At 46.3% G+C, this 63595-nt stretch overlaps 3 protein-coding genes across 3 annotated transcripts; 1 reads left to right on the forward strand and 2 right to left on the reverse strand.

The window, feature by feature from the left end:
• The first annotated feature begins 5054 nt into the window (after window positions 1-5054).
• On the forward strand, window positions 5055-14621 carry MRPS22 (mitochondrial ribosomal protein S22). The gene is made up of 8 exons (XM_075570159.1): window positions 5055-5160; window positions 8635-8801; window positions 9406-9570; window positions 9759-9902; window positions 10117-10200; window positions 11723-11868; window positions 12673-12775; window positions 14231-14621. Exons 1-8 carry the CDS (start codon window positions 5082-5084, stop codon window positions 14378-14380), a joined length of 1038 nt encoding a protein of 345 aa, XP_075426274.1. The 5' UTR covers window positions 5055-5081; the 3' UTR covers window positions 14381-14621.
• Window positions 14622-15668: 1047 nt separating this feature from the next.
• Window positions 15669-38379, reverse strand: COPB2 (coat protein complex I subunit beta 2). Its single transcript, XM_075570158.1, has 22 exons — window positions 38253-38379; window positions 36958-37095; window positions 36690-36776; window positions 35315-35441; window positions 34183-34331; window positions 33949-34095; window positions 33428-33527; window positions 32404-32546; window positions 31370-31569; window positions 30625-30735; window positions 30184-30272; window positions 29534-29640; window positions 29286-29429; window positions 27881-28011; window positions 26707-26914; window positions 25268-25378; window positions 24464-24678; window positions 22738-22830; window positions 21867-22047; window positions 17796-17864; window positions 16494-16622; window positions 15669-16045 (listed from the first exon to the last, which is right to left on the reverse strand). The coding sequence occupies exons 1-22, from the start codon at window positions 38253-38255 to the stop codon at window positions 15950-15952; spliced, it is 2778 nt and encodes a 925-aa protein (XP_075426273.1). The 5' UTR covers window positions 38256-38379; the 3' UTR covers window positions 15669-15949.
• An 11088-nt stretch (window positions 38380-49467) lies between these two features.
• Window positions 49468-53014, reverse strand: RBP2 (retinol binding protein 2). The gene is made up of 4 exons (XM_075570160.1): window positions 52859-53014; window positions 51873-52051; window positions 51111-51212; window positions 49468-49698 (listed from the first exon to the last, which is right to left on the reverse strand). Exons 1-4 carry the CDS (start codon window positions 52929-52931, stop codon window positions 49648-49650), a joined length of 405 nt encoding a protein of 134 aa, XP_075426275.1. The 5' UTR covers window positions 52932-53014; the 3' UTR covers window positions 49468-49647.
• Between the last annotated feature and the right edge of the window lie 10581 nt (window positions 53015-63595).

Here is a 63595-nt window from a genome sequence, read left to right on the forward strand (position 1 = left end):
TTGTTCAATGGGATTTGTAAGGTGGAAGCCTTGGGGTTTAACGTCAGCTGATTCAGATTCACTCAGTATTTTTCTTAGAGATCTTATCTAAAGGAGAAACACATGGCACAAATTGAGCATCGGCAGAAAAAGGCTCAGGTTGTTACTGTTACGGGAGAGGAGAGATAATGGCCTCATTAGGTCTAATCTTTATCAACAAGTCGAGGTTTTAAAGATTTCACTCAAAAAAAGAAACCGTGGATTCTGCACATGAGAGAGCTCTATAATGCGGAAATCATTCTGTCCTTTACTTTCTGCGGCAAATAGGAAAAATGTTCCAATACATTTAATAGTTAATTTAAATATTTTAGGCAGAGAGACGGCTAACACCCACAATTACTTCCTATAACACCCCTTACTGCTCCATATAGCTCCTCCTATTGCTCTATATAACCTCTCCCTATAACTCCTCCTATTACCCCATACAACCTCTCCCTATAACTCCTCCTATTGCTCCATTAAACCAGTCCCTATAATGCTTCCTATTGCTCCATATAACTCCTCTATTGCCCCTTCCTATAACAGAATTCCTTCCCATTGCTCCATATAACTGCTGTTCAGACAACTTTCCCCAAATCATATACACCCTGCAGGTTACCCTGAGCCCTGTGCCCCACTGAGCTGTGTGTGTTCTTGTGCCTCAGAGCGGGTACTGGACAGCTGGGAATGTGCCCCCCTGCTGCAGGGATGGGAATTAGACAGTCTCAGGGGACACTGGAGTTGACAGCAGATAAGCAGCAGTTTGCCCACCCACTGTGAACATTCCCCTGCCTGCTCCAAACTGGAGGGTGCCCTGGAGACCTATATGGGGATGGGGGTGGGGGTGGAAGGGGACAGTGACAGGAGGGACAGGGACATGCAGAGAGTGACATCTGAAGAGCAGAGCAAACAGTGACAAACAGAGTGACAGCTCAATAACCCTATTAATATGTAATCCGCTGTAGGGAATCCTTATTCTGGTACATGGGATTTTTCAGGGATCCAAACCCTGGTCCTTTTTCCTTCGTGCACCGAATAGAGACGATGGTCCCAAAGGCAAATGGGACATGGGACTCTGCTTTGATGGGTCAGTCCCTGTGCGGACCAAACGGAACTGAAGACAGCGAAATGTTTGATAGGTTTACTGGGGCGGACTGACAACTTTATAAAGAAAAACAAAAAAAGCAGACGTTATTACAAATATATATTTTTTTAACTTTTAATATTTCCACGGTAATCAATATCTTCGGAGGGTTTTTACAACTTTTATGTAATGTCACTTGGTGATAAGACTGTTTGTCAGTCCTCAAAGCCGCATGTAATTGTATTTCTTTTTTCCGATGTTCGTATGGTAATTCCGAATCCATCATTAGGCTGCGCTTATAGTGCAGGCGATGCGACGTCGCGTCAAAACAAATGTATTGACGCCGTTGCGTGCGCTTATAGTAGGCGCGATGCGACGGCACGGTCGCTATTGCTGGAAGTCACTTCAATTTGATTTTTCCAGCGATCGCAGCGTGACATCAGCGTCGCCGGCACTATAAGCGCAGCCTTAGTCAGACAGATAAGTAGCTTATATACTGGGATCACTGGGAGACAGGTAGGGTTGCCAGGTGTCCAGTATTGAACCGGACTGTCCTGTATTTGGACACTGTCCAGTAAAAAATGAGAGGTAATACTGGACATGTATGTGGCCGGTGTTACCTCACTGGACATAGTGACCAGACCAGCTTGGGGGATTCAGCATGGCTGTTGCTAGAGGGCTGGGCAGCTTCCAGGTGTCAGGAGCCAGGGGGTGGGGCCAAGGAGAGGAGGAAACAGCGCGTGTGTGTGTCTCTCGAGCGCATCGCACCTTTCACCATTGTGTCCAGTATTTTTGGAGAAGCCATATAGCAACCCTAGATCCAGTGTTTCTGGAGGAAAGGGAAACACGTTCGTTTTAACCAAAATACAAGTAAAGAAACCAAGCTTTTTTTTTTTTTTTAAAGGGGAATTAGCCCAATACTACTGTGAAGCGCCATGTACATTAATGGCGCTATATAAATAAAGACATATGCACACAATAAACTGTTTATCAAGATGCAGTCACATTACAGTAACAGTTCTGCTTGCTACTTGTGAGTCGATGTAATTGTAACCCTAGCTGGTCATTCTTGTAATTCCCCTATATCTGTTTGGTCCTTGGAGGGTCTGGCCCTTTAACCACTTCACTGCCAGAAGAACGACTGATGCAACAATGCATTAAAAAACATTTTTTAGATATATATATATATATATATATAAAATCAAAAATGAATAGACGATACCGTTCTGTGGCTAACAAAATGCTTTTATTTGTGCGAGCTTTCCAGATACACTTTCTTCGCCGGAAGAAGAGATCAGTGTATCTGGAAAGCTCGCACAAATAAAAGCATTTCGTTAGCCACAGAACAGTATCGTCTATTCGTTTTGATTATTAAAGCTCGGCTAACACGGTACAGATACCTCTACATCTATATATATTTTTGACTCCAAAAAAGTAACTATAAGAGAATAGGACAGGAGGGGGGAAAGAGGAAAAGCTTCCAGCCCCCCACCCCAGCAAGTAAGGGGTTGATCAGATTAAAATCAGCTGATTCGTATCAGGGACAGTTTGTGATAAGAATATAAGAGACCCTCAGACTGTGACATCCCCCCTGAGATCTGACAGTGAGACAGTGACACCTGCTGCTCTGTTACCATATCCCAGGCTCTGAAACATACAGGGTTATGTTCATTACAAAACATCAGGGGTGAAGTACTAAACGGCGCCCATAGCGGGCGACTATGTCATATGAAATTGCGCTTGCACCTCTGTACTCACCAGAAATGTCCCCTCACTTTTCCGGCACACAGAAACGATGTTATTGGGATATACAAAAAAAATGATCTTTCTGCGCCCAAGAAAAAGTCCAAACTTGGCATAAACCCTAAAAAGTCTGTTAAAAGTGTTAGCGCAGAATTAAGCTATGTATCACCCCGGGATGCTTCATTATATAGGATAATAAGATGTATTTTTTTCACAGTATGGCTATTTTAAATAATATTATACTAATAATTGATATTTACAAACACTAGTTATACATATTACAATAATTGCTATTTACTAACACTTTTTATAAATAATATCTCACTAATAATGGATATTTACTAACAATTGTTATAAATCATTTTACAGTAATAATTCATATTTACTAACACTTATAAACAATTTGACACGAATAAATTATATTTACTAACACTAGTAGTAAGTAATATTACACTAATAATTGCGATTTACTAACACTTTTTATAAATAATATTACACTAATAATTGATATTTACTAACATTTGTTTAAATAATATCACAGGTGTTACTTGATATTTACTAACACTTATAAATAATTGTACACTAAATGTATATTTACTAACACTATCAGTAAATAATATTACACTAATAATTGATCATTACCAACACTCTATTTATAATAAGTCTTACACTAATAATTGATATTTACTAACAGTAGTTACACATAATATTACAGTAATAAGTGATATTTACTAACAATTATTATAAATAATATTACACTAATAATTGATATTTACGAACACTGGTAATAAATTAAAAAAATACACAGAATTCTGTTTTCATTTAAATCGTATCAATCAGGTATTCGCCACAACACGATGCGTCAAACTTAATTTCAAACCAGGAACTATGCGTCATATGTATAAGTCATAACGATTTTCACACGTGCACATTTTATAAAGCTTTGTACTTTTTAGCGCTGAAATGTGGATGCACAAAAAAGAAAAGGAAACTCTGATCTTAGACCATATTGCGGCAGAACAGCGCGATGGGAAAAATGTTGGAAAGGCAAAGTTCTATTTCATTGCCACGTCACATCACAATACATATTAAATAGTTGTATATAAATCATCCAATATATGAAATTTGTAAACGTATACTTGTCATCCCAATTTTAAAAAAAATACTCCGGGTGGGGATTTTAATTAATAATATGTTTTCCCCCTGGTGCATATAATAATAATAATAATAATAATAATAATCATCATAATAATAATAATAATAATAATAGCATGTTCTTGTATAGTGCTGCCAGTCATATGCAGCACTTTAGAGACATTTTGCAGGCACATGCCCCTGCACCGTGGAGCTTACAATCTATGTTTTTGGTGCCTGAGGCACAGGGAGATGACTTGCCCAGGGTCACGACACTGGGAATTGAACAAGACTCCCCTGCTTCAAACTCTCAGTGCTGTGTGCAGCTGGTCTCAGTGCCAGTCAGTGTCTTTACACTGAGCCACTCCCTCTCTGAGGTCATGTTTTTAAGTACTGTATTCTAATAAGTACAGGAGGCACATGAATAACATATTGATTATAAGAAATGTAGTGACCATGATTTGAGCAGAGACCTGTTTAAGCGTTAGCAGTAGGAAAGCTTCATTTAAAAGACGGAAATAATTCCATTAAATGTCTATTAATTGTTTGTGTTTAAGACTTTCTAAAATACTAAAGTAACCAAGAGACATGAGCATATCCGAACGTAATTTTTCTTATTGATAGAACACTGACCGTGTTTAACGCTTTCATTATTTATAATAAAACGTATTAATTTATTTGCATTTAATTTCTATAATTTGTTATATTTTATCTATTGTGTTTGCTCCATTTTTTCAGTTTTAATTTGATTGATTTCATATCAAATGTATTTATTTTATTTGCATTAAATGTGTAGTTTTTTAACGTTATATTTATTTAATTTATATTTATTTGACATTTATCTACTACTTCATTAGTCTTTGTCTCAGATTGATTCACTTCATTTAAAAATGTATTAATTTACTCTGTATTTAATTCTGCTTGTTATTTTATGTCTAATCCTTTGACTTTGCATTATTATTATAAGAATGATATATTTTTACCTCACTTCTTTCCCCTCCCAGCGGGCTCTCCCCATTCCCGCACAGAGATCGGCTGCGGACTACATTTCCCACCGTGCTTTGCGGCACAGAACCGGAAGCGGAAGTTTACGGTTACAGACATGGCTTCGCGCACTGGATGGCTGTTGCGGCGGCTCCGACCGGGGACGGTGACTCGGAGGAGAGCGCTGTGTGCCGCGGGTGAGCTCATGCACCTACGTGGACGCGAGTTGGATCGCTGGGCCGGGAAGTCACGTGATGACCTTGTATCTCACAATAATATGAGAAAATATCTAATTAATAATCACGTGAGGCTGCTAATGAACGTCTCTAATTCATCAATCTTAATTATGATATACAATATTACGGGAGCAAGAATTATAACCCTATTACAGTACAGGGTGGGAACTTGGGATACAATCCAATATTAATTTATATAGCACTCATCCTGTTCCTGCCATGAAGGGCTGACAGTCTAATTGTCAGATGGACAGATGGGGAACGTGACCTTCGCAAGGTCACCGGGAGCTGACACGTCCTAGGTAGTGACTATATATATATATATAAACGAACAAGAGCAGAAGGCACAGTGGAAACAAAAAATAAACTGATGCTTGTCCAATATGCACATAGAAAGCATATATTACCAGATGGTGGATCCGGAAAGGAGAGACAGCACACAGCCAAGTAGTAGAAACAACTGTATTGATGTTGAATAAAACAGGCACAGCATCCAACGTTTCGGTCAGCTAAACGTGACCTTCCTCAGGGATCCCTGAGGAAGGTCACGTTTAGCTGACCGAAACGTTGGGTGCAGTGCCTGTGACAAAAACCCTCCATAGTAAAGCATATAGCAAATGGAAATATTACTGTATGCTCATTTGCATGTCATTTCCCAGAATCCCTTGCTGCAGTGGAAGCACTGGGTGATAATGGTGAAAGGCGGGGTTTCAGACCTGTCTAAGACATGCAAATGAGCTTACGGTAATATTTCCATTACATATATATATATATAGTGCAGAATAAATGAGTTCTTCAGTATTAGGTGATACCTTTTTTATTGGACTAACAATTTATGTCATAGGACTGTCCTATGACATAAATTGTTAGTCCAATAAAAAAGGTATCACCTAATAATGAAGAACTCATTTATTCTGCACTATTGCAACTGGACTAACACGGCTATTTTCTGCTATATATATATATATAACAAAAAAAAGCAGCAGCCAGCACTCCAAGCAACAAATGTAAAGTCAAGGTGCATGCTCCATAGAAATCAATATAGAAACCCTGTCTTCCCATAAGAAAAGGCACAAAAGCAGCAACACTCAGATAAAGCAAAAAGACATGTATTAGCAGTTACAAAACAGCACACTATAAACCCAACGTTTCGGTCCTAGGCAGGACCTTCCTCAGGGGTCCCCCCTGAGGAAGGTCCTGCCTAGGACCGAAACGTTGGGTTTATAGTGTGCTGTTTTGTAACTGCTAATACATGTCTTTTTGCTTTATCTGAGTGTTGCTGCTTTTGTGCCTTTTCTTATGGGAAGACAGGGTTTCTATATATATATATATATATATATATATATATATATATATATTCTCATTACACACTCTCTCTAGGTGACCTAATCACATCTTTTGGGTTTAAATATCACCTCTATGCTGACGACACACAAATTTACCTTTCAACCCCTTACCTTACACCTGCTATACAGACCAAAGTTTCTGAATGCCTCTCTGGAATATCATCCTGGATGGCCCTCCGCCGACTGAAACGTAACATGTCAAAAACAGAGCTCCTTATACTTCCTCCCAAACCTGGCCCTACTACCTCCTTCCACATTACTGTTGGAAATACGATCATTCACCCAGTAGCACAAGCACGCTGCCTAGGGGTCACACTCGACTCCTCTCTCACATTCTCCTCCCACATTCAAAACGTTTCTAAAACTTGTCGCTTTTTCCTCCGCAATATCACAAAGATACGCCCTTTCCTCTGTTACTCGACTGCTAAAACTCTGACTCAGGCCCTCATTCTCTCCCGTCTCGATTATTGCAACCTCCTGCTGTCCGGCCTTCCTGCCTCTCACCTGTCTCCCCTACAATCTATCCTAAACGCTGCTGCCAGAATCACTGTACTCTTTCCTAAATCTGTCTCCGCATCTCCCCTCCTGAAATCCCTCTCCTGGCTTCCGATCAAATCCCGCATCTCATACTCCATTCTTCTCACTTTTAAAGCTTTACACTCTTCTGCCCCTCCTTACATCTCAGCCCTTATTTTACGCTATGCACTATCCAGACTCTTGCGTTCTTTTCAAGGATGTCTTCTTTTTACCCCCTTTGTATCTAAAGCTGTCTCCCGCCTTAAACCTTTCTCACGTTCTGCCCCGCACCTCTAGAATGCCCTTCCCCTCAATACCTGACTAGCACCCTCTCTATCCACCTTTAAGACCCACCTTAAGACACATTTGCTTAAAGAAGCATATGCATAGCACTGGATTATCCTGGACACATGATACATAAAGCGTGGCCCCCTGCAGACGCACTTACCAGAACTCCCGCCTACTGTCTCTATATGTTCCCCTACCTACCAATTAGATTGTAAGCTCCTCGGAGCAGGGACTCCTCTTCCTTAATGTTACTTTTATGTCTGAAGCACTTATTCCCATGACCTGTTATATATATTTATATATATATATATATATATTATTTGTTATTTATATGATTACAACATGTATTACTACTGTGAAGCGCTATGTACATTTATGGCGCTATATAAATAAAGACATACAATATATATATATATATACATATATATATATATATATTCCATTATCTATGGAGACGCGAGATATGGTATATAGGATAAGTACCAAGTGGTGGAGCGGGGGGCTTCTGAAGCCCTCATAACCACTAGCCTGTAGATCGAGTCCGTTATTGTCCCTCTTCTGAAGAGCTGACAATCTTATGCGTGCTAATCATATGACACTGGATAGATTGTAAGCCCTGCAGGGGAGCTGCTCCCCTCCCCCTACTGCCCTGTATTAATCTTTACCAAATTCTGTGCATCATGTTATATATGCAACACCCTCTTACATTTCTACACCTACCCACACCATTGGTATACACTCCCACTCCATACACACCTTTTGTAAAGCGCTATATACACTGTGTAGCTTTATACATTTATATTTATACACATACACACACATACTCTTACATCACTAACATTCAGGGACCATCTAACACCTTAAGTCATAAATCGCATACTGCACAGGGGGTAGGGATAGGCTTCAGTCACAGATACATTCCAGGATGCACTGTGTTTAAGTATAAACCTTTCTTGCTTTATCCATTGTAAAACCTCCGGCAGAAGAGATCAGTGTATCTCGAAAGCGCGCGCAAATAAAAGCATTTCGTTAGCCACAGAATGGTATCGTCTATTCGTTTTTGGTTATTAAGCTCGGCTAACATGGTACGCACACACACGCACATATCCTGCACTGTTTATACAACGTATTAGTTACCCTCCCCATAGAACTTGCAATCTCATTTTAGGTGCACTTTAAAGGCAGTGACCTTGGCTCTGAACCTTTCCATAACCCTACTGAGTGCACGCAGCCCCTTCCCTGTGTGATTCTCTGTATTATGTGATGCCGGCTGTCCTCCCCCCAGCTCCCCATACCCCGGCGGCGCACAGGACTCCTGCATTCACCGACCCAGACGTGCAGAGTTTGCTGGTGAGGATTACCGGTCTGAATCTGGAGAAAATATTCCGTCCCGTGAAGCATGAGCTGCAGCCGCCCAAGTACAGACTGCTGACAGACAGGCAGTATGAGGAGGTACGAGGGACGTCTTACAACTGCTTATCCCTGCCCTAACCCCGGCACTACCGCGGGCACCAGAATGGAACTACAGATACACATTTCCCTGCACCCCACAGCTTCACCCAGCACACCGCTGCACCCCTGCCCTAACTCCGTCACTGCCACTGGCACCCCACAGCTTCACATGCTGCTCCCCTACCCTGACACTGCCACGGGCACCAGAATGGAACTACAGATACACATTTCCCTACACCCCACAGCTTCACCCAGCACCCCGCTGCACCCCTGCCCTAACTCCGTCACTGCCACTGGCACCCCACAGCTTCACATGCTGCTCCCCTACCCCGACACTGCCACGGGCACCAGAATGGAGCTACAGATACACATTGCTCTGCGCCCCGCTGCTCTGCTCCCCGTTAGATACGTTTCGCTTTGCTTATTGAGTTTCTGTTTACATAGCACCAGTTGCTCTGCATAGCACGTCGGGGATATAATATGCTGCACAGTGTCGTATAACACATGAAACATTGGGGGAAGGAGTTTCTGCCGCACAGAGGTTGCAGTGCCGCCGCGCAGGTCGTACATAATCCCCTAATCCTCTGGCGCTCTCCTTGTTCAGTCTGTGCAGATCGCAGCTGAGGCAGCTAAGAAGTACCTGCAGTTGCCACCAGTGCTGAGTGAGCGGGAGCCCATAGACGATGTTCTGGCCGTGGATGAGATCATCGGCGGCATCGAGACCGCGAAATACGTCTTCACTGACATAACCTACAGCACCCCGCACCGCGTGAGTGACCGGGAACAATCTCTCCCACCATGGCAATATATACCCCACTGCAAAATGATCCACATTGTACGAGTGACAGTGTGCTATCCCTCTAGCTGTAAAGGGTTAAGTCGCTCTGGCCGGTGGATCGGATTAACCCCGCCAGTACCGGATCTGGCTGTTCAGTTTGCTGTCTCCTCTTGGTCCAGGAACGGTTCATAGTTGTCAGAGAACCGAGCGGCACTCTGCGGAAAGCATCCTGGGAGGAGAGGGACCGGATGATCCAGGTGTACTTCCCCCGCGAAGGCCGCAAACTCGCCCCCCCGCTCGTCTTCAGAGAGGAGAACATGCAGGTAACTGGCTAATTCTATAGCAAGGAATCTCTGCGCACTGCAGCCTCTGTCACAAATTACCAACGCAGTGCTGAGGATTCCTGCAGAGGGGGAAGTTATATTCTTGGGCTGGTTTTGAGATCCGGTTTGCACAGCAACTCTGTTCAGTTGGTAACAAACGTTGTGCTCCGCCCTTGAGGATTTTACGGTGATACTCAGCACTTTCTCCCCGCAGATCATGTTTCAGCAGGATCGTCATGAGGAATTTCTGACCCGTTGCCTGACCCAGTTTGAACCGGACTCTGCCGAATACATCCGAGTAAGCGTTGTGTATCCCAGTTATCCCCTGCACATCTTTGTTTCCCCCCCCCAGTGTCCCGCTCACATCCGTCTCCCTTAACACCCCCAGCATACCGCTCACCTCCATCTCGTCCCGCTCACCTCCGTCTCCCTCCAGCGTCCCACTAACATCCGTCTACCTTAATCCCCCCCCACTCGGCGTCCTGCTAACCTCCGTCTACTCCCACCCAGCATGCTGCTAACTTCCGTCTCCCTCCACCACCCCCTAGTGTACCACTCACCTTCGTTTCCCTCCATTTCCCCCCCTGTGTCTCCCTCCATCCCCCCATCCACAGTGTCCTGTTAACCTGGCTCCTTCCATCCCCCCAGGATCTCGCTCACCTCCGTCTCGCTCCCCCTGCCCTCCCCCCCCCCCCAGTGTCCTGCTAACCTGTCTCCTCCCATCCCTACAGCATCTCGCTCACCTCCGTCTCCCTCCATCCTACCCCCAGCGTCCTGCTAACCACCTCCTCTCTCCATCCTTCCCCCAGAGTCCTGCTAACCACCTCCTCTCTCCATCCTTCCCCTAGAGTCCTGCTAACCACCTCCTCTCTCCATCTTTCCCCCAGCGTCCTGCTAACCTCCTCTTCTCTCCATCCTTCCCCCAGTGTCCCGCTAACCTCCGAATTTCTCCATCCTTCCCCCAGCGTCCCACTAACCTCTGTCTTTCTCCATCCACCCCAGCGTCCCGCTAACCTCTGTCTCTCTCCATCCACCCCAGCGTCCCGCTAACCTCTGTCTCTCTCCATCCACCCCAGCGTCCCGCTAATCTCTGTCCCCTCCATCCACCCCAGCGTCCCGCTAAACTCTGTCCCCTCCATCCACCACAGCGTCCCGCTAACTTCCGTCTCCTCTCTCCATCCACCCCAGCATCCCGCTAACTTCCGTCTCCATCCGTCTCCCCCCCTCCCCAGCATCACGCTCTCCTCCGCCTCCCTCCATTCTTCCTCCCCCCAGTGTTCCGCTAACCACCGTCTCCCTCAATCCCCCCCCCCAGCGTCCCTCTAACCTTCGTCTACTTCCACCCTCCCCAGCGTCCCACTAACTGGTCTCCCTCGCCCCCTTCCTCCCCCCCAACATGTCGCTAACCTCCCTGACCACAAAGGTTTTCTCGAGATGGGAAAATTCCCCCGAGCTCAATGTTTCTCTGCTTAATTTTAGGTATAAATCACGTCAAATAAACATTGAAACAAACGGTAAACCTCAGTCCCTTCCTTTCGCTCCAAATACAATCCAGATCACAAGCCTTTTAATCGCTCAAATAAAGTGCTATTTGCAACAACAAAAGAACAATATTTTGAAAATAGCATTGTCTTCTTTAACCCTTTTATTGCCATGAGCCCATTTAGAGGGTCATTATATACCGACCCGTAGACTTGAATTAAAATACACAAATGTCCGGCAGAGCTAGAATAAGTGCAGTGCGTTGTTGATGCCGTTACTGCTGCTTTCCCAGACTCCTTTGCACCTCCTGATTGTGCCTGGGGCCTCTGGTTTTGCAGGTGCACCACCAGACGTACGAGCACATCGAGCAGCACGGGAAGTACGACCTGCTGCGCTCCACGCGTCTCTTTGGGGGGATGGTGTGGCACCTGACCACGCGGCGCAAGATAGACGGACTTCTTATAGACATGATCCAGAGGGACCTGTGAGTGACCGGTTCTGACCCAGTCCCGTACAGGAATATAAATGCTCGGTGTGACAGTGATGTCTTGCAGAACAGATTTCATTTCCACGCACGTTTTAATGTGAAACACATTTTAGTCTGGTTTCTTTTTAATTAACAGCCCCTGAGTTTGAGAAGGTGGAGGTGTGCATATGTAATATGTGATAGGAGGGCGTCTCCCACACACCCTGGATGCAGTTTCACTTCACTTTCCGCGTGGGACGCACTAATATACCAGAGTGATCTTATTAATCTACACCAGTGGTTCTCAACCTTTTTTTTTTTACACTGTGCACCCCATGCTAGAAAATATTTGCTCCCCAAAACCCTAATTAATGTTCTTGCCGACTCCTCAGACTATTGCTAACAAAACTGTGTGGCCGATCCCAGGCAGTATCGTGACCTCCGCTCATGGGAAGGGGGGATCACCTGCTTAATAAAGCCCCAAACTGCACCTCATTGTGTGCACACAGCTTGGTGGTGTAGCTGTCACTCACTACAGGACTTCCAAAGTGTCACCCCACAATGCCTTGCTGTTGTGGATGCAGAGCAGTGTTGGCATCGACTTTGGAAGCTCCCACTGTAATTGACAGGTATACCACCCTGAGGTGCAGTTTGGGGCCTTACTAAGTGCGCAGTCCCCACACGGGCTCAGGAACCCACCATACGGCATGGGATCCGCCATTACAGATTGTTGGGGAACCCCTTAGAGACGCCTAATCTCAGATTTCTACCACAGACACGTTATTCTGTTTTTTGAAGCCATATCCATGTGTTGTGTCTCAGGCTGGACCATGCAGTGAGTTTAATCAGACTGTATCACATGCTGCACCCGGACACCGTGTCTGCGGGAGAGTCACAGGGAGTGGACGGGGTGGAGCTGGTAAAGGTGAGAAGGCGGGGATTCAAATATATGTTCATTCCCATTGTATGAGCTGTTTAACCCAAGTGACGCGTCCCCTTTCAGCAGTGAAGGTGTTAAAGATGCAATTTAACACCGGTGCAATAGTATTTTAAGTGAAAGTCCTTACCACAATACACCTTCTGGTTGAAATAATGCATGGATAGGCGCAAATGGAAAACTCACCCGCCGGTCCCAGCGAAGCGATTGCACAGCTGTTAAGTACTTGACAAAGCGGCCATTTTTAATTTATTTTTGTTAAGCCTCAAAATATGAATTTTACTTTAAAAGGAAGTTTTTTGTTTCCCGTTGCAACGCCTATGTTCCCGATTTACATTTCATATATTGTTTATTTTTCTTTAAATCTGCTCTGCATTCTCATGCGTACTGGCACAATGAACTCTGTGCCCAAGAGCTAGCGCTCACCTTCGTGTCTGCGACCCTGGACATGCTTATTTTCTGCTAACTCTGCACTTGTGACAAAAGACGGTTTGGTGCCCGCTCGGCCTTAATGATGAATAAGGCCCGGGCCATAGAGGGGTGGGGAGAGCGGAGGCGCGCTAACGCTGAGGCTCCCCTGCTTCAGTCAGCGCGATTGCACGCACTTGCAGGCGAGCCAGCGGGAGCCGGGGGGAGGTGGTTGGAGGCGGGGCAGTGACTTCGCTGGGCCAATCGCCCGCGACGCACTGACGTCAATGTCACGGCGCCGTGACGTTGACGCCGCTGTGCTGTGATTGGAGGTTTTCAACCGACAGCGCGCTGGAAAACAGCTTGGCGCTCGGCTGAAACCTCCAACTCCTCAGCACGCCTGCGGACGTTCGCGTGAGCCCCCTCTCAAGGCATCCTCATTGAGGATGCAGGAGCTCAGCGCGGAGCGTCCGCACGCCTCAGCGCGGCTGGTCCATCTATGGACGCAGCCTAAAGGAAGGTGCACTGGAGGAATAAAACACATATCAAGTAGCGTGCCACTGGGAAAGAGACTACGTGCGGCCCAATGCACATCCAATATGACAAATTATTTAGTACATTACTATTTTTTCTTCTAACTTTGGGTCAATTTTTTGGCTAAAACATTTCAAGCCTGCAACTACGTCAAAACAAAAGCAGCGCAGTAGTCGCCTGAGCTTGCTGTGCTAGTTGCATTGTGTGGCTTGTTTGGGTAGAAAAGATCATTCAGTTTAAGATTTTTTATTAAAAGAATTTGATTTTAAGTTTTGAACCACTTTGCATTACTTGTGGCGATCTCTTGCTGTTTATCACGGATTACCATAGCATTCACCCCAGCAATATTCTCCCCGTCTCCCATTTGTGAGAGGGTACTGTCCTGTATTACTGTTGAAGGTTTAAATGTGCATACAAGCGAGTCCTTTCAGATTATCATCCCCTTTATCTGTTTGGGGCTGTTGTCTTATCTTTCTATAACTCTGCACTTCTTCGTTGCAGATCTTTGTGCAAACGGAGGCCCAGAAGCCTGGGTATATAGAGCTAGCGCTGCAGGCGTATCAGGAATCTGTGATCGGAGCAGGTCTGTCTGCTGATGGAAACCCAGAGGCATCCGTTCAGTCCCATAGTGCTTCCTCTCTACCCCCATAAAAGGCCTGTGACACGCAGCTTCGTTACAGATCCTGTAGAGAAGGGTGGAGGTATATAGACATACTCGTCACTATTGTATACTGAAGTAGCCACGGGACACTTGCTACCTACATCTATCCGAACCCTACAACGCTCTAACGGATGTTAGAGGAAGGAGAGTTCTGTGCTGGAGAGGTCGGATTAATTTATCACTACCAGACTGACTGAAACATTTCTAAATAAAGCTATTCATTGAAAATCAGTGAGTCCTGTTAATTCTCAGGTGCACTGTGCAGGGAGGAGGTACCAGAGGTGTGAAAACTGATCCACAAGACGAGAAAAATTCAATGGACAGAACTATCAACCTGATAGTGGTGTATTTATCAGACAAAGGAAATATAAATATATATATATATATATATATATATATATACTGAAGCAAACTCCAGCCAATCAGGAGCCAGATCTCCGTGACTGCGGCAAAAACACACAAAACCCCACCGTCCTGTTATAATAATTTATTCACATTTCATGTACCAGCATTGGAGGCTCAGACCTGGGAATAAAGATCCTGTGTATGGCGACTGAACAAGCACATCCTGTATGCAGATATGTACATACACACCGTAGGATTCACTGCATGTTCTAAAGTTGTTGCAATGGCAGAGCTTGTAGGGAGATCATTGCCAGATGTCTCAGCAACACATTGCACAGTAATATACAGTATATGGGCATGCAGAGTATGGTGCCAGTATGTAGAGAAAAGCACTGAAAACAGCAGTTATTTAGAGCTGGATGTCCCAGAATCTGCAGGGCAAAGGACCTTAACAACCACCAGGTAACATGCTCGGCCAGAGCGTCACTGAGCAAGCACAGGTCTGTCTGGGTCGCACAAATTAACCCTGTGCATTCTGTAGCCTCTGAACTACATTCCCAATGATGCTTTGCTTCAAAAAGGGATATGGTCACTTAACCCACTCGTTGCCTGTGCTTAATTATTTTAGAAACTTTACACTGTGCTCCGAAAAGTCTTTGCTTGGGTAGTAACTTAAGCTTTTCCCTGCCACATGGACTTGCAAGTCATGAAATGGTTAATTCAAGGGCACATACCAGAAAGTCAGTTTTTCTTTAGACTGATCACTGCGGCACTTGAAAGGGGGGAGCGTAGAGTACTATATATAATATTTATTCAAATCTTATCGTTCAAAGAGTATGAAGAATTCGGATGTTGGCCCAATGAAAGGTATCACAACCTGCAGTGATCACAACACCTGGCGACAAGGTTTAATGGATAAACAAATGAGACCAGTTTGAGCAATAACCTTTATTTTTCAGTTAATGCAGAAAATCCAAAAAGATCTGAAAATGTATGATTGGGGAGGCGCCAACAGGTAAATGTACAAAAAGAGAGACTAACTCCAGTGCGCCCACCCTAAAGATGGCACCCAGGTCAGACCAGGAGTCCAAGATCTTATCGCTGTGGGGGAGGTTGGAAACTGCCCCCCGTTACTGAAGCTCTCAGACGCTGCCCAGGAGAGGATGGGAAGGGGGGCTGTTTTGGTCACTTAAATAAAACTCCAGATGTCGGGTTTAGTCGTCTGAAAACTCGTCGTCTAAGTTGATGTCCGTGGTGTCGATGTCGTCCAGCTCCATGTTATCCAAATCTTCCTCCAGGTCAAGGAAAGCCTGAGAACAGGGAGGTAAGAAGTGAGATGGGTACAGCGGGACCGGAGGGGGCAGGGGGGCACCCGCGGGACACACAGCAAGAGGGGGAAAGTGAGTTGGGATATGGGAAACAGACAAAAGTGACTGTTAGTATCACACTAAGACAAACATCACACAGCACAGGGAATATGTTTTCACGGTATGCCAAATAAGGAGCATTACCGTTATGAATAAAACTATATTTTTCTCTTAGAGATTACCAGTCGCCTTCTCCGGTGTCTGTTCCACAACCACCCAGTGGCTTGGAAATCTTATTTATACACAATATCCAAATTTCAAAATGGATAAGTTACTCTCGTGTGCTACATGGGCTGTATTTAAGGGGTTAAATTGTACACAAATAATGTTGGGAATGTTGCTGGTTCAGTGAATAAACAAAACTCTTGATCCTTGTAGCAGCTGCTCTCACCTTGTCCTCTTTGGTATCCAGAGGTGGCGCCTCTGCGACTGGAGAAGATAGGGTGGGCACTGCAGCGACTGTAGGGGTGAGTGTAGGTGTGAGCGCAGGGGCAGGCGATACCCTCTCCTCCTCTGCTTCCTACAGCCAATAAACAGGAGACAGTTTGATGTGTTGTCACCTTGGGGTTATAACTGCCTGTAGAAATAAATCTAAGTGCACATTCAAGAGCACCCACAGTGATCAAGGTGTAGCTCAGAGTTATTGTCATGACCTATGAAGTGGGTCATCCCGGTCCATATCCCAATGTGAGCTCCTGGTGACATTGGGCACGTCGCCATCTCCCTGAGCCTCCGGCACCAAAATGAGATTTGATGCCCTCTAGGAGTGGCTCATTGTTTCTGCTGTATTCTATGTGCAGCGTTGCATACAGGAGAGACTAAAGTGGGATTATCAGTAAAATGTCCATTTCCTCACCTGGGGAGGTACCAACGCAGCAACCAATCTTAGGGTGGGAGAAAAGACGGCCATGCACAATAATATTCCTCAGAGAACAGAAAAACGTGATAATGCATGGAAAATCTTAATCAGAGGCCGAATAACCAGGCCCTACGCCAAACGGGGGCCAAGCAGGAGGGCCCCACGCCAAACGGGGGCCAAGCAGGAGGGCCCCACACCAAACGGGGACCAAGCAGGAGGGCCCCACGCCAAAAGGGGGCCAAGCAGGAGGGCCCCACACCAAACGGGGACCAAGCAGGAGGGCCCCACGCCAAACGGGGGCCAAGCAGGAGGGCCCCACGCCAAACGGGGGCCAAGCAGGAGGGCCCCACGCCAAACGGGGGCCAAGCAGGAGGGCCCCACACCAAACAGGGGCCAAGCAGGAGGGCCCCATGCCAAACACTGCAGAACAAGCGGTGCAGAGACGGCTTTATAACTAAAATAGCAAACCCTGAGGAGAGAACCCACCCCCATGATCGGTAGGAAAAGAATAACAGAGCAGGGAGCCTTATTGGGGCTGATGGAGCCCAATTTGTTTTCTTTGCCCCAGCTACGGCTTAATTCCCTATTTGTTTGTACTGGCGTGGAGGGACGTAGAGAGAAAGAATATTAACAGGAGTTAAAGTATGAAACAAGCACTAAAATAAGAAACCTAAAAAAAAATTAAAAAAAAAAAAATGGATTGGTTAATCAACTTTTTCTCACTAATTAGTGCTTTCCACAGGGATTCCTGCTTCACCATACTGCAGTCCCCATTCCTGGTTTGAGTTGTACTTTCTACACCTCGGTAATAAGAGGCAGAGTTTCATTACTCACCCCGACGGCTCCCGCTTCGGACGGGTCGAAGCCTTTCGCTTCTGCCAAGATGTTCCTCTCCTCATTTGGCTGCAGGGTGGAAAACAGGAGGCTGTGTTACACTCCCCTGGAGCTGCACACCCCTCCCCCTCAGTACTCGAACAAGTGGAGACGCAAAAGGGTATCAGTGGGTCATCCTCACACGCTGCAGCCTCCCTGTGCTCTCACAGGTCAATCGCATGCACCTGCGTCCTCCCCCCTAAATAATGAGCTAATTTCTACTTACCGGTCAGCTCCCTGTGACTTTGGACAAGTTAATTCCCCTCCTTGTACCAAGGGCACACAATTAACCCCTTGAGTACTGCATAACAGTTACTGACCCGCTGTGGTGCTGCATAATGCATCTCCCAAATATTGAAAGGTTACAAGGAGGGAGGGCTCCTTTTCAAACTTAATGGGAGTACATCAGCTATTACATATAGGGCTATTAATTCCCTGGTGACATCCCAGAACGTCCTGGTGTCTGTCTGCTTCTCCAGCAGCTGTGGTGGGGGGCATCAACATTGGTCCAGTTTCTAGTCTTCTGGGTGTTTGGAGCGAGCCATCTTTACCTAGACTTTTTTTTTTATCCTGTTTGGGATGTAACCCCACAATTTGTTTGGAGTATAGCTTTGTCCTCCATAGACAAATGTCTATGGCTGCCGCTGGTCTTACCAAGTTTTATAACTTTGGGGATATGTGTAAACCACTGAAGTAAGAGCAAAGTTAGCACTAGTTTTTAAAAATATATGCATTAATAAAATATTTTATAAAGATTTTATGCCACGCTGAATTCATTTTTCTTTATGGTTACATTTGTCGCTGGCAGTGACTAGCACAGAGAGGAGGGGTACGGCTGTGTCGCTGGCAGTGACTAGCACAGAGAGGAGGGGTACGGCTGTGTCGCTGGCAGTGACTAGCACAGAGAGGAGGGGTACGGCTGTGTCGCTGGCAGTGACTAGCACAGAGAGGAGGGGTACGGCTGTGTCGCTGGCAGTGACTAGCACAGAGAGGAGGGGTACGGCTGTGTCGCTGGCAGTGACTAGCACAGAGAGGAGGGGTACGGCTGTGTCGCTGGCAGTGACTAGCACAGAGAGGAGGGGTACGGCTGTGTCGCTGGCAGTGACTAGCACAGAGAGGAGGGGTACGGCTGTGTCGCTGGCAGTGACTAGCACAGAGAGGAGGGGTACGGCTGTGTCGCTGGCAGTGACTAGCACAGAGAGGAGGGGTACGGCTGTGTCGCTGGCAGTGACTAGCACAGAGAGGAGGGGTACGGCTGTGTCGCTGGCAGTGACTAGCACAGAGAGGAGGGGTACGGCTGTGTCGCTGGCAGTGACTAGCACAGAGAGGAGGGGTACGGCTGTGTCGCTGGCAGTGACTAGCACAGAGAGGAGGGGTACGGCTGTGTCGCTGGCAGTGACTAGCACAGAGAGGAGGGGTACGGCTGTGTCGCTGGCAGTGACTAGCACAGAGAGGAGGGGTACGGCTGTGTCGCTGGCAGTGACTAGCACAGAGAGGAGGGGTACGGCTGTGTCGCTGGCAGTGACTAGCACAGAGAGGAGGGGTACGGCTGTGTCGCTGGCAGTGACTAGCACAGAGAGGAGGGGTACGGCTGTGTCGCTGGCAGTGACTAGCACAGAGAGGAGGGGTACGGCTGTGTCGCTGGCAGTGACTAGCACAGAGAGGAGGGGTACGGCTGTGTCGCTGGCAGTGACTAGCACAGAGAGGAGGGGTACGGCTGTGTCGCTGGCAGTGACTAGCACAGAGAGGAGGGGTACGGCTGTGTCGCTGGCAGTGACTAGCACAGAGAGGAGGGGTACGGCTGTGTCGCTGGCAGTGACTAGCACAGAGAGGAGGGGTACGGCTGTGTCGCTGGCAGTGACTAGCACAGAGAGGAGGGGTACGGCTGTGTCGCTGGCAGTGACTAGCACAGAGAGGAGGGGTACGGCTGTGTCGCTGGCAGTGACTAGCACAGGGAGGAGGGGTACGGCTGTGTCGCTGGCAGTGACTAGCACAGAGAGGAGGGGTACGGCTGTGTCGCTGGCAGTGACTAGCACAGAGAGGAGGGGTACGGCTGTGTCGCTGGCAGTGACTAGCAGAGAGAGGAGGGGTACGGCTGTGTCGCTGGCAGTGACTAGCACAGAGAGGAGGGGTACGGCTGTGTCGCTGGCAGTGACTAGCACAGAGAGGAGGGGTACGGCTGTGTCGCTGGCAGTGACTAGCACAGAGAGGAGGGGTACGGCTGTGTCGCTGGCAGTGACTAGCACAGAGAGGAGGGGTACGGCTGTGTCGCTGGCAGTGACTAGCACAGAGAGGAGGGGTACGGCTGTGTCGCTGGCAGTGACTAGCACAGAGAGGAGGGGTACGGCTGTGTCGCTGGCAGTGACTAGCACAGAGAGGAGGGGTACGGCTGTGTCGCTGGCAGTGACTAGCACAGAGAGGAGGGGTACGGCTGTGTCGCTGGCAGTGACTAGCACAGGGAGGAGGGGTACGGCTGTGTCGCTGGCAGTGACTAGCACAGAGAGGAGGGGTACGGCTGTGTCGCTGGCAGTGACTAGCACAGAGAGGAGGGGTACGGCTGTGTCGCTGGCAGTGACTAGCAGAGAGAGGAGGGGTACGGCTGTGTCGCTGGCAGTGACTAGCACAGAGAGGAGGGGTACGGCTGTGTCGCTGGCAGTGACTAGCACAGAGAGGAGGGGTACGGCTGTGTCGCTGGCAGTGACTAGCACAGAGAGGAGGGGTACGGCTGTGTCGCTGGCAGTGACTAGCACAGAGAGGAGGGGTACGGCTGTGTCGCTGGCAGTGACTAGCACAGAGAGGAGGGGTACGGCTGTGTCGCTGGCAGTGACTAGCACAGAGAGGAGGGGTACGGCTGTGTCGCTGGCAGTGACTAGCACAGAGAGGAGGGGTACGGCTGTGTCGCTGGCAGTGACTAGCACAGGGAGGAGGGGTACGGCTGTGTCGCTGGCAGTGACTAGCACAGAGAGGAGGGGTACGGCTGTGTCGCTGGCAGTGACTAGCACAGAGAGGAGGGGTACGGCTGTGTCGCTGGCAGTGACTAGCACAGAGAGGAGGGGTACGGCTGTGTCGCTGGCAGTGACTAGCACAGAGAGGAGGGGTATGGCTGTGTCGCTGGCAGTGACTAGCACAGAGAGGAGGGGTACGGCTGTGTCGCTGGCAGTGACTAGCACAGAGAGGAGGGGTACGGCTGTGTCGCTGGCAGTGACTAGCACAGAGAGGAGGGGTACGGCTGTGTCGCTGGCAGTGACTAGCACAGAGAGGAGGGGTACGGCTGTGTCGCTGGCAGTGACTAGCACAGAGAGGAGGGGTACGGCTGTGTCGCTGGCAGTGACTAGCACAGAGAGGAAGGGTACGGCTGTGTCGCTGGCAGTGACTAGCACAGGGAGGAGGGGTACGGCTGTGTCGCTGGCAGTGACTAGCACAGAGAGGAGGGGTACGGCTGTGTCGCTGGCAGTGACTAGCACAGAGAGGAGGGGTACGGCTGTGTCGCTGGCAGTGACTAGCACAGAGAGGAAGGGTACGGCTGTGTCGCTGGCAGTGACTAGCACAGAGAGGAGGGGTACGGCTGTGTCGCTGGCAGTGACTAGCACAGAGAGGAGGGGTACGGCTGTGTCGCTGGCAGTGACTAGCACAGAGAGGAGGGGTACGGCTGTGTCGCTGGCAGTGACTAGCAGAGAGAGGAGGGGTACGGCTGTGTCGCTGGCAGTGACTAGCACAGAGAGGAGGGGTACGGCTGTGTCGCTGGCAGTGACTAGCACAGAGAGGAGGGGTACGGCTGTGTCGCTGGCAGTGACTAGCACAGAGAGGAGGGGTACGGCTGTGTCGCTGGCAGTGACTAGCACAGAGAGGAGGGGTACGGCTGTGTCGCTGGCAGTGACTAGCACAGAGAGGAGGGGTACGGCTGTGTCGCTGGCAGTGACTAGCACAGAGAGGAGGGGTACGGCTGTGTCGCTGGCAGTGACTAGCACAGGGAGGAGGGGTACGGCTGTGTCGCTGGCAGTCAGCAGCTACATGACGGCCTACGCTACTCACTGTCACAGTGCAATATTCCCTCGCCGGGGCCAGAGCTTTGCTCTTCTGCTTCATAAACTGCTCAGCCAGGAAGGCTTCCTTAAGGCCGGGGAAGAGGTTCTCATATTCTGTGGGGTCGGCAAGAGAATCTGCCGCTTTCTGGTTGACTTTGGACAGGCTCTCTTTCCACATCTTCACCACCCTGCATAGAGGAGATAGTATCAGACCTCACATTCACCCCATGCCACCTCTTCATGCATCTGATCCTGCCGCTGGATAAGCCATTGTGTTATCACTCATCTGACTAATTCTTGGCGAGTTAGCCCGTTCATTGCCTGCAAGCACCTCTGGCAGGAAAATGGGTTAACAACAGTTATTTCCAGTGACCCCCCCTGTGCCACATAAATTAGACTGCAAGTGAGTGTGTGTGTGTGTATGTATGTGTGTGTGTATGTGTGCGTGTGTGTGTGTGTGTGCGTGCGTGTGTGCGTGTGTGTGTATGTATGTGTGTGTATGTGTGTGTATGATTTCTGAGATCTTAAACTCATGTACAATTACACTGTGGAAGATCTTATTTCCTACAAGGCTAAATTATTTTCTTACGATGTCGATCTGCAGTTAATAGTTTCTCCAGGGTACAGGTGCAGTTTTGTATTTTTTTTGAGCATCCTACGTTACTACTTGTAAACTCTTCAGGGTTGAGATAAGCTTCTCCCAAAATCTTTGTATTCTGCACTTGTATCTACATGTATTGGTCTTGTAGAATATATGTATTTGCACAGCACTGTGTACAAGGTTCCACAAAACACAGCAGATATTTTCATTTCTCCACCCCCTCCGTGCCTCCTGCTTTCCCATCCTTGTGTTTTGGGAATTAGGGTCACTGCGTTACCTGGACACCTGACTTGGTAGGTACGTCCGAGCCAGAAACGCAGCTTCAGGCAGACGGCCGGTTGAGATGAGGAGCTCCAGACAGCTTTCAATCCTGAAAATAAACATGTGCAGCGTTAGCAGGTGATAATTGCAACGGGACAGGATAGTAGCAGTGTCAGGCGTCTGTGAAAAGACAAAATTGGGAGTTCTGTATACATTTTAGGACCAGGAAAAATGCAGAGTTTAAGCTCTCATGAAGTGTGCGCTGTATGCACTACAAAGCCCACAAACGCATCGCTGGTTACTGTGCGAGTGAATGGGTTAAGGTGTACATGATACACACACATTATAAAAGTTATGCAGTGAACAGCAAATACAAATACTACTTGTGAGCACATTCACATGTCTCTCTCAGATCTGCAACCCTGCTTTTCACCATTATCATCTCTGAGCACAGGGGAGCGAAAAGTTTTCAGTCTGCGCCCTCCTCTCTCGGCTCCGGCGTCATGTGACGTCAAGTTGCTGTGGCAACACGACGGCATTTGACGCAGGATTGCCATGGCGACGTGTCGCCTGGATTAAGGTAAGGGAATATTACAGAGGCCTCGCGTGGTCCCCCCGGCATTTAATTTTAATTCCTTTGGGGAAGCGCGGGGCCTCTGTAACCACCACGCAACCCCCCCCCCCCCAGAAAACCACGCCCCCCCAGTCTTAGCATACAGTGCTTCCACTGCAGCCAGGGATTCTGGGCAACGCAACGAAGCACAGTGTCATTTTTTACATCATGTCCGTTTTAACATGGAACACTATAAGCATATGCCGCTGTATAACAGCTTTTCAGCACAGCATGGGTTAATGAAGTGCAAACACCATACACACGGGTTTGCTTATGACCCGATTACAACATCATTAATGAATAGGGTTCGAAAGCTGCCGTGGTATAGGTGAAACCTGAAAATACGGCTTAGCAAAGTCACATCGGCGGCCATTTTTTAATTTAATTTCATCACAATATCGTTTTTTTTTCGCAAGTCTTCTCACCCCCACCACCCCCAAAAGCAAATCCTTGACAGAGAAGTCTGATCGCCAGGAAGGGCGAAGGCCGAGGTGATACGATCGAGGGGGAATCATTCTCCCACTTGTAGAAAGGTCTCATGCGGTTCAGGGATCCATTTAGTCTTACTGAAATATGTACAAAATATGGGCAATTCCAATTGGGATTTCTGAGTGTGGCTGACATTGTATAGCAGAACTCATGAGTCTGCAATGTGAAAGGAATTAAGAAAGTTAAAATCACCATGACAGGAGCATCTTTAGAAAGTATGAATATTTGTAGGATAATAAAGATACGAGATACAAGGAACAGTTAACTCAGCCGGGAATAAGGGAGGTTGTTCAGAACAGAGTGAGGGTATGAGTAGACATCTCACAAGGATGTCTGAGAGATAATAACATAGAGAAACATTGTTCTACCATGAACGTTCGAAAGATAACAGCGCAAAATGAAAATATGCTTTCTTGCTGCCTATTAGTTGCCATGTATAACCTGGTTGATCGTGAGAAAGAGGAGTAACTGCCACGTATAGCCGGTTATAGGAAAAAACGGTATAAAGGTTTTGCTTAGACACAGAACTAGCAAATAAGATCAAGCCGAGCAGCTCTCCACCTGAACCTGTACTATGCTTTCTGTCTCTGCAGAACACAGCCTCAGTCTCGAAGGATCTAAAGGACTGTTTTCAACGTACTTCCCCAGTAAGAAGTAGCTCAGGAAGGCCACGTTGTTCTTGCCGTCTCTCTCCGCCCCCTCGGCCAGTTTGGTCACCATGGACGCGTTGCCCGAGGAAGTCGCCAGCAGTAAAAGACCCCCGTAGTCCTGGGCATTGTGCAGGCACTCCTGCGCCAGCCCAAACTGGCATTTGCTGATGGCCAACTCTGCCAGCTGCTTCCACTTCTGCTCAGCCTGCAGGGGAGAGAGGAGGGGAATTCTCCATCTTGTTACAGATACATTCGCATCATACAATCACTTGTAACCCCGGCCCTGCCAAAGGGACCCACAATGCACGGCTCTGGCAGTGAAGGGGTTACCAAACCTTGCCATGCGATTATTCCTCATTTTTATTCTAAAACTTCAGGGACGTTTAAATAAGCTCCGGTGCCCCCCATGTAATAACACCCATGCAATTAATTGTTCATTGAAATCAATATAATGCACATATTGTTAAAAAGTGCTTTCATTTCACCTATTTTGCCCCCCAAAAATGCTTTGCATATTGAACAATTTCCCAGTGCTGTGAGTTTCAGTGACCTTATAAGACTTGTAGGATATTGGAAGTGTGCAGAGAAACACGAGGCCGTTATACAATGCACCACGCTCGGCTTTATTTGAGGGTGGGGGGGTGTTTAAAGAGGGGGTAAGGTACGTGGCATCCCGTTTTTGTTTTCTTACCCAGAAATTTGGGATGCTGCTTTAATAAAAGAAAACTGAACTCCAGATAAATCTGTCCATCACCTCCCACCGTCCCCAACCAGACACGGAGCGGACATCTCACCTCTGCCTCCACGGCCAGCTGGTACGCAGTCTTCAGCTCCCCCAGCTGCAGCGCCAGCTCAAAACGATGTTCTGGATCCGTGGACACAGCGAGAGCTTGTTGTTTGAAACCCTGCACGGGAACCAGAGGGGAAAATTGGTGCGAGGAAGTCCCAGCAAGTAAAATACAGATCTACTTGTCACACTACTGTACCAGGTGCGAAACACACAGCGAATTGTCACACCACTGTACGGTACGAGGTCTGTTTTCACCTCCATTTTTTTACCTGTCTTATTGATTTTATAAAAAAATTTTTTTTTATCATGTTCTTGTATAGCGCTGCTAGTTTTACGCAGCGCTTTAGAGAGACATTTTGCAGGCACAGTCCCTGCCCCGTGGATCTTACAATCTATTTTTTGGTGCATGAGGCACAGGAAGATAAAGTGACGGGCCCAAGGTCACAAGGAGCCGACACCGGGAATTGAACCAGGCTCCCCTGCTTCAAACTCAGTGCCGGTCAGTGTCTTTACTCACTGAGCCGCTCCTTCTCAAATAGAAGCCAAAAACCAAAACGAAAGCAGCATGCTGCGCTGGTTGACTTTTTTTGCGTTTTCTTCAAGAGATCTCTTCTTGCCCTTTCCAACACTGCTTTTATCTTTACAATCGGAAACTCCATTAAGGAGATATATGCATTTGAAATATTAAGTACCAGTTAAAATGGATCTCTCTCCAGAGCCCAATGCCGTCTAAAGGTTACCATGGTATACTCAGAAGTTAGAGATTGGGAATAATAAAAAAAGAGCAGGACATGCTCAGAGGCATCCTACCAAAAGACAGACTTATGGGGGGCCGGGGTGGGGGGGGGGATTGCGTCTTTATTATGACTGCTAGGCCCCTCTCAGTGACATTAGTGGACCTCACAGAACCTCATCTGAGAATAAGAAAATATATTTATTTCTGATCAGAGCCTGTATATTTTGCATGGAAAAAAAACAGCTGCAGGCTGCCAAGTGGAGAAAGTGAGAATAAACACATGGAGATGCCCTGTCAACACTGCCCTGCAGGCTCAGGGCCTTTATAAATAAAATCCAAAACAGCTAGAAATTAAAAATAAAGCTGGTAAATCGGCTTTTAAGGGTCATAGGTCACAGTGGGGAGAATTGCTTCTTTAACCAGCTCATCAGACTACACGTTAAAACATTTCATATATGCCTAAAAATACGGATTTTGAATGCATGTCTGACAGTGAAGGGAAGCATTGGACTTTTGAGGTCATCTACTAACGTTTTCATCCCTACTACACAGAACCAGCACCAGATTTATCAAAGGAGCTGGAGGTTAGGCTCAAATGTTGTGCTCTGATTTTTCTGAAGTTTTGCAGCCGAGAAACGTTAGTCCAAAAATCCGTAAGTATATCCTGGTCAGGCCCGGCACGGATATGAGCACGTCACATGTCCCACCTGCTTCTCCAGGAAGTGAGCGACGCGGGTCCGCTGCTCCTTGGGGATGGTTGGAATGACCTTGTCGGCCATGCTGAAGTCCCTCCTCATCACGGCTGTCTGATACTCCAGGACGGACACAAGCAGCGAGTAACTGACGATGTTCAGCTCCTTGTCACCCAGGTACAGGCGGTTATCTTTAGGGATATAACCCAGCAAGTACATGGTTCTGTGGAGAGACCAGCGGAGAAAAGGCTTCACACACAGGAACCTAATGGAAACTAGGGCCTGGATAATGTGGTGTTATCCTAGGAATGTACCATATACAATTCAGGAAGACTACGTTGTGTTATCCTTGTGCAGTGCACCCAGCAAATGCACAGCTCCGCAGAGACCAATATCACCAGTTACACACAATCCTACACAAAACCAACTTGTATAGAATCATAATGCTTTTGCATTGTTTTAGTTCTTATGTAGCGCTGACATCTCGCGTGTCATTACCGTACAGCTCACATCTTCTAAAGAAACAGACGGACTTAACAGGTCTATGTTGTAAAACCTCAAACACTATTTGCGCTTTAGCTTTCTTTGATATTTAGGCTGTAGCCTTGTCTATTCCCAGCATGGTTGAATTCCCTTACTGTATCAGCCCCTACCACCTCTGCTGGGAGGCGATTCCATGAATCCACAACCCCTCCTGTGAAGTACTTCCTCACATTTCCCGTTAGCTGCCACCCTCCACCTTCAGAGAATGGCCCCTTGTTCTAGCACTCCTTTCTTTCTTTGGAATATGCTTCCCTCCTGTTCTTCGTTTCCATCACATCCACTTCTCTCTTCTTTCCTCTAAACTGTACATATTAAGGTCCTGTAGTCTTTTCTGATAAGTCTTATACTGTAGATCAGGGACGGCCAACTCCAGTCCTCAATGGCCACCAACAGGTCCGGTTTTAAGGATATCCCGGCTTCAGCACAGATTGAACCCCTTTAAACCTGACCTGTTGGTCCTTGAGGACTGGAGTTGGCTACCTCTGCTGAAGATCATGCACCATCTCAGTAGCCCTTTCTTTTTGCACAATATCCAATTTATTGATGTCCTTCCGGGGATCTGGTCTCCAGCACTGAACACAGAACTACATGTGACCCCGAAGAAGAGCACTACTGGAGGACACCTGTAACCGGCACCGTGACTCACCTATCTAAGTGCGCAATGGTGACAATCTCTCCCCCTACGTAATAATTCAGCCTGTTCACGGTGCTGGTGTAAATGAAGCAGTCCCCGACCCACAGGCCGGTTTTTACGATCTCCTGGATCTCACCAAGGACCTGGAAGAGAAGGGGAGGGGAGGCATATTTTAAGATCACGCCAGGTATCTTATTTCACCCGTCTACTGCTAGAGGGGCCTGCAATTGGAATCGGTCAACGATTTACCGCATGGTCCTTGCTATCACCCAGGAGTTAGGTTACCAGTGGAGGTGCTGTCTGTCCCAGTTGATCCCTGTAATGTTGCTGTGAGTTACTCTAGCTGCCCATCACCTCACTGCATAGAAGAGTTTAAATGCTCAGCGTGTGTGTGTGTGTGTGTGTGTGTGTGTGTGTGTGTGTGTGTGTGTGTGTGTGTGTGTGTGTGTGTGTGTGTGTGTGTGTGTGTGTGTGTTGGCTGCGTTATGGGTCCCTTCAGCAGCTAATGGGCTAAGGATTACAACAGGTGATATCAGACACCAATTCTACTTTCTATTGTTTTATCTTTTTTTAAATATATGCGCTATCTTTTTACTTTGTGTTATTTAAGACTTTTAGTGCAGATACAGTGTAGCGGTTGAAGAGCTACAAATATTTTGACTGTGGGAGTTGCAGGCGCCCGGTACAGCGGTCACAGGCCCCCCCGATGCCCGTTACAGAAGAAGTGTCATCTGACACGAAATGCGTAGGTGACGTCATATGCAGCGACGTTACGTCCGTGACGATGGACTTCCGCGCTGCTGCCCAGAGAAGAGACACCACGAGGAGGCTTTCTGAGTACCCAGGTCTGTTTAATACTATCTTGGCAGCCTTAGTACTCTTATTTCTTTTTACCAACTTGAAAGCATTCCCCGTGTGATTTTGGGTGTCTGTACCTGAACCTGTGTGTGTGTCACAGGCATTTTTTTGATCTATGTGGTCCAAATCTAAATGTAATATGGCCTTCATTTTGATACAATTTGTGGTATTTTATGTTTTACATTATAAAGATTTATGTACCAATTTCAGTTTTTCCAGGGTTTTTTCCATGCGCTCCTATTTTTGTGTTTTATGTGCTGCGTATGCCCCGCTGATCACGAGAGATTAGGAGCTGCAGGGGAGACTTGAAAGTCGAGGGAGAGCATTTGGAGAGACAGCGCGCTCAACACCTTTTTTCCACCGTTACAGAGATGGCATGAACCAGACGCCCGTTACAGCGATCGCATTTACCTGATGCCCGTTACAGCGATCGGATGGACCCAATGCCTTTAACGGAGGATGAAGTGACCAGGGCACCACATGGCACAACTGTGTATTTTTAGGTCTAGGGCAGCCCTACTGTCAGAAGGCAGATAAAAAGGATAAAAGCTCAGTTTACCTCAAAAGCTTCCTCTATCCCATCCTCGGACACTCCCTCGTGGTTCTCCTGAGCTGCGGCCACTTTCTCTGGCAGGTACTTGAGGATGAAAAATGATTCCTCGGTAGCGATGCACACGAGTTCTCCAGAGTCAGACCAGAAAATCTGCAATTACATTCCACCAAATACACTGCATTATAACTTCTAATCCAAGGGAGATATACAACGGGGGACATCACTGAGCGGATATCCCGCATGGCAGGACTCACGTGCTTGGGCTGGATTTCGATCCTGCGGACGAGCTCCGTGTTCTCCCAGTCATAGAAAGCCAGGCCGTTGACAGAGCGGACCCCCAGCAGGAAGCCCCCGTAGATACCTGCGAGGGGGAAGAGTGTGCAGCAGGGGGGTTAGAGTTGAGCTGCATCAGCACTAATCTGTTGGATCCGTGCAGATGCGTTTCTGGGAGACACTTAAGGCCGCGATTATAGTCAGCAAGATGGCACGCGTCACAAACAAAATACAGGACCGCTATGAGCCGTCCACAGCGCACGCCCGCGCGATTAAGAGCGACAAATAATTGAGCGGTTCAGCCAATGAGGGCGAACCAGCCTGGTAACGCCTCCATCACGCCTCCATCTACAGTTCACACATCGCTCAGCCGACAGGCGCACGCGACGCCATGCGCTCCGTTACGCCCGCCCAATATAAACAATGCCTAAGGCTCGGGATAAAAATAATGGATCTCCCCCATTCTTTCCCTCAATTTTTCTCCTCTTCTTCAATAAATCGGAGATATGGGTCCGGTGCGCGTTAACGGGCCAACAGTACACTCACATTACGGTATACAGGTCACAGCAGATGCAGGTGACATCCCGGGTGACCCCCACCCCGCTTGGTAATCCCCCGATTAGTGACCCACCTTCTGCTCCGAAGTCGGGTTTGAAACTCTTCTTCTCCTTGAAGTTTTTGAAGATCTTCACCACGCTGTTGCTCTCTCGGATGGCGTATCTGTGGGGAAAACGAGAACAGGACGCAGGGTTATTGCCGCGCTTCTCAGGGGCGGCAACGGCAACGCTGTTCTATAGACCAGTGGTGCTCAACTCTCAAACGAAGACTCAGCCACTTGATCTGAAGTATGGATATCCTTAAACCTGACTTGTTGGGGTCGAGCACCACCGCTATAGATGCTGCACCTCTTGTGCAGTCATGCAAAGGGGGTCACAGTTAAGGGATGCAGGAGCCGAGAGCCGTCTGTACAATCACCAAAACCTACCTCCATGAAATTGGAGTAACGGTTAATATAATGTCATGAATTCTGGTGTCTGTGCCGGCAGAAAGGCTGACTTTGCCCCAAACTTACTCGGAGGAGTCGTGGGCCCAGGCAAACTCCTGCGCTGACCCAAAGCTCTTGTTTCTCAGCGCCATCGCAGTGTAAATGATGTATTCCCCGTCCCCGCACACCACGACGAACCTGAAAGGAAGCGGGAAGAGGTTAACTACATCTCACACCGGCCCGATACAAAACAAAACCTTCCGGCTGAGAATTGGAAAGTACCCATCACAAACGCCTCTCTGAAAACCAACCATTGTTTTCGCTCACAAAAACACAATGAGAAAGGAATTTTCTTTGTGGGTCTGCAAACTCCTTAAAAGTCAGCTGTGACATTGCTACAGCATTTGCTCTCCGTGGATCCTCAGTGACCAACAAAAAACTGGATTGAGGACATATTCCCTACTCTTTGTTACTGCCATGAGAATCAAGGAAAAACCCCAATACTAGAACAATTTCCAGCAACGCACTGACCAAGTATCAATTTGTGACAATATGTGAACAGGAAGAAGTTATTTTTAATAACCTTTTCTACCTGGTTCTCCGTTAATATTTGAATTACTTTGCCGAGCGAAAGATTTAAACCCTTCGCTGCTATAAGAGCCACAACACATCGCAGACTCCTCTTGCAGCGAAGGGTTAAGAACATCCCTTGATAGCAAAAAAACAAAAACCTTGCGGAACAGAATCAGTTCTTTATAGGGTGTGACTGGTTGCGCCTGCACAGGCACCTGTGGCAGTCAAGAGGCTGTAACTCTGGATAGTCCGACCTTACCTCCCATTGGGGTTGTGCTGGATAGTCTGAGGGTAGATCTCACAGCTCCCCATGTCCTTCACGGCCAACGGGAGCCGCTCTCCGTCCTTGATTTCTGCGTCCCCCATGGCTTTCAGGTTGGCCTGTTGCACCTCAGAGTGCCTGGCCCAGATAATCTTGCCGTTGGCATCCATGGACATGGCAGGCTCTTCGCGGCCCAGCTGTGAACAAGAGGGCAGAGGTGTGAGGCGGACGTGTGACACAGTGATGTCAGCGGGGGCCAAAACTACCTACAGGTCATTAAACCTGCTGCTTTCCCCCACATTGTCACGTCATACAATGGTTACATTGCAGAGGAGGATTCTGGGTAGTGACATGCAAATGAGCAAACAGTGCAAGTGTCCCTTTTAGCTTCCTATCCAATGTATTACATGGATTGTCTACAGCTTTTCCCTGCTGTGCCGCACAACTTGTACATCTAAGCATGAGACAAGGAAGTGCAGTCACTGGACCCACTCAGACAGCTTTTTCATCATTATGGACTGATCAGCAGGAAGTTGGCTTTAGGAAGCTGGCAGTAGTTGCAAACCACAAACAATCAGGTTAATGTAGGATAAAGAAAAAAGTGATACATTTTATGAGTGTCACAACACACAGAGTTGCCCAAGGACACAAGAAGTTCGTACTGGGACTCAGACCCCGGTCGCTCACATTAACTCTTATCTTCCTATCACTCACCCCTCACCTAGTCTCTCCCAACAGGAAGGAGCGATGGAAGAAACAGAATACCCCATCGCAGACTCTGGCTGCCCCAATCAGCTCATGCTGGAGGTAAGAAAATCCTTCACTGTCCTTACAAAGCTCTCTCTGTATATAGTTTTATTTTTGGTGGCTTTAAACCAACTCTGAAGAGAAGATGCCTGGACACAGGAGGGGTCCCCTGCTACATTGTCCAGGTTGCAGTCGTGTTATTACACCTGTAAGTGGTAACCTAATAAGCAGTTGACGGTGTCCCCTCTCGGGAAAGCAGGTAAACCCGGGTGATAGGGACGTACCTTAATGATGATGCTGCCCTCGTCGTATCCCAAGGCCACGTTGTTGGAGCCCCTGAGGCCGGATACGCACCACACGCGCTCCATGCCGTAGTTGAGGGTACTCTCCAGACGGTAGGTGCTGGAGTGCCAAATTCTCACCGTGCCTGGAAGCACACAGGGTTAAAGGCGGGGGTCCAAGGAAGACCCCAAACCATCCCTAAAACCAGTGATTGCATGTCTTTTAACCCCTCCGCATCCCTCCCATCTCTATCATACCATGCAGATTCATCAAAAGACAGGCGTTTGTACAGCCAGAGTCTCCCCTCCCCACATATCTCATCTTTATTCCCTGATAAGGACAGGGGGGGGGACACTCTCCCAAAATTTACTTTTAATTACATTTATCTTCCCGCCACCCACCCAAAAAAGAAAGCAGCTAAATCTTAGCTAGTAGCACGGTCAGATTTGTTTAGGTAAAGCAATTAGATTTTTACATTATTTACAAAAGTTGTTTCCTGGCCGGCTATGTGGGGACTGCCCCCTTATAGAGGGGGGTGTTGTAAATATTTACACAACAGCTCTCCTACAGAAAATATGGCGTCTGAAATGACGATGTATATTGACCGCTGTAAACCCTTCAGCACTGGAGGCTTTTACTGTGTATTAATGGGGGGGGGGGGGGGGTTGTTAAACTGTCCTCCACCTATTCCTGGAAACCTCCCACGAAGGTGTAACGCACAGATGTTCACCCCCGCGTGCTGCTGCTGCTCTGGATCGTTTTAAAACTTCTCATTGCAGCGGGAAGGATTTCAGGACCTGGAAACAGCTGGGAGTTGTTTGGTTAACCCTTTCCCTGCCAGCGGGACCTGGAACGCATTGCTTGGCCGTGAATCGGGTACTGCGACTGGGGATACTTCTGTGTAATGCAGAGGACAGTGCCCTCCAGTGACACAATACAGAGATGGGAAGGAGGGGTGGCGCTGATTTTGGAACTTTGGACATTTCCAGCCTATACAGGGGAGCGATTCCTATGGAATCTACGTACCATCTTCTGAGCCGGTGATAATGATGGGCAGCTCGGGGTGGAAGCTGACGCAGGAAACGTTCTGAGCGTGGCCCTCCAGGGTCTGCACGCACGTCTTATTCTGCAAAAGGAGGCACACCCTAAATCAGATCTATTCATTAGAGGATCAATAACCCCCCCCCCCACCAATTTTTACAGGGTTGGAACCGGGGGGTTATCCAGAACTTAACCGCACTGTTTTTAGCTCCATGGACCCCTCGGTTCCCGAGACAATTACTAGTGACGTTACCAGTATTACTTCCTGATTTTTAAAGGACTACAACTGATGTTGCAGCGTCCTATTGGCTCAAGATTTAGCAGACATTTTATTTCCCCTGGGGGAGATTTAAACCCGGTAACCTCACTGGTAATTATCTCGGGAACCAGGGGGTCCACGGAGCCGATAACAGGGACGTTTGGCTCAAGGGGACCCGCCGGTTACAAACCCTGCAAAAAAATAAAATAATAAAATCGGGGTTTTTAATAAATAAATTAAAACTTACCTGGTAGTCCCAGATCTTCACCAGTCTGTCGTCGGCTCCAGAGATGAGGTAGGGCTTGTCGCCCCCACTATAATAATCGATGCAGTTGACGCCCTTCTCGTGCCCCTCCAGGGTGAAGTTGGGGGAGGAGGAGCCGAGCTGCCAGACCTGAGACAAGACAGATGTGTGGTCAGGGAAGTGACCCTGGGGGCCGGATCACTGCGGGCTCGTTCCCAGCGCACACGGTCTCGGTACCTTTATGGTGCGGTCCAGGGAGGCGCTGGCAAACTGGTTGTTATCCTTGGGGTTGATGACAATCTGCATGACGTAGTGAGTGTGCCCCTCGAACACTTGGGAACAGGACCACTTCTTATCCCAGTCCCAGAGCTTGATCAGCATGTCGTCTGCAAGAAGAAGAGAGCCAGGGTGTGTTACAACACTGCATCAGTGTGATGCACGTTGCCTAGGAGTTACATTTGACACCTTCCTCGCCTTCTCCATTCACACTCACTGCATGGCTAAAATGTGTCGCTTCTTCCTCTGTAATACCGCCAAGATCCGCCCTTCCCTCTGTCAATCTACTGCTAAACCTCTAATGCATGCCCTTATCCTGTCCCATCTGGATTATTGTAACATATTGCCAACAGGCCTCCCAATGTTCTGCTTTACAATCAATCCAAAATTCTGCTCCTATAATTTCACGTTCTCCCAAAACAGTCTCTGCTCATCGCCTCCTTATTTCCCTCCCCTGGCTTCCCGTCAAATTTTGGATCACCTACAAAGTTTTCCTCTTTACCTTTAAGGCTGTTCACTCATCTGCTCCTTCCTACATATCAGCTTTGATCTCCGTTCTGCCCCTGCTCGTCTCCTGTGCTCTACCCATAACTGCCTCCTCTCCACCCCTTTCACCTTTACTGCTCTCTCGCTTTAAACCTTTTCCCCCCTCACTGTACCTTACCTGCAGAACTCCATGTCACTCAGTCTACACCAAGCATCCTCTCTTCCCACCTTTAAAGACAAACCTTAAAATTCAGCATCTAAATGAAGCATCCCAATAGCCTGGGCTCATGGCTACTGTCCCACACCCACAGTCACTCCTACCAGCCATCGTGGCCAAGCACTGCCATCTACTGCACTTATTCCCTCACCTGCAGTCCCTTTAAGTCTCTCAACATACCAGATTAGACTGCAAGCTCTCCAGGACAGGGATTCCCTTTCAAATTGTCTTACTTTGTTGCACTTATTGTATTATATTTCTCTGTACTGTTTGTCTCTTTTGTAAAGCGCTGAACACACTGTAGGCGCTACATAAAGATATACATACATGTAGTTGTGCTGTGTGAATGGTCGTAGACGTGTGTGTGTACAGACGATGTTCAGGTCTTACCGCTGCTGGTCAGGATATAGGGCTGCGTGGGGTGCACAGCGATACAACGGATATAATCCGAATGAGCCTCGAACATATGCACTCTCTCCAGGGTGTTGTAGTTGAACACTCTGATCTGCATGTCATCCTGGGGAGGGAAAGAGAACAAGGAGACTACTGAGTGCAGCTTTAACCCCTGCACTGCCGGGGGGAGGGACTAAGCCTGCACTGCAGGGGTTACGACAGTATTTCATGGTTTGTCATAGATGTGTCACTTTTTCCCCCGCTAGATCTCTTTGCGATGAATTACGTCTGGTTGGAGTCCTGTTTGCAGTCTCATAATGCAGAACCAGAGGCCAGGTCAGCTGTGCGCCGGTGGCTCTGCGTCTCCTTATCCCAGGTTTTGCGACTGAAGCTACTTGTTGAAGCAGGTTACTGCTTTAGGGCAATCCCTCCAAAAGACAGCAAGTTCAAAAGTGACAGAGGCACAGATTTCACAATGGTTTCTAATCTTCAGTCTTATTCATTTGATGGTGACTTCAGTTCTCCAAGGCTCATTATTATGTAGGAAGTGTGGGTATATAAACGCTCACAACCTCAGTATAAACTCTCACAACCTCAGTATAAACTCTCACAACCTCAGTATAAACTCTGATGTTTGAGAGGCTCGAGTGGCACAGAGGTGGAGTGACATGGAAGCCCCTGCGGTGGCTGTTTCCTTCTGTATTTGTCATTTCACCAAACTAAAAGTTAATTTGAGCAAGGTTGATACTGCAGACACACGATGCTCTGACAACATTACTAAAGAACACTTGCCCTGTACACCGATTTTGGAAATTGCCTTTCACATATTAAAGGCAACAGATGTCCCCAATTAAACGATGGTCACGTTAACGTGATACACATACCGGCTCTCGTGACAGCCCGCATTGCTGGATCTACTATGGGCTTTGTCTATCTGCTACACTCTGTTCCCAACTCCCCTACCCAGGAATGTAAAACACAGATCTTCACGGGCTGTGTGTTTCACGAGTCGGTTTAGAACTTGACATCGTAGAAACGAGCATCATCCCGAGAGCGGTGGCTCATTGGTGTTTGGGATACGGATTACTGGGCGAGATCTGTGTTTTATTTTTTATTGTTTTACAGTTTTTGAAGCAACACGGATATTTGAAAATAAAAAAACCAAGGGGTCTGCTTAGGACCTGGGTGAAAGAAACAGGTGCATTTATGTTATTTCAAGCGTTCAGTTGGAATAGAAAGAGGAACATTCTGTAGGGGGGCAGAAGAGAGGAAGAAAATAATACACGGAGTGAGGGGGGAGATGAGGGAGTCAAATATTCTGCATTGAGCACGTCATACATATATATTTATTAATGTCATTATTTTAACTTACTGCCCCTGTGACCACCCAGTTTTTCCTGGCCACAAACTTCGATGCTCTGACCGGCAGGTCGCAAACTTCAAAGGTTTTCACCAGCGTCTGGAAAAACAAACAGTCACCGACTGGAGAAATAATGCCGTGGCTAACGGAAGTATTTATTGCACAGAAATCTCCAACACTTGAACCAGGAATGTCAAAGCCTTTGAGATTTCCCAACTAAGTACAGGTTGTAAGAAGTGTATGTAGATGCTCATCACTGCTTTAGGATGCTATGCGTTACCTGCGTCTCGTGGTTCCACACGCACACGCTGCCGTTGTACAGGCTGGCCAGCATCCATGGCTCGGTTGGGTGCAAGTCCACGCTCTTCACTCGGTCGGACCGAGCAGTCAGCTTCCGCTTGATGTCCAGTCGCAGAGGCTGCAAGGGAGCAGGCAAAAACAGTGACACTCTCACAATGACCCCACGGCAAAAACTAAAAATCGGCCAATTAACGGATAAAAAATGGGTCATTACAGCACTGAAATAATAACCAACGTTAATGCCACACAACAGGTGGAGATATGAAGATACGTCGTAAAAAGCAGCTACTGAGAAACCCTGGCAGGAAGGTTTATTTGGCAATATATCGCATTTATTTTATTACTATTCATCACATAATATGTATATCGGGTAATATGGATTACTGTGCATCACATATGTATATAGGGTACTGTTATTACTGTGTATTAAAGTATACGTATGTAGGGTAATATTATTGTGCATCACATATGTATATCAGGTAATATTTTATTATTGTAGTAGTGAAAAGAAACTAAACAGCCATTCAAAATAGAATTATCTGACGGTCACATGTCCTGCGTGCGCTGAATTACTAGAGACAGACTATTTACCCCGCAACCCAAGGGTTTCATTCTGGAAGTGGTCTGCTCTCTGTATATTACAGACATCCTATATACTGCCCTCTGCTCTGTATCGTGACCTGCCTCTGTTTAATACACATACACCACTGTGTGCTTTGTATAATGTTGTTAACAACACTTCTGTGACAGGGCGCTCGAGACTGCCAGCATGGGGCATGGAAGAGGCAAATTCCTATATAGCTAGGAATTTAAAAAAAGTGTATAGATATCCTGCAAGTGAGCAAGAAGAACTCTATATAATACACATATACCCTTTGCTCTCTGCACTGTATACAGTGACTTGCCTTTGTATAAGACAAATACATCCAATATACTGCCCTCTGCACTGTATAAAATGACATGCCTCTGTATAATACACATACATCCTATATACTGCTCTCTGCACTGTACATAGGGACCTGCCTTTGTATAATACACATACACCCTACATACTGCTCTCTGCACTATATAATACATACACCCTGTATAGTGCTCTCTGCACTATATAATACATACACCCTGTATAGTGCTCTCTGCACTGTATACTACACATACACCCTGTATACTGCTCTCTGCACTGCATAATACATACACCCTGTATACTGCTCTCTGCACAGTGACATGTCTTTGTATAACACCGTGAGTTCTCCCCCCGGTTCCCAATGTTTTTCTCACCATCCTCCCGGTTCTGTTCTCTCTCCCTCTTACTGACGTGGAGCTTCCTATCCCCACTCAAACCCCGCGAGATTCTCGACCCAGCCACTTCCGGCGACTCAGCGCTGCTGACGTGTGGCGGCCATATTGTGACTGGCGGGGGCTTTGCCGAGGGAAACATCGAAGACGTGACCGGTACCGGCCATCTTGTGACTGGCGAGGTTGTGAGGTGAAATCCAAGCAAGACGTAACGTGCAGCGACCATGTTGTGACTGGCGCTGCTTCGGGGTGTGGGGAGGAAAGGGAAGACTTGGAATGGAATGCGACTAGCAAGGCTGCTGGGGAGGTCAAGGAAGACGTGACGCGCGGCCATCTTGTGACTGGCGGGGGTGTGCTGGATCAGGAAGATTTGACTTGGCAGTTAGGGAGTTCATGGTGTCCCTCAGCCTGACCAGACCTATGGAGGCTGATTTCTTGATTGGGCACCATGTTTTTTATTGCCCCCAAAAAAGTTTGGGAATGAAGATATTAGAGGATTAAATAAATGGCAGGGGCTTCAGTAGACTACATTGACCTCTTCGGTGCCAGAGGAATATTTCTGGCCTCTGTTACAGAAGGGGTTAATATTACATACATGGGAGGAGCGGATCAGTGAGTAAAGACACCGACTCTGAAGAAAACAATGTTACAAAGTTGGAAGCAGCGGAGCCTGGTTCAAATCCCTATGCTCCTTGTGACTTTGGGCAAGTCACTTTATCTCCCTGTGCCTCAGGCACAAAAACATAGATTGTCAGCGCTACACAAGAAAAAACTATTATTATATATATCTTACTACATATTATAAATAATGTAACATGACAGTTTATATGATGTATGTATTTAACATGTCATTTTATGACATGATGTATGTCGTAGGACGGGAGCACAAACTTTTGTAGCTCCGTAGCAGGCTGCGCCCCCATTTCTGCCTGCTACGGAGCTCGCGCCACCCCCCCCCCCCCCTACCTTTACCACTGAGTCAAATGATGCTCCGGGGTCATGTAACGCCAAGTCACGTGACATGATGACGCCATGGAGACGCGTCACCGTGTCTGAATCCAGGTACGTTTTTTTGTTGCAGAGGCCTTACACGATCCCCCGGCATTTCATTTAAATGCCTGGGGGAAGAGCGCGGGACCTCTGCAACCACCCGCGCCCCCTAGACAAATCTCCCGTGCCCCCCAGTTCGCGCACCGCTGTCGTAGGACATACTTGAAAACGAGAGGTAGGTTTTCCTGGTAAAACATATAAATAAATAAAATAATATGACGTATAGCCTGACATATTTCATCATGACTTATTACACATAACATATCACAAATAACATGACCTGAAATATGGCATGGCATCATAAGTAACATAACATATGATGATGATGATTTGAGACACAGGGCATATTACAATTGGTATGAAAAGTAATGAAAAGACACATGGCAAGACAAATTCACATGATATAACATTACATATGTCATATGACTTGATAAGACATGACATCATATGTTACATAGTATGACATGACAGTAACATCATATGAGCTGTTACATATGACATAATTGACAGCCAGGGCTACTGTCAAGGGGCCCGGTCAACCTACTGCAAACCTACAGTTTATGGCCTGCATTCTGCGCAGGCGCTCCTTCTGCAGGAGCATCAGCAGGCAAGAAGGGCCTCCCCTTTGATTACTGAAGCCCATCTGTTCCTCCTTTCCCCAGGCACCACCATCCGGTAAGCCCACATGCCTCTGTCCATTATTATCCCTGACCCCCAAGCCCACTACCCCTTAAATCTCCCCAGGTCCATTACCCCCTTAACCCCCCCCCCCCCCAAGGCCCATTACCCCTAGATTGTAAGCTCTTCGGAGCAGGGACTCCTTTTACTAAATGTTACTTTTATGTCTGGAACACCTCTTCCCATTATCTGTTATTTGTATTATTTGGTATTTATATGCTTGTCACGTGTATTACTGCTGTGAAGCGCTATGTACATTAATGGCGTTATAGAAATAAAGGCACATACATACATACATACATACATAACTCCCCCAGACCCGTTACCACCTTGCACCCCTTCCCCTATTCCCATCACCCCTGTATACACCCTCCAGGACTTCCAATTACCCCCTTATACCTTCCCTCCAGGCCAATTACCCGTTAATATACCCCCTCCCCCAGGCCTATTACTCCCATATATCCCCTTTAAGACCTCCTAATACCATCCAAGCCCATTAATTCCTTAGACCCCCAGGCCAATTATCCCCTTATATCCCTTTCAGGACCTAATACCCCCCAGTTCCATTACTCCCTTATATCCCCATTCAGGACCTACTAATACCCCTCCCCCAGGCCCATTAACTCCTTATACCCCTTTAGAAGAAGAAGAAGAAGCCCCCCCGCCCCCAAACACACACACACACACAATATATAGTGTGCTGGGGAGGTGGGTGTAGAGGGAGAAAGGGGGTGGCCCGGGATTAAAGGGGTTAAACCCCATTTGGCCATCCCCTGACCTCACCCGGGAGTCAAAGGGTTAACTGGGCTAAGACCCAGAACAGTGATTTAACCCCTGTAATGACATGTACATGTGTATTCCCCTGTTTCCCTGGTCCATTGTAATGTCTGGTTTAATCAGTGTCTGCATCACACACACACACTAGAAACCATCCGGGAGCACAAGGGTTAATAGTCCTTTAATGATTATAGCTCTTTGTGAAGTTTTCCCGCCTTTTCAGGCACCATTTTGCAGGTCCCCATTGGCCGCCATTAGGGCTCCATGCATTCTAATGGAGAATCTTGTTGTTTTAGTCCTGTTTCCTGTAAAGACCAGCAGGTGGTGTCCGAGAGGGAGAGCACCCTCTTCACTGACATGCCAGGGACCACACATCTCACCAAACACCCAGTACACACAGGGGACCTGCAGCCTCTGCATAAGCACGCTTATAGAGTGTCAGCAGAGGTCAAGACCAGTATGGAGAGAGAGATTGAGGAGATGCTGACCCTAGGGGTAATTACTCCGTCCCAGAGCCCTTGGGCAAGTCCAGTAGTCCTAGTTCCTAAAAAGGACAACACTACCAGGTTTTGTGTGGACTACCGGTTGCTCAACGCTGGGACGGTGTCAGATGCTTACCCCATGCCCCGCATGGATGAGTTACTGACCAAGAAGCAACTGCCTGTGCTTATTACCTGGTCTCCTGCCTGTGAAACTGCTTTCCAGGCCCTGAAAACTGCGCTTGCTGGAGCCCCTATTAAGGGTTAATAGTCCTTTAATGATTATAGCTCTTTGTGAAGTTTTCCCGCCTTTTCAGGCACCATTCTGCAGGTCCCCATTGGCCGCCATTAGGGCTCCATGCATTCTAATGGAGAATCTTGTTGTTTTAGTCCTGTTTCCTGTAAAGACCAGCAGGTGGCGTCCGAGAGGGAGAGCGGCGGTTTCCCATTGAAAGTCGATGGGCCCATTGACTTCAATGGCGGTTCCTCGAGGTAACTTTCGAAGAACAAGTTGGCTGCCGTCCAGACCGCAAACCGCAAAGCGGATACATTTTCAATAGGAGAGCTTTGATCACTTACAAGTCAAGGTCAAAGTCAAGTGGCGTGGGAATAAATAGTTCTAGGGCCCCTAGGAATAAAATTCTTTTTGCCCCTAGTTCCTAGGCTTCCCCCCACTCGACCACAACCGGGTCCCCAAATCCTGGACCCCCGATAAGGGTCGAACCGAGAAGAACGGGTCGCGCCAAAGGCTTTGCCGGCGGCGGCAGAAACGGCTCAGAAAAATGACTAAGTGTGAAATGCTGTATTTTGGTACTCCATATCTCCGGTTCCGGAGGGCCCAGCGGATCAAGGTTTGGGGTATCTGCAGTCACTGCTCCGGCATCACTGCAGAACCATCCTTGACCCTCCAGGACCAACCCGACAGAGTATGGACCCCCTTGAAAGTTCGGGACTTTTCCCATAGACTTCAGTGGCAGAGAAACCCCATTGACCTCAATGGCGGCAATTTACCATTGAAAGTCTGTGGCGGAGAAGCCCGTTGTTTTTAATTTTAGTGAAAAGCTGAGATTTTTTTTTTAGCGGAGATTTTTGTATTAAAATGGAAAATGATTTAATGTGCATTTGTGTATCTCCGGTTCCGTAGGTCGTAGCAAGTCGCTTTTTGGACCATATGGTGTCCCAGTTCCGGCCATGAGAACTGGGAAGTTTGGTTCTGCTAGACCCAACAGAACCGGATATTTTAATACGTTTATGTTTTATGTTTAATACTGTGTCCCAAGGTATGGACAAAGACTCAGAGGAAATTCCTTTGCATACCAGGATAGCAGATGGCCCTAGAGGCTCCCCAATGTCTAGGACTTAAGTATTGTTCAAAGGGTTTTATCACCCTCCCCGTTTATTTAAGGACGGAGGAGGCTCAAACCAGAGCAGTCTTCAAGTGTCCCATTTATCACCTTCCAACAAAGGTTATCCTGCTAGAGATCCAGATGGGTATACTGGCTGGCATTTCCATTTGCATATGGGGGGCTACAGAAATGAGACCCCAGAGTTCTACTGCGCCTGTGCCAGCTAGCAGGGGGGCATGTACTAAAATGTGTTTCTCCATCAAAGATTGGCTGGAGGTAATTGAAAACCAATCACAGGTACTTAAGGTTAAGGATAGAGGGACAAAAGGTTTATAAACTGCTGTTCCCCATATATCCTTTGTCTTCGTTTGCTGATATGATTACCTGATATCACCTGAATGATTACCTGATTGCTGAAGAGAAATGCTACATCAAACTTCTTATTCCCCAACCCCTAAGTAAGTGTACTTCCCCTGACCTCACCCGGGAGTCAAAGGGTATTATTCGTGTGTTCACCTATCCTAAGGAATAAAATCACTTTATTATATCTTAAGTCTCGTTCAGTTCAAACCCAGTTATTTTTATGTAATATTAATAGACCTGTGTAGGCTATCGTCACAGTGGGGCAATGATTTCTGTTGACGACATCACATGAAACATGACAAGTAAAACATTGCATGACCTTTAGGGTTGCCTGATGGGTTCTCCAAAAATACTGGATACAATGGTGCGACACACACACACAAATTCCTCTCTCCGCTCCATGCCGTTTCGTCCTCTCCTTGGCCCCAACCCAGGCTCCTGACACCTTCTGATTGGCTGCTGCTGGATAATGCAGCCAATCAGGATGGAGGAAGCTGCCCAGCCGCCTAGCAACAGCCCTGCTCTCTCCCTGCTCAGGGAAATCCCGCAGCCCCCCAAGCCGGTCAGGTCACTATGTCCAGAGAGGTAATACCGGTATACACAGACATGTCCAGTATTACCTCTCATTTTTTACTGTACAATGTCCAAATACAGGACAGTCCGGTTCAATACTGGACACCTGGCAACCTTAATTGACTTATAGCAAAACATGGCATCACTGTAACATGATACAAATGTAGCAGGCTTTATTGTTCCGCAGATACCTCAACATACTTAGGCATGACCCAGAATATCTCAGAGCATCAATAGGATTCAGTGGTGATGTTACCACAGAATACTGCAGTGTGCCAGGAGATACTGTACCCAAAATGAGACCAACAAGGTCTATTACATATGTGTGACATGACATATGACGATGTGATATGTAACATCATACATGACATGGTATCACATGACATGATGTATGACATTTCACATGGTATTAATTGACATTACATGTTATGCTATGACATATAACATGACACTGTATATGGTATGACATGCTGTAGCATATGAATTGACAAATTACATGATATGTGGCACAAGGAGATTATGTTGAGGCTTTTTAAGGGCTCGTCAAGGCTGAGAGTGAGTGTGCATGCGCACTTGAGCGCAGCACGATCAAACACATTGAGACAATGTGTTTGACCAGCGTGCGTGCGCGTGTGCAAGTGCCCGTGAGTGTGCGGCGCTCAGCTGCTTGGCGAGACAAATCAATTTGATTTGGTCCTGCTGGTGCGTCACGTGACCGGTTCGCCCAATGAGGGCGAACCAGCTCCGTGACATCATAGCCACGCCCCCTGAGACCGCAACTAGCTGGCCAGCGAGCACCCTTCCACCCTGGACGAGGCCTAAAGGTGACCAAGCAGCCAACATTGCAGTTTCTTTATGGCACAAAATACTGAAGAACCCCCTTGTGCACCCAGTCCTGGGGGGTCATGCTAACTCTGGGGTGCTAGGGTGCACCCCTATCTTAATTTTGCAAAGTGTCATTGCACAGACCTTTGTATTTGCAAACTCAGGTCCTGAAGGACTGGTGCCGTCACTTTGCATGCAGCCATGTCTGACGGCAGCATGTAAAAAAAATACATTACCTGTTAAATCTGCTGACGTTTGCTGAATATTGACACACTGGTTCCTTGCAAACCTCAGCAGAGTGCACATTGACCTGACACCTCATAGCTGGGATATGGCTTATAATGCATTATTATCACTGAGCTCTGCCGATCCTCTCTCTTCCTTAATACAGATCTGCACGGGAATCTGCTGAGCGTTCCCATTACCCCTTTAAGTTTGTGTGCGTGTGTGTGTATATATATATATATATATATATATATATATATATATATATATATATATATATTATATATATATATATATATGTATATACAACGAAAGAGATATACCTGCAACAGATCCACAATAAAAAGTACTTTAAGTCAGGTAAAATAAAGCTACAAGTAAAGCTCCTGACGGTGCTCAGGGATGGAAATAATGTGTAAACAGGACAGAAATCCCCAAAACAGCATTTAATGCTTTATGTATATGCTTGAGTGATCTTTTCGGGATTTGTGCACACACGCACACGCACACGCACACGCACACGCACACGCACACACACACACACACACCTGCCGATCGATTCGTTCTCCTGATCGATCAGCAAAGATACTGCTTCCCAGGGTTCACTAAATGGCTGCCTTTCAGTTTCAATCAATCCCTTCAGTCAGTATAACTCATCAGCTACAATGTATTTTTAAATGACTACGGTAACATTATCTACTGTATTGTTACAGTTTGAAGCTCAAATTGCTGAGAACATTGGCAAAAAAATATCACAAACAGGAAAGTGTTGCAAAGATCTTGCACTGCTGGGAGGTGTGTTAAACCCTGCTATAACAATCAAAGGATGCTCAGTATATTAAAACTCATTAAAAATGGCATTAAGTAGAATTTTCACATAAATGTAGTAAGTATTATCTAATACTACAGAACTGTTTTGTTTCTAAAAAACACATGTTGGATATTGCATGGATTGCCCCTTTAAATAATATAAAGAGATTTATTAACTACATCAGTTTTTGTCCTATTCCACTGGCGGACTGTCTCATCCTTTGGGAGGCAGTCTCACACATTGGAGAGCTGTCTTGTTCATTGGGAGGCTGTCTCACTCACTGGCGGACAGTCTTACTCATTATTGAACAGTCTGACATCATTTATTAATAAACTGCAATAGTGCCGATCAGGGCACAGTAAAGTCAATGGGAATTTTCATGCCCCGATTGCCACTCTCAGTTTAAGGAATAACCCCAAATGGGTGGATTCAGGTTTGTCAGAAGGACAGTGAGAGAAGACAGAGATGCAGAGAGAGCAGTGACAGAGAGGACATACAGTGCAACGTCTGTCTCCCTAACACATCGCTGGCCCTCTGCCGCTGAACGGGTCATGTGATTTCCCTGCTCTTTATACGTTGGATATAGATATCCCATACCTTTCCCGCTATACTCCCCTTTCCTGTGTGATGCTCTATTAATCCCTGTCCATGTATATAGTGTATAACATATAGGTGAATATTCTAGTAGTTGCGAGTTTTTCCGTGCAAAATTGCACGGTCTGACAGGGTCATAAATCACGGAATAAAATAGCTCTTCTCTGTATTAAAAATCACATGGTTTAAACCGCAGCAATATAAAGTGACAAACCGCGCCGTTAAACAACCAATCCACACGGACTGTACTTTGCTTTGAAGCAGAATGACCTGAAGGTCGTGCTAGCTTCCTCCAGAGCCTGAAATAGGGGTTTGAGAGAGAGAAGTTGTGTGTATACAGTACAGTATGTATATATCAAATGGAAATAGCCGTGTTAGTCCAGTTGCATTAGTGCAGAATAAATTATTATTTCTGTATTAGGTGATTCCTTTTTTTTTTTTTTGGACTAACAATTAATGTCATAGGACAAGCTTTTGAGAGTCCTGCTCTGTTCCTCAGGTTGGCAGTACTGATTAACAAAGGAATCTATGGCTAAAACAGAGGTTAGGAAAGCAGGGGGAAAAAAACAGAGATGTAGATAAGGCAGCGGTGCGCAAACTGGGGGGCGCGCCATCCAGGGCGGGCGTGGGATTTGCTAAGGGGGGCGCGCGGTTGCAGAACCCCCGCGCTTTTCCCCCAGGCATGTAAATTAAATGCTGGGCGAGGCCTCTGCAACTTCACTTACTTGCTCTCAGCCGGCTCTTCCCAAACGCGTCGCCATGACAATGCAGCGTCAAATGGCAACGCGTCACATGACGTTGTGACGTCATAAGATGCGTGGATCCCAAGAGCAGGTAAGGAGGGGGGCGTAGGCAAGGGGGAGCGGAGACAGGGGGGGCGCGAACTTAAAAGTTTGCACACCCCTGAGATAAGGTACAGTGAGAAAGGGATGTTGGAAGACATTGGAAGGGTAATAAAACGGTACAAGGAACAGCATGGAGGGGGAAGGGGGGGAGGTGTGGATAAGAACATTGGCAGAGAGGCAGGCAGGATATTTACAAACAATTGTGATAGGGTGTGAGAAACCCCATATCCGCATTAAGTTCTCTTGTCTTGGTGTCAAAGAGTCTTATCATTCTGAGTTCAAATGTTTTCCGTTCTTGGGTGCGTTTAAACATTCCATTGAGGATTTTGATTTTTAAATCATTTATGGAATGATCTGGTTGTGAGAAATGATGTCCCACAGGTGAGCAGTATCTTCCTTCTTCGTGATGTTGTACAGTGTCTGTGCATATTCATTCTTCCTTGTAGTTTTTGGCTGGTTTCCCCAATATAGCAACCGTGGTCACATTTGTTGCACTGAATCATATACACTATATTCCTGGATGTGCAGCTGTATGATCCTTTAACATTGAATGTTCTATGGTTGTGACTGGCTGTGGGATCTTGGCAAATGTGTTTGCAGAGTTTGCAGCGTTTGTTGCTGCACGGTTTTGTGCCATTATCCATGTCTTTAAGCTCGTTTATGAAGTTTTCTGTTGACTAATTTCGGTTTGAGGTTTGGTGGTTGCCGGAAACGCAAGAATGGGAGGTTTGGGAAAGATTTCTTTTAAGTCACATCCTCTGCCAGCATGGGTTGCAGATCTTTGATTATTTTTCGTATTCCCTCTAGGGTAGGGTTGTATGTGGTCACTAATGGTATGCGTGTGGTAGGTTCTTTCTGTCTGTATTATAGCAGGTGTTCTCGTGGGGCTTTTAGTGCAGATGTAGTAGTTCTGACAATAGTCTTTGGCTTGTATCCCTTCTGTCTGAACGATTCGGTCAGGGTTGTGAGATGCCTGTTTCTGTCTTCATTATCAGAGCATATGCGGTGGTATCTAATAACCTGGCTGTGTATTATACCTTGTTTTGTATGAGTGGGATGGAAGTGAGAGTTGTGGAGGTAACAGCATCTGCCTGTTGGTTTCTTGTATACAGATGTGTGCAGTTTTAAAATTTTCAGTGTTACTGTTGTATACTAACTACATGCCCCCACAAACCCTACAAATATTAGATACATTGATGGCCTGTTTAACATATGGACAGAGGGTGAAGGAAACCTAAAACAATTCCACGAGTCCCTGAACTCATTCCATCCATCAATTAAACTCAAAATGGATTATTCAGCAAACCTAGTAAACATTCTAGATATAACCGTGACACTGAAAAATGGCAAAATACACACATTCTAAGCAATAGAATATAAATGCCGTATGAGATGTAAATGCAATGTATTATTCTGAGTCACGAGTCAAGTGATAGCGAGAGGTCAGAATTAGATAGCATATAAGACTGATTATACCCTAATGTTTTAGGTCAATGAGAAGGCATTTAAATGCCCATTAACTAGTCAGCTGGATAGTTAACTAGAACTGCAATGCCAGCCAGCCAGCTTAAGGTGTTTCTGTACCCCGAGAGCACGTTTAGGGAAGGGAGATCAGCTGAAATATGGCTGGTAAGGATCTCCCCCCAGATAGTGTATCAAAACACATGGGTGTTTCTGTATTCATGTTTACTGGCTGGTGGGGCAGCTTTATGAATATAACTTGTATTGTAAATAACCAGCAAAAACAAGCACGCATGCAAATCAAAAAAGCAGCGACTCTGGCATGCTGGTCAGAAACGTGATAATCAATAACAGCACGATAGCCGGCGAAAGTAGATGACGTGTGCAGTTCTACTATGTTTTCTGTCTCCTCAGTGAAAAAAACTAGCAAAGTGCACAGTTTGGCTGATAGGCCACTCTTATTCACTGGGCCCGGTAGCGATAGACTTTGAGGTCCGCAAGTACGCATATCATAAAGGAGAATGAACATATGATGGCTTTTATAGGAGTAAACTAGACGTAATCCATCTGGTGGGTGCACGGTCACCTCTTGAGCGGGTGTTCATCCCCAGTAAGTGGCCTTAATGAGTCCACAGGTTGGCAGAACTGTCACGCTAGTCAACTTAAAGTTGCCAGGAAAATGCTTAGAAGAAAGGCCCCGGCTGTACGGTCAGGCCTGTGGTTCAGTCTCCAGAAGAGGTTGAGCAGGCTGGAGGTGCCGACTCAGGCTGTCGGACTGGGCACCTGCCAAAGTCAGGTGGAGAAAGCTGGGAGTCAACTGTGTGGTTGGGCTTAGGCTGCCAAAAGGGGGGACTGAGGGCGGAGCATTCCTGAGTGGATTGGTGGAGGCCGGCCGGAATCGACTTGATAAGGGTCTCTAACTCTCCCCCCATACCACTTGCAGGACACACGGGGTCTTCTGCATAGATAGACTAGTGGCTGGCTGATAGTTTTTTTTAACGAAATGTTAAAATACAATAAAGCTGTGAGCTAATTTTACTTCCAGAAAAAAAACTGTGTTTGTCTCCCTTTGTCAGGTATAATGGAAGGATAGGGTCATTAAGCGTTTATAGGAAGGAAGTCTCTGCCCCAAGGAACATTTCATTTAAAGAATAAAACACCATTTGAGAAGACTTTTGATACAAATTTATTTTTCTGTCTCTATTATAAAAGAAAACAATATGTAGAAAGGTATCACAAATGTACCAGCTCTTTACGGAACGAATTGTCTCAGTGCAGAAAGATGTGTTGTCGTGGAGCAGAACAACGCATTGTCGCAGTGCAGAACGACACGTTGTCACACATTCAGTTTTATTTCTTCTTATAAACTTGGTGACACACCTGATCTTCACACATCAGGTCCTAAAACAATCAAATACACCTGAATTAGAAAGATCCCATTTATTCGAGCTTGCCACGCAAGACAAACTGAGAAAAGGGGGCGTGCAGAGGGGGAGAGGTGCAGAGTTAGCACGGGGAGAGGGGAGAGGTGCAGTGTTAGGAGAAGGAGAGAGTGGAAGGGTTGCAGCATGCTGATACCAGTAATAATAGTATACTATAGTTATAGCTTTGTATAAACGCCAGGGACATTTTACAGCGAAATCTATAAACCCCATTTAGTGGGTGAGGCCAACGATGCGATCGTATAATTAAAATACAATATGTTTATGAGGGGAAAAGCTTCAGACTCTCAGATTGCCTTGTGCTGCATGCCCCTCTGGCAGGGAAAGGGTTAATAATAAATGGCTATATGAACATATGTCCTATTAATCTGGGTAATTTCTTATATGTAAACCCCAAAAAAATCCTAGGGTGGCGCTTCCACACAGCCAATAGCAAAACTCTGTGAAAATGGAAAAATGCAGGTAACAATAACACATAAATAATTAGAATAGCGTGTATCAATAATACACATACATTCGCATGATGCGAATCCAATGCCTGTGTATTAATGGTGAACCCAGTGCATAGGAATGATAATAGTGACAATAACATAAAATCATACACTCCTCCACTCAACCCTTAAAGTAGAAACGGTCTCGGTAGTCTCTTCAAACGCAATCTTCGGCTGAGGACCCGCTGCGGTCGGCGGCCGCGTGCGCGTCACTCACCTGCCCATGACGTCCTCCCGAGCCGGCCCCAGTCCCTCCTCACTGCGAGGCTCACTCAGCGCAGTGATGCGTCAGCCGCCAGGGGATGCAAGAGGATTGTGATCCCGAGCGGTGATGCGTCACGTGGTGCGCTGGTGAGCCTATCAGCACCGGGGGCTGGAGCTGTCAGAGCTTCCCCCACCTCCAAAAGGTAGGAGGGGAAGTGTGTGTGTGTATGTGTATATATATGTGTGTGTGTTGTGTGTTTCGCACAGCTCGGGGGGGGGTGAGGGGGGGGAACGACGACTTTGCAGCACCCGATCAATCTGCCCCCCTTGTCTCACCTCCCCACCCCTCTCCTCCCGTACCCCCCCCCCTCCTCCGGACCCACAACCTCCTCCACCCCTCTCCCCGGGCTCAATGGCCACGCCCCCCTGGGCCAAAAAAAGGTTCACTGCAGACCGCAGATCGCGGTGCAGTGACTTGCATGCGATCCCCCGCTCCCCTTGGAAGATTATAATTTCTCATATGGCCAGACTGAGGGTGATTATCAATGAATATATAGATATATATAGCCTCAGTAGAAAGTGGAATTATACGTTTCTAAATAAAAAAGTAGTGTTCTTTGTGTATGCACTGGGTTCTTTCGCCGTTCCGCTTTTCTTATATTAAAATGGTTCTCACCAGGTAGAGTTTGTCGCCCTCGATCCACTGCTTCCAGCCACGGTTCTTCTTCTCCCCCTTCTGCACACAGCTCAGTTTGTCCCCGTCCCAAGTCACTAAGGTCTACGACACGAATAAAACAAAGTGACGCTCAGTCCCAGAATCCATTTCCTCTCCCAGAATCCCTTGCTTGTTTACGTCCTCCCTGTGCTTCTCTCTCCCAAGTGACATCATTTGTCTGGAATTGAAAAGCTTCACCTGCTCATATCCTCCATGTTGTTCTATCCCTAGGCAGCAAGGATTTTTTAGAGGGGGCTTTTAAGATTCATTTTTTTTTGTTGCATATTACCAGCTACCAGATTTAAAATCTGACCAGGCTGACTCCCCTCTTCCAAGGAGACATTTTGATCTATTTAGGGCTTATGAAATATTGCGTCTCAGTTTGCATTGCTTTCTCCTACCAACCTGAACCCAGATAATGTTATTATGTCCTGTTCCCCCATAACAGGGATATTATGATATTTATAGGGCAACGAATTTATTAGGGATCAACAAGAAACCCAATGGTTATGGGACTAGGCCTGTGTCTGGATACTGACTGGGGGAGAGGGAGACATTATTTTTAAACCACATTTCTTTCACTAAAGTTAAATTATTTGTTATAATTTAGGTATAAATTGCATTTGTATTTGCTTAGGACTCCACCACCTTTTCCCCTACAAAAACACCACTGGTTATTAATCGTCGCCTGGTTCCAAGCCCGGAAATCAGGCGTTCTCGTACCTGCACCAACCGGTTATCGAGCCCCTTTGTCTTTTCCTCGAATTCCACGCCCACGGTGAAGTCGACTTCGTAGTTCCTGAACGTGCTGAGGGTCTTGGTCTTGAAGTTGTCTCCATCCTGGATGAGTATCTTGGTCTGTGTCAGATGAGCCGCGATCTTCCGTGTGGCGAAATCAATGTCTGACGAAAAAAGAGACGGCTGTCAGGCCCTGGAGCTAGTGACATGGGGACAGCTCTGCGGTCTTAAGTAGGGGTGGCACTGGCAGACAAGTGCAGCCAGCTCTGGGGTGCAATCCTCAATGCACATTTAGAGGCTTTAGGCATTTTATTAAACAACTTCAGTGTAGCCTGCAACTCATTGCATGGTACATATATACACACGCACACATACTTATCCTGTACTGTGTGTGTGTGTGTGTGTGTGTGTGTGTGTGTGTGTGTGTGTGTGTGTGTGTGTGTGTGTGTGTGTGTGTGTGTGTGTGTGTGTGTGTGTGTGTGTGTGTGTGTGTATGCATATCCAAACTCTGTGTATATATACACACATACATATACATATACACATTTTTCCTCAGTGAAAAATGATAATATATCAATTCAGAGCAGAGTGCATCAGTGTGCAGAGCAGAGTGCATCAGTGTGCAGAGCAGAGTGCATCAGTGTGCAGAGCAGAGTGCATCAGTGTGCAGAGCAGAGTGCATCAGTGTGCAGAGCAGAGTGCATCAGTGTGCAGAGCAGAATGGATCAGTGTGCAGAGCAGAGTGCATCAGTGTGCAGAGCAGAGTGCATCAGTGTGCAGAGCAGATTGCATCAGTGTGCAGAGCAGAGTGCATCAGTGTGCAGAGCAAAGTTTCAGTGTGCAGAGCAAAGTTTCAGTGTGCAGAGCAGAGTATCAGTGTGCAGAGCAGAGTATCAGTGTGCAGAGCAGAGTATCAGTGTGCGGAGCAGAGTGTATCAGTTTGTATCCGTGTGCAGAGCCCAGGACAATACCTAATGCCTTCATGTATCCATCGAAGTTTTCATTGGTCTCACTGACCCAGGTTCCATTGTAATCAGATGGCATGATGTGACAGAGAGAGGGGACGGGAGTGCAGGGCGGCAGCAAGGAGCACACAGACTGCAGGAGACACTCCTAACTCCAATTTATAGCCTCCTGGTGATAAGGGTTTCTGTGATCCTGATAATAGGGTTTAAAAGTCACAGATTAGCTCACGGGACGTTATCTTTATTAATAAAGTCCAGAGGGCAGGTCCAGGACAGCCTCAGACATGAACCCCATAAAGTGGATCTAGCTGTCCTGTCCCAATTGGACGTTCGGGATTTGGACGAGAGCTGGGGGGGGGGGGGGGGGAGGGAGATGGGGGGGGGAGGGAGATGGGGGGTGGATACAATAAACTATGATACGGTGGAGTGAGACTCCAATAAGATGAGCACTATAAGTGACCGCAAAAACCTGCACCCCCAAATACAGCACCCGATGCACAAATTCACCAGAGATAGTGGATATATATTGTCAAAGCATTTATTAATTACAACATAACCAATACATAATTTAACATTTTACTTCCCCGGGGTCCCGCCTGTTTGCTCTGAACACCACACACAAAAAAACTCACAGGATACCCTTGGCTTGAACCCCAAATAGCCACTGCCACCCAATGACACTGTAAAATATACATTACTTGAGAAGTCACTCCCATAACGGCCGCAATAGCCTAGCATGGCACCGCCTCCCCCATTACCACACCACAAGAGGTCCACCGACCTCCACTAAAAAAGCCAAACCGGTATGGTCACCAGGCCAAACATAACACCTCCACGCTTGCGACGATAATGACAATCTGCACACCAGAATACTAACACTACTTGAACCACTTAACCAACTGGAAGCATACCACCAGACCAATAACCCTCCAAAATGATACCCAAACACACCAAGGACTGGGCTTTTTCCACGTGGGTTTCTGAAAAGAGGCCAGAACCAGGTAAGAGTTACAATATATACATATACTAGCCACCCCCTTCACTGACAAGCCTAACACCTCATATCCTGCCTAACCTCCAACCCCCATTAACTCTTAACAACCCTTCAGAGGTGAGCCTCAGCATATAGTCATGCTGTCCCTCCACTAAAGTCAGTATGGGACTTTCTTGACTCTTCCCAACCTTGAACAAACACACTGACATGAGAGTTAGTAGATATATAAAGTAAAGACAGGAATTCAGAGCGACAGCACACCGCCTGAACCGAACCGGAAGTAGCATGGGAACCCATGTTAGTAGAAAAATATAAAGTTCCTTTAATTAGACATATACAAAATAGTGGTCCAAGTAAAAAAAATCTCCCACGCGTCTCGCACATATGTGACGCTTTCTTAGGGATTAGCATATGTGGAGTCTTACCAAATACATAAACTATACATTTGCCATATACAAAATATGTTTATAGATGATCAATCTTAAATCTTAATAAACCCATGACTAAACATAATTAAAGCCACGATGCAATATAGAGAAATATAAATGTATAAATAATTGGTAAGGTGTACCACATTATAAAGCTGCATTGAATCTCAACCACCCCAGTGTACATCTGCGTTGCCCCAAAGGCGGACAGCCGATGGGGATCCCCAAGAGCTGCTCCCCTCTGCACAGGACCAGCATGCTAAGGGTTAACATTTGCTTGTACTTTGAGGAACGTCAACCCCCCCCCCCCCCCCACTGGAATGTTAATGAGCCAACCACCCCAGTGGTTGTCCCAAAGGCGGACAGCCTTTGGCACAGCCAAAAGGTGTGAGCCATTTGCTGATGTTAAAGCTGCTCTATTTCAATCTGAAACTCACAAGCCCGTTATCCCCTGTACCCAATTTTCCAACTCTATCTGTCCATTAAATATCTGTGAATTGACTGTATAACCCTGTAGTTTTAATGTAACCATGTATTTTTTATAATTATGTGCCCAGGACATACTGGAAAACGAGAGGTAACTCTCAATGTATTACTTCCTGGTAAAACATTTTTATAAATAAATCCACTTACTATGCAGATATTCACTGATAATAGATAAAACCCCGCTATTCAGAGTCACCCCCTGTAAGAGACCTGTGCAGAGGTGTACTCAGGGAGACCGATATGGGGGAAATGAAACATGGCTTTATTTAGCCTGTCACTTTATAGCAGTTTAAGGTAAAACATAAATACAAAAGAAAAACAAACACCTATCCCTTGTAAGGGCTAACTTACTTCCCCAGTCCCCATCTCCTTGGCTAACTTAACAGGGCAGTTTGGACCCCCCTTCAGCTCTCCAAACAACACCCACTTACCCTTATCTCTCTGATCTCTCTTAGACCACCTGATGAGGAAATTAACCTGACCCAATCCTACCAGGAAATCCTCCCCTATCAAACTCCCCGCCCCCTTTTTTGAGGCTGCCACAAGCTCACTTCAAAGAAAGCCTACGAAAATGTCAAACTAAATAAACAGGCTTGAAAATCAGAACACCGTTATCCTGCCCACCAAACCCTCCAACATAACTGGAGTTAAACTTATTGGATCATGACAATCCTGCCTACTTGCCTCCCTCTTCCACCCCACCATCATCTTGCAAACCATAAACTCCTTTATCACATACCTAAACTCATGCAACTTAAGGAAAAAGTACAGTCCCGCTAAAGATAGTGTTCTATACTGAAACCAGACCTATCCACTTCTCAGATATTCCTCTAAGCAACACAGCACAAAAATGATTAGCAACCTAACCACTAGCGAGGAAGACACTGATATACCATTGACTACCACAACCACCCCCATGTTATCCAACCTAAATATTACTTCCCTATTAGTCAGGGATATCCCCACAATTCCACCACCCCCAGAAGTGGAAAGAATTCTAAAAATGTGAGGTTACCCATCGGGTCAGACTCCTTCCACTCCATTCCTCCGCACACCAACGACCCCCAAAACCGACTGACCTAGTAGCATCAATAAAAAGCTCAATTTGATGATTTTCAACTGTCTCCATCAACGTCAAAATCCTACCATTATATCGGCTCTGGAAAACTTTGCACACTCCAAAGTCTTCCCTAATCCCTTTAGAGATTCTAATCAGGTGATGAGGACATTTCATATGACATAGCATAAGCCAAACTATGGCTAAGGACCCTGCCCATCATTATCACACAGGTCGCAAAGTTAAGATGACCTAGTAACTGACAACTTGGACAGCAGGACACACAGGAGCAGATGGATAGCCACCACAGCAAATCGGGAGCAACACCCCCTCCAATAACACGCAATGCTAGCTGCAGCCAGGGGCCACGGTTGAACTTGCTGTGAGAGGTGTACCAGGAAAAAGGGAGCACGGAGGGATCCAGCAGTGAAGAAACAGTAAGGGAGGCACAGTTCCAGGCAGGTGACGGGAGGTCAGGGAGGCACAGGTCATACACAGGAAATCCAATATATAGAGAGAAGGGTCCAAAAAAGCCAGGGGGGGGGGGCACAATTCCCGCAAAGAACAGATGAGACAGGCAAGCAGCAGCAGCAGCAACAGGGAATAACCTGTTTCAGCAGCAAGAGAGCAAACTACTTTCTGGTTTAAATAGCAATGAAAACTGGGAAGTGACTGAGCTGATAGCCAGCATTAAAACCTGGAGAACCGGAAGAGCAAACAATTATTATGCCATCCTCCATAGGTATTGCACTTGTACCTGAATCAGCAGCCAATACCCCACTTACACTGGCCCTCGTTAAACTGCCATTTCCCTAGCCAATTCTAATCTGGCCTTCGCCCCAAACTCTCCACGGTAACTACCCAGCTAAATGTTTGCAATGAGATCCAGTATGGCATTAAAGTGGGACAACTTACTGGTGAAGTATTCCTAGATTTTACAAAGGCTTTTTATACTGTTGATTATGTTATCTTGCTTAAAAAACTCCCGTGCTCTGGAATAGGGAAGCATGCTTTAAACTGGTTTCAGTCCTACCTATCAGGTAGATCCCAACATGTGTCTCTCAGGCTCTAACTCCAAACCCCTTGGATATCACCTGTGGTGTCCCGCAAGGCTCTGTTCTTGGGCCCTTACTCTTCTCAGTGTTCATTAATGATCTTCCTACAGCTTGTAAGGGAGCTTCAATACACATGAATGCAGATGACACAATTTTATGTGCACATAGCCCTAGCCTGTCCGACCTTGGAAACGTACTTCAATCTGCCTTTTTGAGACTTGAAAATTGGATTTCCCAAAACAAACTGTTTTTAAACACTGACAAGACTGTAACAATGGTATTTGGGACCAAGGCTAAATTTTTAAAGCTTCCAATGAAAGCTCCAGATCAGAATCAACGCTAATACCATCCTAGCCCCTGTTACTAGTTTTAAATACTTGGGCATATGGTTTGACTCTCATTTAACATTAGGATGCACATTGATACCCTGACAACCAAATTCACACTCTGATTAAATTCACCTGAATTTTAATTAAACATGGTGTATCCCCCAATGAGGTGCTTTCTACTGCAACCAATTACATCTGGTTTGGTTCAAACCACCTCCATGGTTAGGTTTAATTAGCACACTTTCTTACTCACCATCATTCCCTGGTGAAGTAGCAACAGCTACGAAACGCGTTTGAATAAATTATGTGCTATTCTTTTACTTTTGAACTTGGACGCATGTCAAAGTTCTGTGTTTATTTTCACTCTCCCTATGTTCTTTGAGCCGTATGTAATTAGACACTGCTTGCTGTAAGAGCTGCGGCTGTATACCAACACAGGTGATTTTGCAATCATTCACCAGCAACTGGCTGACGGAGACGTGGCGCGTGCCTCCATTGTACCCATGTACAGCTGACGGAGTCTTGCGGCTTTTCCCCTTGTGACCGGGAGCATTCCCTACCGGAGCTGTGTGCATCTATCTGCCGTGTATCTGCGGTGGAGACCAGGAGTGTGTGCTATGCTGAGGAGAATTGCTCCTTTCCTCCTATTTCAAACGGGACCGTTTGTTTTGCTGCAGTTGGTAGCGGGCGCCTTCCCTACCGACATCATTCTGTGGACACTTTGCCAAGATCCTGGTTTCTCGGTTAATACTACTACTTACCTTTTTGATGCCAATAAGAATCCGGTAACACTGTATCACTGATGTTTATTTTGTGTTTATTCAACACTCGTATTATGTGTTGATTTTTATGTTTCAATATGCTTTTTACTAAAATATTTTATGAAAATTTGTGCTGGTATACTTTTTCCACTTTCTCCCTGACATCCAAAACCTATGCCAAACTAGGTGTACTTTATAGGAACAAATCCTCCCTAAGCCTGCAAGTCAGAAAGCGTATCGCACAGCAGATGCTAATGCCAATTATAGACTATGGGGACATAGTATATGGCCCGGCACCCCAAACCCACCTTAGCAAACTTGATACCCTCAACAATTCAATATGCTGTTTTGTTCTCCAATGCAACTACAACACACATCACTGCGAAATGCTCAAAGAACTAGATTGGTCATCACTCGAGTCTAGGTGCAAAGTTCACCTTTCCTGTCTTGCCTACAAATACTTTCTGGGCAAACTACCCACCTATCAGAACAATCTCCTCACCCCTACCACACGCAGCACTTATCATCTGAGATCTGACTCCAAAAGACTGTTCATGGTCACAAGGTTCAACAAAGTATCCGGCCGCTCCTCCTTCTCTTGCCGTGCACCCCAAAACTGGAACAACCTACTAAAACTTTCCGACTGGTAACTGCCAACTCCGGACTGAAAGGACGATGGTTTCTGTGGAATTATTAAAGACAAGAGACAAAAAAAAGCCCCAATGCTACATCCAACATGACAAATTATGAAGTTAAATACTATCTGTTACGCTTCTCATAAGTAAGGTCATTAGTCAATCGTTTGGCCAAAGCATTTTAAGCCTGCATCTACACGATTAACTTTTTAACCCTACACTGCCTGCACATGTTCTCTCTATTCAAGGAAGAAGACTGATCATCACAAGTATGTAGCAGCACTTGCCAATTCAAGTGGGGTGGGTGAGCTTAAAACCAAGGATAAGGGGTCACGAACCTTCCAATAGTTGTTTCCAACCTACATTTAAAAACATGCACACAGTCCCTGCAATCTCAAACCCAAACCTACTTCATTTTACTACTGTGAAGCGCTATGTACACTAATGGCGCTATATAAATAAAGACATACAATACAATACAATTTTCTATATGTATAGAATAGCATGTAAATTAAATGCTGGGGGAGGCGCGAGGCCACTGCAACTTCTCTTTCCTGCTCTCGGCTAGATTTTCAGTGACGCGTCGCCGTGACAATGTGGTGTCAAAGGACAATGCAGTGTCAAATGGCAACGCGTCACATGACATCATATGAAGCGTGGAGCCCGAGAGCAGGTAAGGAGGGAGGGGGGGGGGGGGGGTGCAGGAAAGGGGAGTACAGACAGGGCGGGCGCAAACTGAAAATTTTGCACACCCCTGCATTAGGTCACTACCCATTAACACTCCTATTGACACAAATATATATATAAATACTGTATAATTTAATAAAAAATGATAGAACCAACAAATGCAAACTCACAAACGGATAAAAGGTAAAAGCATGTAATGAGTATACTCATTCGCCAACCGCTCACGATGTGACGCTGCTTGCACGCCAATCTCTCCGTCCGTGTAGTCCCAGCTCTTCTGAACCGACATCTGGCAGGGGATACAGGAATTGCACAGCCACAGTGTGACCCGGAAGTCCTCCACACTCTCAGTGTAATCCGGATGTGAAGTCTGTTGCTTGTGACCCCACAAGGCAATGGATAGTCAGAAACACCTCACAAATGTCCCACAAGTGTCCGTGGTGTATAGGCAGTGACCAATGGGTATATGAGTATAGCAGTAGCTAAAAAACTCTCTTCCCTACGCGTTTCTTCACTCTAACGGTGATTTCATCCGGATTACACTGAGAGTGTGGAGGACTTCCGGGTCACACTGTGGCTGTACAATTCCTGTATCCCCTGCCGGATGTCGGTTCAGAAGAGCTGGGACTACACGGAAGGAGAGATTGGCGTGCAAGCAGCGTCACATCGTGGGCGGTTGGCGAATGAGTATACTCATTACATGCTTTCACCTTTTATTTGTTTGTGAGTTTGCATTTGTTGGTGCTATCATTTTTTATTAAATTGTATTTTTTCATGCTGCACTAGGATCGGGAGCTTTCTTTTCTTGTTGTTCGCAGATTTCTGGGAGGTCGTTGGTCCTTGCGGAGAGCAGCCAGATCCTAATATATGGACCCTTGGTTTGGTTATTTTTATTTTTCTATTTTTCATTTTTTATTTTTTTCATTTTTTCGTATTTTTCATATTATATTTTTATATTTATTTTTCCAGGAGGGTATCCATTTGTGTGGTATTAGAAATTTCATGACACTCACGGCTTATTTGTAGTATTTTTATTGATTTATTGGTATAGCATTATTATCAGCAGCTTTTAACCATCAGCACATATAGCATTTTATTATCCATCACATTGCGTGTGTTTTTATTAGTGTGAGTCAATCAGCCATTACATTATTATTATTATTCGGTTATATATATATATATATATATATATATATATATATATATATATATATATATGAGGAGGTAAGGGAAGTTGCAGAGGCCTCGCACCTCCCCAGGCATTTAATTTGCATGCCATTCTATATATATATATATATATATATATATATATAAAATGAAGTAGGTTTGGGTTTTGAGCTTGATGAGACTGTGTGCATGTTTTAACATGTAGGTTGAAAACAACTATTGGGAGGTTCGTGACCCCTTATCCTTGGTTTTATGCTCACCAAATATAAATTTGGTTACTTTTACCAGAGCAATTTCCGTGGCTCGTTCCTCTGTAGGGGACACCATGGGGCTCGTGCTCCCATCCTCCCTGCTCTGAACATCCAGGGTGCTCTTCATCTTCTCCAGCAGTGCGGAGGAGGCAGCTCCATATCAGCTCTTGGCCAACGATAGGAGACATCCGTCTCCCTGGAACTCCTGCTACTCTGTGCAGGAGAAACATCATTAGAGACAATCTGCAAATCACCAAATCTTGAACTCTGCAAATAGCGACTGACACATTCATCACACCTTGCAGTGGGTGGCAATTCTCCTAAGGGCACCTACAGATGCACACACAGCTTGGAAGAATTATTTACCCTTTACGGATATCACAAAGACCCACCCCGCGACTTCGTAATGTGTAACTGTCACAGGGGGTACATTAGCCACCATCACTGAGCTGAGGTAGTTTGTTAGAGAGTGTCATGATAATATCATGAGATATTATGTATTTGAATCCATATGGTGCTTTAGGGGTTAATGAAGGTACAATTGGGTTTACGAATACAATATATGGGGTTTATGACTTGCCATGAATCTGTGCTGGATTTCAAAGGGAATTTAATTGAAGTTTGGTTTTCAAAGTACAAAGGAATGGTTTATGGCCTGTTAACCCTGTGGCCAGTCATAGTGTTAAAAAATGATATAATCTAGAGATAAGGACATATGTTTTGCCAGAGATGGGTTCTCTGACATAAACAAAAGCGTCCCTGGAAGAGTTTTATGGATTGTTTTTTCTATCATGTGTATTGTTGCATATCAATGTCAGGAGCACACTTGTGTGCTGTTCGTAACAGGTGGTATATGGGGATGGATTTAAGGGAGATATTGTCCATTTGAGGGACCTTTGTGGAGGTGAAGAGTGGGACAGCTTTCTAGCTGAGTATTAACCCTTGTCCCGGCGGGTTACGTGCTCACAGGTATGCCGTACGTGACAGAGTATTTAGGAACTTGAGTTAAATGCAGAAAGAACATGGCACATTCACATGGAGCAACCAAACAGCCCAGTTTGGAGCACTCAGCAGGGTGTGTCTTCTAATCACACTTACAGTTAATTTAGCAACATTAGTTCCTCCCCTACCAAGACAATTAGGTGTGGGCCTGGCTCTTTTCACGGGATTATCATAGAACAGTCCAGGTAACAGGCTGTGCTTTCGCACCACTTTTGTGCTGAAGCACTGCTTATTGATCGTATCCATATTCAGCTTTGCAAAACTGCTTTTCCTTGGTGGGAAGCTTTATGCAACGCAATCATCAAGTGTAGCGCATTACAAATGTTAACTTCCAGTGCACACATAGAACAAATCGTCTGACACGTGCATTGTGCAATCTAGCTTCACTGGTGGGAAATAGCAATCCCATTGACTTTTTCAGCATTTTCTGTAGCAGTGGTTATGGGCTCACTGTAATTCCGCACAGTTCTCTTAGCATGATACATTCTCAGCTTCTGGTGCACAAACGTTCATTTCCAGTCTCCAACACGACATGTGCACATTAATATCCCTGTCCGGGAACGACAACTTCTTTTTTTGCAAGAACTGTAGCATGCTGTTGGTGATTAGCATCTTAATATCTTAATTTAAGCCCCCAAATCCGGGACTCTTGCAATGTTAGTTTTTTGTATCGGGAAATCTTTGCACTTAAATGCTTGACACTGTTGTTTTGCAAAACAGCGGCTCCTAGACCATAAACTTGCAAAATACTTTCTGTTAACTCAAGACACGTGCAAAGATTTCACCTGCTGCAGTGACTTACAAAGGAGATCTGTTGCCAACAGATCAGATGTGTGTAACTGATCTGTGTGTATGGGTATAAGATACTGATGTGTGTGTGTGTGTGTGTACGAGATACTGATTGTGTGTGGGTATAGGATGCTGATCTGTGCGTGTGTGTGTGTGTGTGGGTACGAGAAACTGATCTGTGTGTGTGTGAGTATAAGATACTGATCTGTGTGTGTGTGTGAGTATAAGATACTGATCTGTGTGTGTGTTGGTATAAGATACTGATCTGTGTGTGGGTATGAGATACTGATCTGTGTGTGTGTGTGTATAACATACTGTGTGTGGGGGTACAAGAGTGTGTGTATAACATACTGATCTGTGTGTGGGGGTACAAGAGTGTGTGTATAACATACTGATCTGTGTGTGGGTATAAGATACTGATCTGTGTGTGGGTATAAGATACTGATCTGTGTGTGGGTATAAGATACTGATGTGTGTGTTGGTATAAGATACTGATCTGTGTGTGTGGGTATGAGATACTGATCTGTGTGTGTGGTTATAAGATACTGATCTTTGTGTGGGTATGAGATACTGATCTGTGTGTGGGTATAAGATACTGATCTGTGTGTGTGTGGGTATAAGATACTGATCTGTGTGTGTGTGGGTATAAGATACTGATCTGTGTGTGTGTGGGTATAATATACTGATCTCTGTGTGTGTGGGTATAATATACTGATCTGTGTGTGTGTGGGTATAATATACTGATCTGTGTGTGTGAGGGTATGAGATACTGATCTGTGTGTATGAGATACTGATGTGTGTGTGTGGGTATACAATACTGATCTGTGTGTGTGTGGGTATGAGATACTGATCAGTGTGTGTGGGTATAAGATACTGATCTGTGTGTGTGTGTTTATAAGATACTGATCTGTGTGTGTGGGTATAAGATACTGATATGTGTGTGTGTGTGTGTGTGTGTGTGTGTGTGGGGGGGGGGGGGGGTGGGGGTCTAAGATACTGATCTGTGTGTGAGTATAAGATACTGATTTGTGTGTGTGTGTGTGGGTATGAGATACTGATCTGTGTGTGTGTGGTGTGTATAACTGTGTGTAGGTATATGATA

This window comes from Ascaphus truei, chromosome 14 (genome assembly GCF_040206685.1).
Source record: "Ascaphus truei isolate aAscTru1 chromosome 14, aAscTru1.hap1, whole genome shotgun sequence".
Classification (NCBI taxonomy): Eukaryota; Metazoa; Chordata; class Amphibia; order Anura; family Ascaphidae; genus Ascaphus; species Ascaphus truei.

Coding starts and splice junctions, on each gene's coding strand:
- RBP2 (XM_075570160.1), bottom strand. CDS start 52,931: ATGCCATCTGATTACAATGGAACCTGGGTCAGTGAGACCAATGAAAAC. Junction 51,213..51,872: donor TCGATAACCGGTTGGTGCAG/GTACGAGAACGC, acceptor TTCGTGTCGTAG/ACCTTAGTGACTTGGGACGG. Junction 49,699..51,110: donor AGGGCGACAAACTCTACCTG/GTGAGAACCATT, acceptor TGATTGTTTTAG/GACCTGATGTGTGAAGATCA.
- COPB2 (XM_075570158.1), bottom strand. Junction 35,442..36,689: donor ACTGGGTGGTCACAGGGGCA/GTAAGTTAAAAT, acceptor TTCCCTCCCCAG/GATGACATGCAGATCAGAGT. Junction 34,332..35,314: donor CTATATCCTGACCAGCAGCG/GTAAGACCTGAA, acceptor TTCTTCTTGCAG/ACGACATGCTGATCAAGCTC.
- MRPS22 (XM_075570159.1), top strand. CDS start 5,082: ATGGCTTCGCGCACTGGATGGCTGTTGCGGCGGCTCCGACCGGGGACG. Junction 5,161..8,634: donor GAGAGCGCTGTGTGCCGCGG/GTGAGCTCATGC, acceptor TCCTCCCCCCAG/CTCCCCATACCCCGGCGGCG. Junction 12,776..14,230: donor ACGGGGTGGAGCTGGTAAAG/GTGAGAAGGCGG, acceptor TCTTCGTTGCAG/ATCTTTGTGCAAACGGAGGC.